The 72089-nt window shown below is 42.2% G+C and overlaps 1 protein-coding gene across 1 annotated transcript; it reads right to left on the bottom strand.

Annotated features, from left to right (window-relative positions):
* Window positions 1-21093: 21093 nt before the first annotated feature.
* Window positions 21094-57035, bottom strand: LOC132419227 (immunoglobulin-binding protein 1-like). The gene is given in 7 exon segments (XM_060003226.1): window positions 21094-21377; window positions 44636-44748; window positions 45445-45524; window positions 47097-47292; window positions 56075-56368; window positions 56753-56963; window positions 56966-57035. Coding segments are annotated over 7 exon segments (1101 nt in total). The 3' UTR covers window positions 21094-21240.
* Between the last annotated feature and the right edge of the window lie 15054 nt (window positions 57036-72089).

Raw genomic sequence — 72089 nt, 5'->3', positions numbered from 1 at the left:
ATGTGGAATAGGAGTGGTGAGATTTTACCCTTTCTGCTTAGAGTATGGTGTTATCTCTGTGTTTGTATATAGTCTTTATTGTGTTGAAGTATATACCTTCTGTACCCGGTTTATTAGGTATGTTTATCATGAAAAGACATTATATTTTGTCAAGTGCCTTTTCTCCATCTATTGAGATGATTACATTACTTTTATCTTTCATTAATAATGCGGTGTGTCATACTTCCTGATTTGTATGTTTTGAAGCATCCTTGCATCCCAGGGATAATTTCCACCTGATCGTGGTGAATGATCCTTTTAATGAGCTATTGAATTCCATTTGTTAATATTTTGAGAAATTTTGCATCTATCTTCATCAGGTATATGGGTCTATAGTATTCTTTTGTTTGTAGTGTCCTTATCTGGCTTTGGTATCAGAGTAGTAGCCTCATGAGATGAGTTTAGGAGTACTTCTTGTTCTTCAATTTCTGGAATGAGTTTGAAAAGGACTGGCATTAATTCTTTAAATATCTAGTAGAATTTATCAGTGAAACCATGTGGCCGTGGGCTTTTTTGCGTTAGGAGGCTTTTGATTACTGATTCAATCTCCTTGCCTGTTATTCGTCTGTTCAGATATTCTATTTCTTCATTATTCAGCCTTGGTAGGTTGTATGTTCTCAGAATTTATCAATTTGTTGTCATAAAATTGTTCACATTAGTCTCTTAGGATCTTTGTATTTCTGTGGTATCAATTGTGATGTTTTCTCTTTTCCGATTTTATTTATTTGAGTCTTTTCTGTTTTATTCTTAGTTAGCCCAGCTAAAGGCCTCTCAATTTTGTTTATCGTTTTGAAAATCTAGCTGTTAGGTTCTTTGATCTTTTCTTTTTTTTTCTGGTCTCTACTTCATTTATTTCTACTCTTTGTTATATCCTTCCTTTTTAAGAAATTTTGGTCTTAATTTGTACTTATTTCCTTGAGGTGTTTGTTTATTTGAGATCTTTCTTTTTTCATAATGTTGGCATTTATTGCAATAAACTTGCCTCTTAGAACCGCTTTTTCAGTACCCCATTGGTTTTGATATATGTTTCCATTTTCATTTGTTTCAAGATATTTAAATTTCTTCTATGACTCACTGTTTGTTCAGAAACGTGTCGCTTCATTTCCACATGTTTGTGAATTTTCGAACTTTTCTTCTGTTATTCATTTCTAGTTTCATACCATTACGGTCAGAAGAGATTCTTGGTATGATATTAATCTTCTTACATTTGTTAAAACTTGTTTTGTGGCCCATCACATGGTCTGTCCTGGAGGATGTTCTGTGTGTGCTGGAGAAGAATGTGTATTCTGCTGTTGTTGGATGGAATGTTCTGAAAAATGTCTGTTAGGTCCATTTGTTTGAGGTATAGCTCAAATCCAATGTTTCGCTGTTGAAGTTCTGCTTGGATGATCTATACTGTTGAAAATGAGGTACTGGAGTCCCCTACTATCACTGTAATATGTGTTTTTCTCCCTTCAGATCTGTTAGTACAAGCAGACCCAGATCTACTAAAAGACACAAAACAGTTCAAGATCTGTCAGGTGTGCCCACACAACAGTTGAGACAGCCCATGACTCTAGGTAATTCAGATCTCTAGAGGCAACTCAGACTAATCTCAGGAGACACCTGACCCCCCTACATCTGCAACCATCACAGTGGACTTAGCTTTCCCGGGGCATCCCTGGGTATCCAGAGGGGCAATAACCCAAACATCAGGAGGCTCAAACATCTTCAGGGATGTTTGGGAACTCAGGGAACCCAGATTCAGCTCAGAGGACCAAAGGCAATGTCAAACTCAAACTGCAAGTCCAGTCTAAGAGGAAGGACATACCACCCACCACAGGGAACCCACACCCACCTAAGGATATACAGACTCAGTTCAGGAGACCTAAATTCAGATGACGGGACATTAAGTTCAGAGAAATCTGAAAAATATGAGGTTCAAGGCAGAAATGAGGATGTGTCAGATCCAAATAAAGGGTCCTAAAAAGCGATACAAGGATTTCAGACCAACCCAAGGGGATAAAGTCTCAATTCAGGTACGTGAAAACAACACTCCAGTAATGCCACACTCAGTACAGGGGTGCTCAGGTTTGCCTCAAGGGACCACAGATCCACCTAAGGTAATCCGGATGCTACCCCCAACCATAACGGTATCCAAATCCATCTCAGAGGAGGGCACACCAACCAGGAAGAAAGACAGATTCCCACCAGAAAGTCCAGATTCCTTTCCCAAGTTCCACACAGGAAAACTCAGACCAAATTCAGGTACACAAACTCAGATACAGCATTCACTGACATCACTTGGGGTGTATAAATATACCAGAAAAGGGCCCAAACATACTTCAGTAAGGCTGAAACATGCCTCTGGGGACCCAGACATACATCATGGACCATACAACCAACAGGAGAGTGCTGATAATTGTCGTTACACCCAGACTCGGCTAAGGTACCCAAGACAACATTACCAGGGTTTTACACTCTCGTAGAAAGAACCAGGCCAGCCACAGTGGAACCACTCCCATATCAGGACACCCAACTCTGTTCAGTCATCCCCAGCTGAAACCCAAGGAGCCATGGACACTATAGGAAACTCAGACCTTCTCAGGAACTCAGACTCAGCTAAGGGATTTCAGACAACATGCCAGGTGGATACAGATCAAACTCAGAGTTTCAGACCAAACTGAAAGGACCAATACCACTAAAGGGATCCCATGCACAATTAATGGGACACAGACCCAGTACAGGGATGTCAACACTTCAGAGGCATCCCCAAACAACACCCCAATACCCACACTCAAAACATATGTCAGACCCACCTTAAGGGACTTTAGACTCACAAGGGACCTAAACTTATCTTAGATTAGACTCAGCTGAGAGGGGGAAGAATCACCAGGGGACCCCAGACAACGTATCAGGTAGTCCCAGACTATACTGAGTCCAGACTCAAATGAAGGAGCCAAAACCACAAACAGTGGATGCCAGATCAACCTATGGATATATTGACTCAACTCAGGCATCTGCAAAGAATACACCAATGGCTCCACACTCAACATAGGATCCTCAGACCCACGTGTGGGATCCAGTCTCACTCTAGAGTCCTAGATTCAGTTGAGGGGACTCAGATTCCACCTTCGGAGATCTCCAACCCAAACCAGAGGGGTGCAGAGTCACCTCAAAAGAGCACAGTCCCATATCATAGAACACAATCATTTCCAAAGACCCAGGTACACTTCAGAAAATACAGGCCAAATTCAGCGTATGCAGAGTCATATCACCATAGAGTCCACTTTCACATCTAAGTGTCCCAAAGCTATATCATTAAGGCACAGAAATCCTCAAAAAAACACAAGAGAGACTCAGATACTCACAAAATCCCCAGACCCACACCAAGGGGGTGCATACTCAGTTCAGGGATCACATACCCACTTCAGGGGACTACAGACACCTTCAGATACCCCAGGTAAGCTCAAGAGATCTCAAGCCACAATCAGAGAACACAGATGCACCTGTAGTTACTGCAGATACAAGTCAGGTGACCCAGAGTCAGTTTGGGGGCCAGTGATCTATGTTAACAGATCCCACACCCACCTTATGAGACCCCAATTCAGTTAAGGCATGCCCAGGCCACATCACAGGGGTCTTAGACCCTTATATGAAGACCCAGTCCCACCACAGTATACCCATACCCATAACAGGGAACCAAAACCTATTGGGCCCATTAAAAACTGCAGGTAAACCAGATATTCTCAGGATACCCACACTTAGATCGAGGACCTCAAATTTCATGGTAGGTGGCTCCCAGCTCAAATTATGGATCTTCCATCCACATAAAGATGCATGAAAAACTAACACAGAAGATGACAAATCCACATAAGACATTTAGACTCAGCACAGGGACCCAATCAGCTCAGCTCAGTTATCTCAAACAATACCTGAACATGTTCACACTCAACACAAGGAAACCTAGGTCCACCCTAGGTGACAAAGACCCTCCTCAGAGGTCCAGACTCAGCTCAGGAGATCTACACATTCCTGAGGGTAAGCAGACTCAGTTCAAGGAACAAGGGACAATACCATAGAAGATTAAGCTCAGGAGATGCAAGACCTACTACAGTAAACCTCACACCACTTAGGGCACTCAACTCTGTCCAGGCATCTCCAGATAAAGCCCACCCACTGCAGGGACTCAGTACTCCTCAAGAGATGCAGACTTTGTTCAGGGTGCAACAGACAATATGCCAGGTAGCCTCAAAACCAAGTCAGGGAGTCTCAGACCTAAATGAAGGAGCTAAGGACCCCACCACATGGGATCCCAGATGCACCCAAAGTGATACATACTAAGTACAGTGGACTCAACCTAACTCACGCATTCCCAAATGACACCCCACCAAGTCAACCTTCTACAGAAAGGAACTCAGACCACCCAAAGGGTCCCCAGATGCAGGTGAGGGAACCCTAGGCATGTCTCACATGTCCCATACTCATTTCTGGAGGCCCTGAGAAACAGCAGGTGACTCCAGAGAAACTCACTGAGTTCAGGACCCAAAGGAAGGGCCAAGTCCTCCCACAGAAAATCACAAATTGAGGGGACTAAGTCTCACTTCGGGCAACCACCACCAACACCCTGAAAAATCCACACTAGGAGTAAGGGGTCTTAGACCTACCTCAGAGAGTCTAGAATCAGCACAGGGGTCCAATACTCAGCTAAGGATATTCCACATCCAACACAGAGGGATCCACAACAAACTCAAAAAAACACAGAAACACTTTAGAGGATCCAGATTCACTTCTGGAGGCACATACCCCCCCCCCATAGGAGAAACCAGACACTGTTCAAGTGAGGAAATAACAGGTAAGCCATACACAAATAACACAGAGGTGCAAATATTCCCCTCAGAGGACCCCAGATCTACCTCAGTGATTCTAAGACACAACTCAGGGAGAGCCAGGTACCCCTGGGAACTCTGGTTCCAACTCAGGAATCTCTGACATACCTAAGGACACCCAGAGTCAGTTCAGGTATCAATATACAAGATATATAGGACACAGAACAAACCACAGAGGGCTCAGACCCATGACGAGATCCACCCAGACTTCATTCAGGTGAGAAACACCCAACTCTAGCGACACCTAATAGACTACCAGGAACTGTGACTTATCTCCATGAGACCCGGACTCACCTCAGAGAATATAAACAAATCTCTGGGTGCCCCAGACCCAACTCAGATGACCCAGACTCAGTTTCTGGGCCTCAATGCTACCTTAGAGGGTCCATACTCAGCTCAAGTATTCCTAACCAATACCCTACTGGTCTCAGAACCTCACAAGAATGCCACTCAGGCATTTCCTACACTTGAAACATACTTCAGGGAACCTAGACACTCCTAAAGAACTCCAGTCTAAGCCAACCAGACTGAGACCTTGGAGAGCCGACCCTACAACCACTTGAGCATCTCAAATTTGTTCAGCCATCCCCACCAGGACCCACCTCAGAGGGTCCAGCTATCCTCAGAGAGGACACTGTTTCAACTCACAGAATTCTAGACATCATGCCGAATGGACCCAGACGAATTCTACGCAGCCCCAGACCCAGATGTAGAAGCTCAAGGCCCACAATGGATCCCAGTCCCACCTAAGGAGACACACAGACTCAGCACAGAACCCAGACTCAGGTCAGGCACCCCCAAACAATATACCAGTGGGCCCATATTCAACACAGGAAAACTCAGGCACTCCTCAGAAGATTCGTTTTCAGTTCAAGGGATCACAGTCAACAATACAGGTAATCCCAGGCCAAATTCAGTGAGTCACAGCCCTAAAGAAGGGGCCAATTCCCCTCACAGCAGAACCACCTGATGGACTAGGACTCGACTCATATCTGAATAAGCCACACCTTAACAGGTCCACGTTTAGCATATGGGATACCAGAACCAATGCGGGAGACCACAGACCAGACCCTCCAAGCCCTGCTCAGGAGAGACAGACTCAACAGACCCCGCGTACCACAAAAAAAAAGAAAAAAGTAAAAGGCAATTTGGGGGGATAATGTGAATTTCCATATAATCAGTAGGGAGAGTTCAGAGATTTTTTGATAGATGAAAAATGGGGAGGACCAGATTATGAAGCATTTTGCTTGCTATGCAAATATGCTACTTACCTTATTTTTTAGTGGAACTGTTAAAATAATTTTAAACAGAAACATGAATGTCTACAAGATAAAATGCATATGGTAATTTAATATGATACAAAGTCAGGCAGACAAAAAATAATTTAAGCTTCAAAATTTAGTAGTTATATGAAACTGGGACAGAGGTCATGAGTCCTCACCAGCTGTTAGGGGGAGATTGAATCAGATTAGTGGATAGAAGGAAGAGAGGACATGTGGACTCAGATCCCAGAAGGTAGCCTGTGTTTCCCTTGGGGAGCCCCAAATCCCTCTTCACTGGGATATCTTCACTGTCACAGGATTGCCAGGGGTTATGATGCTCAGAGAGGCTGACCTGGGTCTGCCACTCTGAGGCAAAGTGTTATCCATTTGTCTCCCCACCTGCCCATCCATCTTGGGTCTACTCTGCATTATGCCTCTGGGCCTTAACGTCCACTGCTGGCCACCAAAGCCTTTGAAAACATGGGGCTGAATGGGGAGGAAGTGTCTGGGCAACAGGGACTGAGGGCACCCAGAGGCAGCATAGTCACCTTTACTGGGAAGTAATTTGGAAATAATTCCAGAGGGCCCAGTTTCATACCCAAGTTGAACGCCTACCACCTGCAGGTACAGAAAGGAAGGAAAGACTGGGTGAGATCTTGCCAATCCCTCTACTTCTCCCGGAGGTGGAGGGTTCTTCCTAAAATCTTCAGGTCACTAGGAGGGGCCTCCTTCTCACATTTCCATATCTTGGGCACAGAGAGCTATAGGTACTGTCCCTGAAACCAACCTCCAAGAAGACACAGGAAGCCCCTGCTCCTCTGGAGCAGTCAGAAAGGTGGGAGGGAAGTAGTAGGATGCTGGGAGCACCCGCCCAGAAACCAGCCTCAATTCTTCCTGGGCAGCCTTGCTGAGCTTTGCCCTCCTCTCTCCTCCCCTTCCCTCTACCTTCCTGTGCTCCTCTCCCTCTCTCACTTGCTTTGCCTCACTGACCTTTCCTCTTCTTTCCTCTCCCCACCTCTTCTCCCTCTGTCTCTCCCACTCTCTCCTTCCACCCCCACTCCAGCCCTGTGGTTCCATCCTTGGTACAGACAGGGACTACCACTCTTCCCGTTTCTTACTTTGATTGTGGGTGTTCCAGTCATAGGCAAGCCAGGCTAAGGCGAGCACGGACAGCATCCCAAACTTAGAGAACACCAGAAAGTAGAGTATAAGAAGAATAGGAATAGCTCCTGAGGGGACGCAAAGTGTTCGTGCCCTTCAGTTCCCTTCAAGTTTAATACACCTCTCATAACCCTGACCTCTGCTCTGTAGTGAAGGAGCAGGTCAAGGCCGGTGTGACACTCTTCTCTCCTCATCCTCCCACAACTCCCTGCCCCACTCCTAGCTCTGCTCTGGTCTGGGATGACCTCTGAGTCCCTGGATCTGGGTCCCCTTGATGGCTGATATCTTAACTGAGGAAACAGAAGAACCATGATGTTCTCAGAGTAGGTCCTCAGCTGGAGTCAAAGGACAGCACTACTTGGCAACTGGAAGGAAACAGCATCTTGGGATGGTGGCTTACATCCGCATTCTGAGACCTCTGGAAGTCCTTTCTGAAAGCTCAACCCTCCTTCCTTTGTGCAACTGCTCTTTCAGCACATTCCAGTGGAGAGGGGCGGCTTGCAGTGTATGGGCTGTTTGATGCTGAGAAGAAAACACATATTAGAAACTGCTTTACTTTGTTCGATTTTGTCCCATTCAAAATGTCTCAAAAGTTCAGAAGGGGGAAGAATCATCTCTGTTAGCAAAGGGTCACAGCAGGCTGTGAAATGCAGACATGATACATCTTGCAACAGTGGGAGTTGAAATCCATTTTAAAATCTGCATTCATGAGAAAGAGGGGCTCAGTACACATATCATGAATTAAAAAATACCCAGCTAAAGGAATGACTTCTTTGACCAGATAACATCATAGTAGATAAAAGTTTCAGAGAAGGGGAAGAAACTCAAGAGTTACCTGCCAGCAGGTTTGTCTCTCGCATTTTGGGCTTAGATGAAAATAACAGGAAAAAGATGGAATGGGCATTAAAAAATTTTTTTGTGTTATGAAGTAGAAGAAACCTTAGTGATAGGCTGAATTCCCCTTACAAGAGCTGGCTGAAGTGGTTGTTGTAAGCATACTAATTAAATAGGAAATAGCAGGGGGAGGAATTTTATGGGAAGATTGCCATGGATACAAATCTTGCTACCTCTGACCCTCATAAAAGATGAGGGTAAATTTGCTGGGTAATCTTCAGAAGAAAACTCAGATAACGTTAAATATGAATCATTATTAATTTTTTCAACTTCTTTATTGGTGTATAATTGCTTTACAATGGTGTGTTACTTTCTGCTTTATAACAAAGTGAATCAGCTATACATATACATATATCCCCATATCCCCTCCCTCTTGCATCTCCCTATCCCACCCCTCTAGGTGGTCACAAAGCACCGAGCTGATCTCCCTGTGCTATGCGGCTGCTTCCCACTAGCTATCTATTTTACATTTGGTAGTGTATATATGTACATGCCACTCTCTCACTTTGTCCCAGCTTACCCTTCCCCCTCCCATGTCCTCAAGTCCATTCTCTAGTAGGTCTGCATCTTTATTCCCATCCTGCCCCTAGGTTCTTCAGAACCATCTTTTTTTTTTCTTTTTTAGGTTCCATATATATGTGTTTGCATACAGTATTTGTTTTTCTCTATCTGACTTACTTCACTCTGTATGACAGACTCTAGATTAATCCACGTCACTACAAATGACTCAGTTTCGTTCCTTTTTATGGCCGAGTAATATTCCATTGTATACATGTGACACATCCTCTTTATCCATTAATCTGTCAATGGACACTTAGGTTGCTTCCATGTCCTGCCTATTGTAAATAGTGCTGCAATGAAATTGGGGTGCATGTGTCTTTTTGAATTATGGTTTTCTCAGGGTATATGCCCAGTAGTGGGATTTCTGGGTTGTATGGTAGTTCTATTTTTAGTTTTTTAAGGAACCTCCGTACTGTTCTCCACAGTGGCTGTATCAATTTACATTCCCACCAACAGTGCAAGAGGGTTCCCTTTTCTCCACACCCTTAGATGGATTTTTTTTTTAGTAGATTTTAGAAGTATTTAATTTAATGGAATTTTCTACACAGGTGATCATGTCATCTGTGAATCACAACAGTTGTATTTCTTACTTTTCAATCTGTATGCTTTTCTTTCTCTTTTTTTCCTCTTGCTTTATTGCACTTGCTAGGACTTTTAGTATGATGTTGAATACAAATGGTGAGAGTGAACATCCTTGCTTTGCTGCCCATCTTAGGGAGAAAGCTTTCAGTCTTTCACCATTAAGTACGATACTACCTGCAGGTTGTTTTTACAAATGCTCTTTATCAAGTTGAGAAAATTGCCTTCTATTCCTAGTTTGCTGAGAGACTTTCCTCATGGATTAAAGTTTGTCAAATGCTTTTTCTACATCAATTGATATAATTGTGTGTGCTTTTTCTCCCTTAGGTGGTTAATATGTTAGGCTACATTGATTGATTTTCAAGTATTTACACTTGCATTCTGGGATAGAGCCTACTTGGTCATGGTATATTAATCTTTGTTTGATTTGATAGTATTTTTTTGAGGATTTTTGCATTTATATTCATGAGGGCTATTGGACTGTAGTTTTCTTTTTTGTACTGTTTTGTCTGGTTTTGGTATCGGGGTCTGGCCTCATAAATGAGTTGGCAAGTGTTCCTTCCTCTTCTATTTTCTGAAAAAGGTTGTGTAGGATTTGTGATATATCATCTTTAAAATGTTTGGAAGAATATGCCGTTGAAACCAACTGGGTCTGCAGATTTCTGTTTTGGAAGGTTTATAACCTTCCAAAATTAAAATTTAATTTAATTAATAGTTACAAGTTATCTGTTTCATTTTGGGTGAGTTTCGGTTGTTTGTGGTTTTCAAGGAAGTCTTCAAATATAATTGTCTATTTTTTTTCCAGTTCTGTCAGGTTTCACTTCATATATTTTAAAGCTCTATTGCTAGGTGCATAGAAATTTAGGATAGTTATGTCTTCTTGGTGAATTGACCCTTTTACCATTATGTAATATCCTTTTTCACCCTTGGTCTTCACTTAAAAAAAATAAATTGAAATCTGTACACCCTCAAATTACTAATGATTACTAGCTTAAGTTAAAGATGGTACCAATATGAATCTAAGTGGGTCCGTTCTTCAACTCATTTCTGATTCATCTTGCTTGCTCACTTTCCCCATATAGTAATAGCCAACATTTACTGTACGCTCATCATGTAAAACTAAGTATTTTACATGCGTATTTTATTTAATCTTCATAAAGCCCCCATTAGGACAATAAGCATTCTCATTTTGTGAATGAGGAACCCAGGTTCAGAGAAGTTAAATAACCACTTAAGGTCACAAAGCCAGCTAGTGGGTGAGCCAGAGTTGAGAACTCACACTCTTCCTCCAGAGACTGTACTCTTTGCCACTGAGCTCTAATTAATTATTGCTTTCCTTTAGTCAATTATTAATTCCCATCAGTTCTGTCCTCTAAACATCTTCCAAATTATTCTATTCTCCACCTCCATGCTACCATCCGGTCCAAGCCACCATTATCTCTCTCTAAGCCAACTGCCAATGTCTTCTCAACAGGTTACCTCCTTTGACTTGAGCCATGATGCAGCCAGCATGCTAAATGCAAATCTCTGTCCTTCTATAGCATATAACCAAAAACATGGTTGGTTTGTCAAAGAGACATTTCTGTGGCTCTGTGATTACTTAATGGATCAAAATTAATGATAAATATAAGAACCTATGGGGGTTAATGGTAATTCAGTAATTCAACAACTCACATGGCTTCCTATGACTCTTAGGATCCAGTCCAGTCTCATAACCTTGGTTCTCAAGGTCCTCCTTGATGGAGACCCTGGCGATCCCCTGGTTCTCTGCATGCCACCATACTGTTCTTCTGTCAGTTTCTTCAACTCATTCTGTTCCCCGGCCTCTGGGATTCTGTGCATGTTGTCCCTTTTGCCTGGAAGACTCTTTCTTCAGCTCATTGCCTGGCTAGCTCCTATTCATATTTCAGGCCTCAGGATAAATGTCACAGTTTTCAACATTTTGGAGCTATTTTTAACTTCTCTCCCTTTCCAAAAAAAACTCTCTCCCATTCATCCTCCTGCCTCTGTCTCCATTGCCACTGCTGTGGTCCAGAACTTGATCTCCTCTGGTCCGGACTGCAGCCTTTTGTCTATTCTTGCCTGCTGGTCTCTTCCCCTCCAGTCTATTTTCCATGCCGCAGATTTTTTTTTTTTTTTTTTTTTTTTTTTTTTTTTTTTTTGCGGTACACAGGCCTCTCACTGTTGTGGCCTCTCCCGTTGTGGAGCACAGGCTCCGGATGCGCAGGCTCAGCAGCCATGGCTCACGGGCCCAGCCGCTCCGCGGCATGTGGGATCTTCCCGGACCGGGGCACGAACCCGTGTCTCCTGAATCAGCAGGCAGACTCTCAACCACTGCGCCACCAGGGAAGCCCCGCAGATATATTTTTAAAGCACAGTCATAATGTTGTTTGCCTCCTCTGAAGCCTTCAGTATTTTCCCACTGCTGACGGGATAAAGTCCGAACACGTTAACCTGGTGTTTAAGGCCCTCCATGGGCTGGCCCCACACACCTTCTTGGCCTCATCTCTCAGCAGCAGCACTCACAGCCCTTATGATCTAGCATGAAGTGATCATATCCACACCACTGTAAGGACACAAGGTGATCTGAAGTGGCTCATGGATGGAAAGTTATTTTAATGTGTAGTGAATAAAAGTGAATTCATGGTGATAATGTAAAGTTTCCTGTTAGAATATATTAATTTAGGTTACAGGAATGAGTCAATTTGGGGAAAAAAATGTTAAGTAATAATAGCATACGTGGTACTTAGCTGTGGAAAGAACCAGAAAGTGAGATGCAAATGGCTGAAGAATGGTAAATGGGGGTCCAACTACCTTAGTCTACTCTCCATTCTTTCAACCCACCATGCGATTTCACCTCTCCATGCCTTTGGTGATGCTGTTCCCTTATTCTGACTATCCTCTCTCCAACTTTCTGTCTATATCAAAATTCTCTCAGCCATCAAGGCTTAGCTCAAATGATACCTCCTGGATGATATCTTTGCTTATTCTCTGGTCAGAATGAAGAGTTCCCTCCTCTACACACCCACAGCACATTACTTCTGCATGTATTTGGCCCGATTGCATTTTGCTGCTTGTGTAGGTAGTACTTTACATGCCTGGCCCTTTGCCTTTTAGACAGTAAGCTTCTTTTTAATAAATTTATTTATTTTGGGCTGTGTTGGGTCTTCGTTGCGGTGCATGAGCTTCTCACTGAGGTGGCTTCTCTTGTTGCGGAGCATGGGCTCTAGGCACGCGGGCTTCAGTAGTTGTGGCACGTGGGCTTAGTTATGGCTCACGGGCTTTAGAACACAGGCTCAGTAGTTGTGGCGCATGGGCTTAGTGGCTCCATGGCATGTGGGATCTTCCCCGACTGGGGCACGAACCCGTGTCCCCTGCATCGGCAGGCGGACTCTTAACCACTGTGCCACCAGGGAAGCCCATAGCCAGCCACATTCTTGGATTTCTGAAGGCTTTGAGCCAACTGATTAAGATGCCGGGTTTTCGCTTTACACTAGAAATGACTGGCTGCCCATAGCTTTACACACTCAGGCACACCCTGGAACTTCAGAAAGCCTTTCTTTATTTGGAATAAGGGCATTGGTGTTTCTTTCCCTGTTAACATTCGCCTGCCACTTGGAGAATTTTGAAATCAAATTTCCCTGTGCTACAACTGAATGTAACAAATATATTTATCCTGAATCATCCTCCTGTGCTTGGCACTGTGCTGAAGGCTGTTTTCAAGAAGCTTACTGTCTAGGGCTTCCCTGGTGGTGCAGTGGTTAAGGCATTAATTCTGTTGATCAAACGTCTTCTGAGGTGGGGTGGTTGGGCTCCAATGTCATTTTCTACAACAGAAAGAAAATGAACATCTACTGAGGGTTTTCTTTCCTCTTTGATTATCAGAATAGTCTTGAGAGCTCTGTTCTACAATGATAGAGGGTGAATGACTTACTTGCACAAGCTCACATAAAAAGTAAATGGCAGACCTGGTCTGTCTGAGGCAGACCCACAAAAAAAAAAAAAAAAAAAGATGTCCATGAGACAGAAAAAAGAACAAGAGGTGGACTTAAAGGTCTTTACTGAGGAGAAGAAATCTGGAAGAATCAACAGTGTCAAGCCTGGTCTTGCAAGAAATATAACAATGACAAGACGTGGCTCCTGTTTTCATGGAGCTTATTGGGTAGAGGAGGCAAAGGGCATAAAGGCTGCTATGCAACCAATTTTTCCAAAATGCTCTGGACTTTCAGAGATAATGGAGTCTCAGGTTGCCAGGAAAATGTTCCAGAGAAGGTATGACTTGAGCAATATCTCAAAGGAGGGGTTGTCCAGGGATAGTACAGGAAGGGTAATCAGGGAATCTTTCAAGTGGAGGAAATAGAGCAGAAGTGAAGGAGTGAGAGAGTAAGTACTCTTCGCATTTGTTCTGTGAATAGATTGCCTGGAATACGAGATTCACCTAGGGGAAGAGTAGGGGGATGAGCTGGTAAAGAGTTTGAGGCAGAGAGTGGAGCAGGGCCTTGAATGCCCAGGATAACACATTTGTACTTCAAGTAGGCAAGGGAAAACTGCTGACTATTTTTGCGCATCAGAGGGCTGTAATCAAAGATGCATTTGAAAGACTCTTCTGGCTGTAGGCAGTGGAATATATGGGAGAAGGTGGAGAATAGAAGGCCAGGAAAGAGGATATTGCAACAGTTTAGATAGATGGCAAAACAAGCCCAGAAAAGAAGAGACAGATGGAGAGCCATCCTTTAGACAGATGGAGAGCCATCCTTTAACTGGAAGCTGGGCCTTAGAGGGGCTCTCAGGAGCATTGCCTAATTCCAAGGGTCATGAATATTTATATTCCACATCTCCCCCAAATCATCTCTTCATTCTTCTCTCCTCACTTCTTTCCTCTTTCTTGTCCCTCTGCCTTTTCTCTCCTCCCTCTTCCCTACTTTTTCCCCCATCACTCCCAGTAGTGCTCAGTAATCAGCCATGATTCTGAATATCATATAGGAAGGAGAGGAAGTGCTGAGGGAGGCTCTGAGCAAGATAGAAAGAATGAAGGAAGGAGGGTAAGAAAAAGAAGGAAGAAAAGAATTAGGAAGTAGGAAGGGAGGGAGGAAGGGAGGAAGGACACTTTTCTGTAAGGAGCATTTAGCCATGAACCCCTTTGGCAGTCTGGTGAAGCCCTTTTCTGAACAGTATTTTTAAATGCACAAAATAAAATACACAGACTTACAAAGGAAACTCATCATAGTAAAACACCGTTATCAAAATATTGCCAAAAATGTCATACAGTAACATGAGCTTCTTGATTTATGCATTAAATAACCACACCTAATGGTAGTTCCAATAACTGTTGGAATTTGGAAGGGGTAACGAGTATAAATGAACTTTTGAGATTACTGCAACAACGGGCATGTGAAATGTAAATCTCTGTTATGTCTATTACTGACAAATTCACAGGTATTTCTGTGGTTTGCTGACTACATTCATCATTTCAATATGAGATTAGTGAAAATAAACAGGTAATTTTTTCCATCCAAATTCAACGGTGTCCCTCCCTGCCTCATTCTAGGTCTATAGGTCCCTAGTTAAGAACCACTGCTCTACGGGGTCATATAGCCTCCCACAGATTGGACTTGGCAGCCTCCCAACCTGTCTCGTCCTTCAGGATGACATTTCTTCCAGTTTCCAGTTTCCAAACTTGCCCCTGTAATTGGCTGCTCACAAAGCCCTGGTTTCTGACTGAGAAAAGCTTCGAGCTCTTAGCCCATTTGCCCAGCACCGATGACTGTCATTCTCTGAGTGCATTGAAGAGCTGGCCCTTTCTCAAAATTCTATCTAATGTGTCACTCACGCAGCCCACAGATTTTCCATAATTCTCTCATAGTCTTATACTGGAAAATCACCTTACGTCTACGCAGTAACACCAACTCTGCCCCTGCCCCCGAATAGGACTCTTCAGCTAGTTCACAGGGGGCAGTCCTGAGAGAAGGCTGGGGTTATCTTTAAACCAGGAAACCTGCAGCCTCACTCATGGCCTTCATGCCCCTCAGATGGGAGGAGAGAAATCTAATGAACTCAACAATAGCAATCTCTCTGGGTAGAGAGGCACAGTCCTTCCCAGAGACAGTGACCAACCAAATGATTTCTTTGGAGCCCTCATCTGGAGATTCCTGGTCTCTTTCTTCATCTGTTCCCTTGTGCTCTCCAACCCCTGGGGTTCACTCACCTAAAAAAGCATAGACTGGGATCCACTGCAAAACAGAGAGTGTTTGGAGGCTTTCCTGAAGATCCAGATGGGAGAGGAAGGCCATGGCCACGGTGCTGTTCTGTTGTGGTAAGAAGGCTGGTGCCTCCAAAGCTGAGCTGATTGCAGGTGCTTTGCCTTAATCTCATCACTGAGTCCCTTTATCTGCTGGAGGTTTTAGCCTTGACCTAACCTTTTCTCCAGTCTTCCCTGTTCTCTCTCCACCACAACTTCCTACACACACACCAGGCTTTAGATCATACTTTCTAATCTCTCTAATATGCATCCTTTCCCCACAGATGCTCAATTGCCTCGGGCTGGTTCTAGCTGTGTGGGGGTGGGGTGGGGTGGGGGAGGAGGGGTCCCTGATAAATTAATGCAGGAAAAGGGAATAGCTTAGGCCTCAAATAGGATCTCTGAAAAGCAGTCTGCCCTGGTGGATGCTCTGACTCCTCCTGTCTTCTGCTGGGAACCACCTAGTCGACTAGAGCCTTTTATTGCATGAATATCTAGACTTCTCAGATCCCTCCTTGTGCCTCCACTCCCAGGGGTTCTGTACCAGTGGCCTGGGAGAAGCACTGCACAGAGAGCAGACCTGGCTTTTGGTCCTGGCTCTGCCAAGTTCCTCCCCAGACGCTGTGGGGGAATCGTTCCGTCTCTCTAGATCTGTTGTCGGGAGGCATTCCAGCGGCTAAAGGCATGGACTTTAGAGCCAGATAGCTGGGGTTCAGATCTCAGCTCTGCCACTTACAAGTTGGCAGACCTCTGTGCCTTGGTTTCCCCAACTGTAAAATGGGGATAATAATAGCACCTGCTTCATAGGGTTGTTCTGAGTATTGAGTGAGTGAATGTAAAGCACTTAGCACAGGGCCTGGCACACAGGAGGTATTACTGTAAGTGTTTCCTATTATTATTCATTGTTTAATTAAATGAATGTCTACTGAACATCTATTATGTTTCAGGCTAAAAGGCTTGCTTCTGCACACCAGCCTTTTCAAAATTAAAGATTGTCTCCAGGCCCCAAGCCTGTGGATTCCTTTTTCCGGTAACTATCTGCAGGGAGCTCAGCAGAAAGGTCAGGGCTAGCACTGGCCATCAGTATACATGTGGTGAGTCATGGAAGCTGGAGGTGGGGTGAGCTCACCCAGGCAGAAGGTAGAAAAGGAAAGGAGAAGACAGGTTCCATAAAGTGGGTGAGGAGTCTTTCTGCCAATCAATGTCTCTGAGCCGAGGACAAGGGCACCAGGGTAGCAGAGGTGGTATCTGTCTCTGAGTGTGGGAGGGCCTTAGAGTTCAGGCAGAAATCCTCCCTCCCAGCCCCTGGCTGCCAAGTCTCATGTGCTCACAACCTGGGTCTTAATTGTCCAGGAGGGCCTGGTAGATCAAGAGGGGGGGCTTTGGCAGGCTCAGAAAATGTGTGGGAACCCTTAAGTGAGAGGGTGGAATAGAGACAGGGTTTTAAAGATTTACTTGTACCAAGATCGGATAGGGCAGGAAACAGGTGGGCCTGGCACTGGGAGCAGAAATTCTACAGTTGAGGGACGTAGGGCCCCAGGAAGGGGAGAGTTCTGAGTCCAGGGTATTCTCCTAGTGAGCAGGTCTCAGATGTGCCCTTAAAGGGCCTATCCGGCAAACCTGATAGAATCATTGCTCAAAATGTAGACAGAGAAAGGGGAGGGGTGATTCCCAGAGCACTGCGCCAGTGGGGTATCTTGACCACCTTCATATGTCCCCCGTGCTTTGTGCTTCCTGCAGAGTGTGGTAGACTGGATGGACGTGGTCTGTGGAATCAGGCCCACCTGGAATCCAGGCCCAGCTCTACACTTAGGGCTGAGTGATCTTTGGGAAGTCCCTTCTCTGAGCCTCAAGTTCCTCATTTACAAATTGAGGCAATAATAATATCCTTGGCATGTTGTTGTGAGGATTAGATATAGTCAACTCCTAGTATACAGTAGGTGCTCAATACACGAATTCTTCTTATTTTTGCTACCACATGAGAATAGGATGGCCTAGGTCTTTGCTGAGTTGTACTCTCTTGGAGGGATTTATTGCCAGTTGGGACAAGAAACTGAAATCTTTTACCATCTTTTCACATACATTTGTCAAAGGCGGCCTGATGGGCAGATAAGTAAAAACCAGTCCTCAATTTCCACTGCATGTAACAATTCTCTCCTGTGCTGGTCTTCTCCAGCACACAAAGGAAAGCATGTTCACAAACCTTTTCGCTGGTGGTGATATATATAGAAGACTGAGAAAGCAATAGGGGAGCAGGGGTTAAAATAAGTTGTGAAATACTGAATTTAAAAAACAATGCACCCCCTCCTCTGGCCGCAAAACTTACAAACATTTGTGCCATGTTTTCTAATTGTTCAAAGTGCTTTTCCATATTTTATTTCATTTGCTCCTTACTCTGAACTGTGAGGTAACTGTGAGGTAAGTCAGCAACTGGGAGGGGCTAAAACTGAGAGAGCTTTTATTAGAACCCATACTTCCTTGCTATGGAGCGTTAGTGAACTGAGCCAGGTTAAACCTTGGATGAATGGGTGAAAAGCAATCTGTGAGGAAACGATGTGCAGATGTTGGAGGGAGCTGTTTTGCAAGGAGACAAAGGTCACAGTGCCCTCTTGTTGTCGGGTGTCTGAAAGAGCTGGGTGGCAGTGTATCTGTTGTGCTGATGAGCAAACCAGAGGCCCACAGTAAGGAGAGGAGGACTTCGGAATTCAGTTAACATAGAGAGGTGGATTTAGGTTCAAAGTTTTATCCTTTGCACGTTGTTTTAAATGACAGCAGGGACCCCAGTGACCTGGGTGGCCCTGGGTCACCCGGCTACGGAGGGGCAGAGCACTGAGGATTGAGACTCAATTCAGAATCCTTAACTCCAACTTCTTGGGCTTGAAATCAGCTCATTCAGTCCCCTGCCCTGTCTTACAGGGGTGTTCAAAAGAACAAGAGTGGAAAGGACAAATCACTGCATGATGGCATTAAAAGAAGTAGTGCACAGCGTTCACCTCTTCCAAATAACTAATTGGCCTCCATGTGAGAGCTACAGAGGGCAAATATTTTGGCTACACTGATATGTTTGCATGGTCTATGTATTAAATGTGTGCTGAAGTAAGTCACTCACTGTATTTCCCCAAGCCAGTTTCCTTCCCTGTAAAACGAAGGCATCATCTCCTGCCTCACAGGTTGTGAGAATGAAATATGCAGCATACGTGAAATAAGCACAGTGCAAACGATGAGGCAGTACTGTTATCCGTAGAATGCTTTGAGTCCTCGCTTGCTGCAGTCCACCACACCCAGCTCACTCTAGGACCCTGAAACGCCTTGTTCTGGTGGGAGTAGAGAAGGTGGTTCTATTTTTGTTTTCTCTAGCCGCCAGGCAGGCAGACTGAACTGGGGAGGAAAATGGAGGAAGATGGATTTGCTCACGGCCTCTGTCTTCTTATCCCCCAGCTGAGGGGGAAATGGCAGTGGGGAAGCAGGCTGGCATAACCTTTTCTTCGGTGAGTCAGTTAAAAAGGCATTTCTAGAGCTCCAATAACGTATAAGTGGTGGTTTGGGTTTGGATTTTTCAAGCTGCTCCTTCTTTTTAAGCTGCTTTAAGATGCAGAACTAAAAGCACATGCAATTAGGAAGGACATGGAAAATGACAGAAGCACAGCTTGTTACTAATCTGAACTTGAAGAAATCACTCAGCTTTTCTGGGCCTATTTTCTCATCTGTAAAATGGGGACAATGCTACCTATTTTGCAGGGTCATTGTGAGTATTAATAGCATGTGGAAGTGTTGGGTCTGGTGCCTGGCACAGAACAGAGTTTCCAACACCTACCTGTCCATTTCCTTTCCCTTCCTAGTGGACAGACCATAGTCACTGAGCTCAAATGAAAACACTTATTCTTCAGCCTATTATAATGGCTGCCATTATTCATTTAATTCTCAAAACAACCCTATGAAACAGCTCATCTATAAACATAGAGAAAACAGAGGAGCAGTTCAGAGAAGTTATATTGCCCAAGGTCACACAGCTTTCAACTTTTAAAGCCAGGATTCAAACCCACTTTGTCTAGTTTGCCTCTTAGATATCAGAATGTGAGGGGGTTTCATCAGGCTGGATCTTCTAGAAGGACCATCTTTAAATAGATCAGACCAAGGGGATAACCCCAACCTGGCCCATTTTGGGAATGAGCTCAGGGTGGAGTTTCAAGGGCACGAAACAGGCCATTGCTAGAGGCAACCTGGCAATAACTGGAAGAGAACTACAAATGAATGCTTGCTTCCCAAATCAGTGGGGAAGTTAATCTGTGCTCTACCAGTTTCAGGAGCTTATGTTGTGAGGGTGACATGAATCCTTTATTAAGCAGTATATATTTAGCAATAAATATATTATTGGTAGTCTTCTGTCATCTCCCACTAAACATAACGTCCTTCTCATCGTCTGACAGCCCTCCATTTACCACCCTACAAAGCAGAGGGATCTGAGTCTCCTTTTCAAACCCCTGTCCTAAGCTAGACTGCAGAAGCTAGAATAGGAAGGCTGAGTCATCTTCTTAAAAGAAGACGAAGTGTACCAAAGCCACATGGAACAAAAGTATGTTTTCTATAGAGATCATTTGTTTTAACACATGGCTTCTTTTCTAGGTTATCAACCCGGGAGCTGAGGACATGTCTTCTCTTTACTGCAGAAAGTAGGTACCTTTCCTTGTCATCTGTGCGGTCCCCCCTCCTCCACTCCCAGTTATAGGCATGACTGCAGGTACCTTATTAACTAGCAAAATGACTGCCACGGCACACTGACCGCTTGGGACTGTGCCAGGTATGGCACAGAACAGGCAAAGAGGGCCAAAGTGGTCTTCCAGCAGCCCACTTAAGAGCTAGGCTATGGCCTGAGCTGCTCTTACTCTCAGGGTTCTAGATAGTTCCAGAGTAAAGACCCTGGCCTCAGATGCTCACACAAGGATGGCTCTCATAGTGCCTTATCGGTTTCCTCATTTCTCATGGCTGAAGCAAGGAAGATTGGGTAGATAGGATTGTTATGTTCTGTTCATTGACAGCTGTAATTCCTGAAAATAGAGCTGTGTGGCAGGGCAAGTCCCGGCTTTTGTGCTTGTCCCTTGTAAAGCAAGTGTTGGGTTAGTTAACAGCACTGGGGTAGAAAGGAGAAAGCAAGCTCCAGCCAGTCTGGGCAGCTCTGATGCTGGCTAACTCACTGCCCACATCAAAGGGAGATGACTAGGATCTCTCCATAAGCCCAGGGAACCATAGCTGACCCCCTCCCTTCACCCCCTGGAAGAAAGCAGCTGATATTCATATTTCTGCACAGGCTCACATGATAGAGGGGACTTTTCTTTTTCAAAGAGAATTCATACAGCCATTGATTATATAGAACCATTTCTCAGTACTCTTTGCTTTCCACTTAAGAAAAATGGAATATATCATGACGAGGATTGTAATTCCAAGACAAGATTGCTGGCTCATCATCTAGGGTAGAAATACACACTTAATTGTTTGACATTTTAATGAATGCAAGGCAAGATTAAGCATCTCTGCCTTCGTTGTACATGGCTGAAGCAGGAGCCCAGGGAGGGGAAGACTGCACAGCTTTCCTTGGTGGGGAAGACAGAAGCCCCTGTAGTCCTGTCTTGCTGTGGGGAGACTAACCCATGTTCTGTCGGTTGCCATAGCCCATAGGATGGGTGTCGTTCCAGTCATCCCACTCCCGAGCTCTGTGGACTGCCTGTTCATCATCCTCTTCCTCCTGTTCCTGATCTTGTTGCTGAGCTGTTCTGAACTCTGCTCAAGTAGAAAAATGAGAAAGCAGGGTGAGGGAAAGAGCGACTGTCATGGGCCCCAGCTCCACTCTGAATACGACCACATAACAAGAGAACAAGGAATATATACCTAGCTGCCTACCCTGGAGCCAGCAGAACTGCGGAGAGTACTTACTATTACTTAACAGGTGACATGTTAAATAATAGTAATACAGGATCCTCTAAGTGGTTTTCACGAGAAGGCAAAAACAAAGTTGCCCCTCAAAATGAATTCTATTTTGGGAACGAATTCTTGCTAAAAAGGCCAACCCCTCACAACAGAAAACAAAACACCAACTGACCAACAGAACCTCAGCAAACCAAAAACAGTGAAGTGTTTCCATAGTATAGTGGTTATCACACTCGCCTGACAAAAACACTAAAGTAAAAAATATTTATGATTTTATGATTTGTGACTTGCCAGGGAGGTGGGACTATAGGTGACTTCTCCTCCTTCATCCATTTCCTTTATTACAGTTCTACAATTCTGTGTGTGTATAAAATTGGAAATCAGGGGGCAGCTGAACCTACCAGAAAAGAATGTGTCTTATTTTGCACGTTTGCAACAGTCTGGGGTCCACATCTCACTTGTCATGCAGTGTACCAAATACTACATCTCTTTTGCACTATTTTTTTCTTTCCTTTTTGAGGTAAAGGAACATTTCCTAGCTACCTTGAATTTGCTCATGAGAAATACTCTCATCACCATGATAAAGAATGAAATATGTGGGGAATCTGATCTCTCCTTACAGCTTAGGAGTCTTGTGTTCTGCTTTTCTTTTAACCCTTTTATTGTAAAGTAAAAGATACTGGAAATCACACAAAAATATATATAACTTAAAATTTGATAAGGAGGCTATACCTTTATAGCCTTCACTTGGGTCAAGATATACATTTTCTGTACCCATCCCCAAAGCTTCTCCATGAGCATCTACCAAATGACACCCTGTGCTCACTGGCAGTTAATTCCCATTCCTTCCCTCCCTGGAAATCACCAATCTACCTTCTATCTCTATAGAGTTGCTATTCTGAACATTTCACATAAATGGAATCAAGTAACATGTGATCTTTTGTGTCTGACTTCTTTCACTTAGCAAAATGCTTTTGAGGTTAGTCTTACCCATTTTCAAATATTTTGATATATTTTTAATCTACAGGTTTCTTCTTCCATCCCTTTCTTTCCTTACAAGTTCTCTATTGAAGAGCCTGGGGTATTTGACCTGTAGTTTCCCCAACTCTGGTTTTTGCCGACCGCATAGTCATGATGGAGTCAAACACGTTCTTCTGTATTTCTGCAGATTGGCAACCGGACACGGAGCTTGACATGACTTAGGGTTGATCCCTTCGCATGAATACAGGTGGTGCTGTCCTCCCTCAGCAGGTGGCACATAGTATCTGTGTCTCCTATGTTGTGATGTTAGCAGCTGTTGACGCTCAATGCCTAGATTCGTTAATTTTCCCAGGGTTTCAAAATGGTGATACTCTTTAACATTTCTTTTTTTATTAAGTAGAATGCTTTTTATAAAGAGAGGCTTTCCCTCATCTACTACTATTTAGTCACCCAGGAAAAGAAAACAAGATTAATGCTTGATTCTTCTGCTTTAATTTACCATTTCTCAAGTTATTAAATTGGTTCCTTATCATCCTCTGAAATTGAACAATTTCTGTTTTAACTATAGTTATGAACTCACGGATTTAAACACACTTGATGGGTTTCAATGAATTGCAATGAATTCTAAAAAATATTCAAATAAGCTAATTTTAGTTTTAATTTACAGAAAAACTGAGAAGATAGTACAGAGTTCTTATACATCCATACCCAATTTCCCTTATTGTTAACATCTTACATTACTATGGTTTGTGTGTCATAACTAATAAACCAATACTGATACATACATAACTAACAACTAAAGTTCATACTTTATTCAGATTTCCTTAGGTTTTACATAATGTTCTTTTTTTTTGGTTCCAGGACCCCATCAAATATTCCATATTACATTAGTCCTCTGTCTCCTTCGTCTCCTCTTTGCTGTGAGAATTTCTCACTTTCCTTGTTTTTGATTACCTGGACAGTTTTAAGGGGTACTCATCAGGTATTTTGCAGAATGTCCCTCAACCTGGGGTTGTCTCATATTTTTCTCATAATTAGACTAGGGTTATGATTTTTGGAAGAGAATAACACAGTGAAGTTTCCTCCTTATCACATCAAACCAAGGCTACACACCACCAACATGACTTATCACTGCTGATGTTAACTGGGATCACTTCAGGTAGTGTTTGTAGGGTTCCCAACTGCTCCCCCCTCCTTCTATACTATAGTCTTTGGAAGCAAGTAACTAAACACAGCCTACACTTAAGGGGTGAGGAGTTATGCTGCACCTCCTTGAGACAGGTGTATATACACAAATTATAATTTTTCTGTAGGGGAGATTGGTCTCTTCACCCCCATCTATTTATTTAATCATTTATTTCTATCACTATAGACTCACGGACACATTTTATTCCTTGTGTTATAATCCAATACTGTTATTTTGCTGCTCACATTCTTCCAGTTTTGGCCACAGTTCTTTCAGAAGGCCCTGTGTCACATTAACATACCTCAATATTTTGTTTGCTGTTGTTTTTTGAGTGCTCCTTTATTTTCTAGTACTACAAGATATTTCAGATTCATCTTGTATATTCCCTGTCCAGCCCCAGAATTATCCACTTCTCTAAGGAGCCCTTTAATTGGAGAATAGTATTAGACACCAAGATCTGGGCACTAGATGTGCTCGTTGCTACCGGCAATTATCCTTTTTCAAGCCAAACTGTCTTTGGCCAGTGCAAACGTCTCCAGTGGCTTCTGAGTCCTTTTGATATGACCATAGTAGTCTTTGAAAGCTTCTTTCCTAACCTTTATGAAAAGATGTTCCAAGCTCATGTTATTTATTTCCTGCTGCAAACTTGGAATTAGCTATTTGTCTAAGAAATCCTGATTTCTTTTAATGGGAATGGTATTTCAAGAACAGAACCTGGGTTACTAGGTGAGCTCATTGCTTCTGGGCTGGTCATTGTTTCTAAGCCTTTTCAGTGGATAAAGCAAAAGTGTGTGTGTGTGTGTGTGTGTGTATGTGTGTTTGTACTTTTCAATAAAATTTCTCATGAGTTCATATTCAGGACTAAAGGGGTGTTTTGTTTCTAACTCAAATTCTTTTGAATTACATCTGTATTCTTCCACACTAATAGTCTTGGCTCTCAAAGACAGAGGATGATGGAATTAGAGTATCTCATAATTACTCAGTTAATATTATCTCACATTACACAGTCCTGGAATAACACTAATACTGATACCAATATAATTGCTGAGAACAGTTCTTTTTTTGCAAATTCTTTCCCCATTAAAAGTTGCATTATATCTATATTACCAGAGCACTGGGCATATAGGCATTAATACTTTCTCTCTTTCAAATCTCATTTAGTCTTAGTTCTACAAGTAACTATATATTTCATGCTGACTGATAGTACTTATATCAATGTCTCTCTCATCACTTTGGTTGTCTTAAGCTCATTCTCTAGCAACTTTCTCAGAAAGGGATCATGGGACCAATATTTCCTGAGTTCCTGTATGTTGATAAATACCTGTACCCTTTATACCTAAAAGTCAGTTTTACCAGATATAATGTTCTTGGCTCACATTTTTTTCCCCTTGAGTATCTTAAATGTTACGCCATTTGTTCTGGCATAAAGTGTCGGTGTCAAAAAGTTTGAAGATGATCTAATTTTCCTTCCTTTACCATCCACCTGCTGTTTTTCCTGAAGTATCCAAGGCATTTCTTTTTTTAAAAAAAGAAAGTCTAGTAATTTTATTAGAATGTGTCTTGCTGTTGGTCATTCTGGAGTAAAATTCTTAGGTACACGGTGTGCTTTTTAAAAGCAAACCTAAAGTTTCCTCAATATTAGTTTTTTTTTTAAAATATATCTTTATTGGAGTATAACTGCTTTACAATGTTGTGTTAGTTTCTGCTGTACAACAAAGTGAATCAGCTACATGTATACATATATCCCCATATCCTCTCCCTCTTGCATCTCCCTCCCACCCTCCCTATCCCACCCCTCTAGGTGGTCACAAAGCACTGAGCTGATCTCCCTGTGCTATGCGGCTGCTTCCCACTAGCTATCTGTTTTACATTTGGTAGTGTATATATGTCCATATATACACTACCACTCTCTCACTTTGTCCCAGCTTACCCTTCCCTCTCCCCGTGTCCACAAGTCTATTCTCTACATCTGCATCTTTATTCCTGCCCTGCCACTAGGTTCATCAGTACCGTTTTTTCAGATTACATACATGTGCATTACCATATGGTGTTTTTCTCTTTCTGACTTACTTCACTCTGTATGACAATCTCTACAACCATCCAATATTAGTTTTAAGCATTTTTTTCTTTTTCCTTGCTTTGGTATTCTTCTTCAGATAATCTTATTATCTATATGTCAGGTCTTCTTTGCTATCTTTCATATTTGTCACTTTTTCTAGAAATCTGTTCATCTTTGCCTCTTTTTGATTTAAAACATTTTCCTTTCTACTTTAGAAAGGCATTTTCTGTTATATTGACTCATTCTTGTTTTCTTCTAGTTTAGCCTTCATTTCTTTTCTTTCATTCAAATTGAAGTCTAATTGATTTACAATATTAGTTTCAGGTGTACAACATGTTGATTTAATATTTTATATATTATATTCCATTTAGAGTTATTATAAAATATTGGGAAGACGGTGGAAGAGTAAGAAGTGGAGATTGCCTTCCTCCCCACAAACACAACAGAAATACATTTACACGTGGAACAACTCCTACAGAACACCTACTGAACGCTGGCAGAAGACCTCAGACCTCTCAAAAGGCAAGAAACTCCCCACGTACCTGGGTAGGGCAAAAGAAAAAACAGAGACAAAAGAATAGGGATGGGACCCGCCAGTGGGAGGGAGCTGTGGAGGAGGAAAGGTTTCCACACACTAGGAAGACCCTCCACTGGCAGAGACAGGGGTGGAGGTGGGGGAAACTTTGGAGCCACGGAGGAGAGCACAGCAACAGGGGTGCAGAGGACAAAGCGGAGAGATTCAGGCACAGACGATCGGTGCTGACCAGCACTCACCAGCCCGAGAGGCTTGTCTGCTCACCCGCCAGGGCGGGCAGGGCTGGGAGCTGAGGCTCGGGTTTCGGAAGTCAGACCCCAGGAAAAGGCCTGGAGTTAGCTGCGTGAACACAGCCTGAAGGGAGCTGGTGCGCCACAGCCTGCCGGAGGGAGTCTGGCAAAAAGTCTAGAACTGCCGAAGAGGCAAGAGACTTTTTCTTGCCTCTTTGTTTTGTGGTGTGTGAGGAGAGGGGATTAAGAGCGCAGCTTAAAGGAGCTCCAGAGACGGGCGCAAGCCGACCCCAGAGACAGGCATGAGACGCTAAGGCTGCTGTTACGTAAAGCCACCAAGAAGCCTGTGTGCAAGCCCAGGTCACTATCCACACCGCCCCTCCCGGGAGCCTGTGCAGCCCGCCACTGCCGGGGTCCCGGGATCCAGGGACGACTTCCCCGGGAGAACGCACGGCGCGCCTCAGACTGGTGCTACGTCACGCTGGCCTCTGCCGCCGCAAGCTCGCCCCGCATCCATACCCCTCCCTCTCCCCACTGGCCTGAGTGAGCCAGAGCCCCCGAATCAGCTGCTCCTTTAACCCCGTCCTGCCTGAGCGAAGAACAGGCGCCAGAGGGCGACCTACACGCGGAGGCTGGTCCAAATCCAAAGCGGAACCCCGGCAGCTGCGTGAACAAAGAAGAGAAAGGGAAATCTCTCCCAGCAGCCTCAGGAGCAGCGGATTAAATCTCCACCATCAACTTGATGCACCTGCATCTGTGGAATACATGAATACACAAGGAATCATCCCAAAATTGAGGTGGTGGACTTTGGGAGCAATTATATTTTTTTTTCCTTTTTCTCTTTTTGTGACTGTGTATGCTTCTGTGTGTGATTTTGTCTGTAAAGATTTGCTGTTACCATTTGTCCTAGGGTTTTGTCTGTCCGTTTTTTGGGGTTTTTTTTTTTTTTTTTAGTATAGCTTTTAGCACTTGATATGATTGGTGGATTTGTTTTGTTTGGTAGCCCTCTTTTTTCTTTCTTTTTAACTACTTCTTAAGATAATAAAAACTTTTGATAATTATTTTTTATTTTAATAACTTTATTTTATTTTATTTTTTCTTTCTTTCTACTTTTTCTCCCTTTTATTCTGAGCCGTGTGGATGAAAGGCTCTTGGTGCTCCAGCCAGCAGTCAGTGCTGTGCCTCTGAAGTGGGAGAGCCAAGTTCAGGACACTGGTCCAACAGAGACCTCCCAGCTCCATGTAATATCAAATGGCGAAAATCTCCCAGAGATCTCCATCTCAACACCAACACCCAGCTTCACTCAACGACCAGAAAGCTACAGTGTTGGACACCCCATATCAAACAACTAGCAAGACAGGAACATAACCCCACCCATTAGCAGAAAGGCTGCCTAAAATCAAAATAATGTCACAGGCACCCCAAAACACACCACCGGACAAGGTCCTGCCCACCAGAAAATACAAGATCCAGCCTCATCAACCAGAACACAGGCACTAGTCCCCTCCACCAGGAAGCCTACATAACCCACTGAACCAACCTTACCCACTGGGAGCAAACACCAAAAACAACGGGAACTAAGAACCTGCAGCCTGTGAAAAGGAGACACCAAACACAGTAAGTTAAGCAAAATGAGAAGACAGAGAAACACACAGCAGATGAAGGAGCAAGATAAAAACCCACCAGACCTAACAAATGAAGAGGAAATAGGCAGTCTACCTGAAAAAGAATTCAGAGTAATGATAGTAAAGATGATCCTAAATCTTGGAAATAGAGTGGAGAAAATACAAGAAACGTTTAACAAGGACCTAGAAGTACTAAAGAGCAAACAAACAGTGAGGAACAACACAATAAAGGAAATTAAATATTCTCTAGAAGGAATCAATAGCAGAATAACTGAGGCAGAAGAACGGATAAGTGTGACCTGGAAGATAAAATAGTGGAAATAACTACCACAGAGCAGAATAAAGAAAACAGAATGAAAAGAACTGAGGACCGTCTCAGAGACCTCTGGGACAACATTTAACACACCAACAACAGAATGATAAGGATCCCAGAAGAAGAAAGGAAAAAGAAAGGGACTGAGAAAATATTTGAAGACAATTGTAGTTGAAAACTTCTCTAATATGTGAAAAGAAATAGTAAATCAAGTCCAGGAAGCAGAGAGTCCCATACAGGATAAATCCAAGGAGAAACCCACCAAGACACATATTAATCAAACTATCAAAAATTAAATACAAAGAAAACATATTAAAAGCAGCAAGGGAAAAACAACAAATAACATACAAGGGAATCCCCATAAGGTTACAGGTGATCTTTCAGCAGAAACTCTGCAAGCCAGAAGGGACTGGCAGGACATATTTAAAGTGATGAAAGGGAGAAACCTACACCCAAGATTACTCTACCCAGTAAGGATCTCATTCAGATTCGACAAAGGAATTAAAACTTTTACAGACAAGCAAAAGCTAAGAGAATTCAGCACCACCAAACCAGCTTTACAACAAATGCTAAAGGAACTTCTCTAGGCAGGAAACACAAGAGAAGGAAAAGACCTACAATAACAAACGCAAAACAATTAAGAAAATGGTAATAGGAAAATACATATCAATAATTACCTTAAATGTAAATGGATTATATTTTGCAACCAAAAGACATAGACTGGCAGAATGGATAAAAAAACAAGACCCATATATATGCTGTCTACAAGAGACCCCTTTCAGACCTAGGGACACATACAGACTGAAAGCGAGGGGATGGAAAGCGATATTCCATCCAAATGAAAATCAAAAGATAGTTGGCGTAGCAATGATCATATCAGACAAAATAGACTTTAAAACAAACAGTATAACAAGAGACAAAGAACAAGACTACATAACGATCAAGGGATCAATCCAAGAAGAAGATATAACAACTGTAAATATTTATGCACCCAACATAGGAGCACTTCAATACATAAGGCAAATACTAACAGCCATAAAGGGGAAATAGACAGTAACACAATCATAGTAGGGGACTTTAACACCCCACTTTCACCAATGGACAATCATCCAAAATGAAAATAAATAAGGAAAACACAAGGTTTAAATGATACATTAAACAAGATGGACTTAATTGATATTTATTGGACATTCCGTCCAACAACAACAGAATACACTTTCTTCTCAAGTGCTCAAGGAACATTCTCCAGGAGAAATCAGATCTTGGGTCACAAATTAAGCCATGGTAAATTTAAGAAAATTGAAATCGTATCAAGTATGGTTTCCAGGGCTTCCCTGGTGGCGCAGTGGTTGAGAGTCCACCTACTGATGCGGGGGACATGGGTTCGTGTCCCAGTCCGGGAGGATCCCACATGCCGCGGAGCAGCTGGGTCTGTGAGCCATGGCCGCTGAGCCTGCATGTCCAGAGTCTGTGCTCTGCAACAGGAGAGGCCACAACAGTGAGAGGCCTGCGTACCGCAAACAAACAAACAAACAAAAAAACGAAAAATAAAAACAAGTATGGTTTCCGACCACAACACTATGAAACTAGGTATCAATTACAGGAAAAAAAACTGTAAAAAACACAAACATGTGGAGGCTAAATTATACACTACTTAATAACCAAGAGATCACTGAAGAAATCAAAGAGGAAATCAAAAAATACCTAGAGACAAATGACAATGAAAACACGATGACCCAAAACCTATGGGATGAAGCAAAATCAGTTCTAAGAGGGAAGTTTCTAGCAGTACAGTCCTACCTTAAGAAACAAGAAACATCTCAAATAAACAATCTAAACTTACAACTAAAGCAATCAGAGAAAGAAGAACAAAAAAACCCCCAAAGTTAGCAGAAGGAAAGAAATCATAAAGATCAGATCAGAAATAAATGAAAAAAGAAATGAAAGAAACAATAGAAAAGAGCAATAAAACTAAAAGCTGGTTCTTTGAGAAGATAAACAAAATTGATAAACCATCAGCCAGACTCATAAAGAAAAAAAGGGAGAAGACTCAAATCAATAGAGTTAGAAATGAAAAAGGAGAAGTAACAACTGACACTGCAGGAATACAAAGGATCATGAGAGATTACTACAAGTGACTACATCCCAACAAAATGGACAACCTGGAAGAAATGGACAAATTCTTAGAAAAGCACAACCTTCCGAGACTGAACCAGGAAGAAACAGAAAACATAAACAGACCAATTCCAAGCACTGAAATTGAAACTGTGATTAAAAACCTTCAAACAAACAATAGCCCAGGACCAGATGGCTTCACAGGCAAATTCCAACACACATTTACAGAAGAGCTGTAACCAATCCTTTTCAAACTCTTCCAAAATATAGCAGAGGGAGGAACACTCCCCAACTCATTCTATGAGTCCACCATCATGCTGATACCAAAACCAGACAAAGATGTAACAAAGAAAGAAAACTACACGCCAATATCACTGACGAACATAGATGCAAAATCCTCAACAAAATACTAGCAAATAGAATCCAACAGCACGTTAAAAGAATCATTCACCATGATAAAGTGGGGTTTGTCCCAGGAATGCAAGGATTATTCAATATATGCAAATCAATCAATGTGATAAACCATATTAACAAATTGAATAAAAAACATATCATCTCAGTAGATGCAGAAAAAGCTTTCAACAAAATTCTGCACCCATTTATGATAAAAACCCTGCAGAAAGTAGGCATAGAGTGAACTTACCTCAACATAATAAAGGCCATATGTGACAAACCCACAGCCAACATCGTCCTCAATGGGGAAAAACTGAAACCATTTCCACTAAGATCAGAAACAAGACAAGGTTGCCCACTCGCACCACTATTATTCAACATAGTTTTGGAAGTGTTAAGCACAGCAATCAGAGAAGAAAAAGAAATAAAAGGAATCCAAATGAGAAAAGAAGAAGTAAAGCTGTCACTGCAGATGATATGACACTATACACAGAGAATCCTAAAGATGCTACCAGAAAACTACTAGAGCTAATCAATGAATTTGGTACAGTAGCAGGATACAAAATTAATGCACAGAAATCTCTTGCATTCCTATACACTAACAATGAAAAATGAGAAAGTGAAATTAAGGAAACACTCCTATTTACCATTGCAACAAAAATAATACCTAGGAATAAACCTACCTAAGAAGACAAAAGACCTGTATGCAGAAAATTATAAGACAATGATGAAAGAAATTAAAGATGATTTCTTTAATTTATAGATTTCTTTAATTAATACTAGATGGAGAGATATACCATGTTCTTGGATTGAAAGAATCAACGTTGTGAAAATGACTCTACTACCCAAAGCAAACTACAGATTCAATGCAATCCCTATCAAACCACCACTGGCATTTTTCACAGAACTAGAACAAAAAATTTTACAATCTGTATGGAAACACAAAAGACCCCGAATAACCAAAGCAATCTTGAGAAAAAAAAACAGAGCTGGAGGAATCAGGCTCCTGGACTTCAGTTTAGACTATAAAGCTACAGTAATCAAGACTGGCACAAACACAGAAATACAGATCAATGGAACAGAATAGAAAGCCCAGAGATAAACCCATGCACATAGGTGACCTTATTTTTGATAAAGGAGGCAAGAATACACAATGGAGAAAAGACAGCCTCTTCAATAAGTGGTGCTGGAAAAACTGGACAGCTACATATAAAAGAATGAAATTAGAACACTCCCAAACACCATACACAAAAATAAACTCAGAATGGATTAGAGACCTAAATGTAAGGCCAGACACTATAAAACTCTTAGAGGAAAGCATAGGCAGAATACTCTATGACATAAATCACAGCAAGATCCTTTTTAACCCACCTCCTAGAGAAATGGAAATAAACACAAAAATAAACAAATGGAACCTAATGAAACTTCAAAGCTTTTGCACAGCAAAGGAAACTACAAACAAGATGAAAAGACAACCCTCAGAATGGAAGAAAATATTTGCAAACGAATCAATGGACAAAGGATTAATTTCCAAAATATATAAACAGCTCATGCAACTCAATATTAAAAAAAAAACAACCCAATCCAAAAATGAGAAGACTTAAATAGACATTTCTCCAAAGAAGACATACAGATGGCCAAGAATCACATGAAAAGCTGCTCAACGTCACTAATTATTAGAGAAATGCAAATCAAAACTACAGTGAGGTATCACCTCCCACCAGTTACAGTGGGCATCATCAGAAAATCTATAAACAACAAATGCTAGAGAGGGTGTGGAGAAAAGGGAACCCTCTTGCACTATTGGTGGGAATATAAATTGATACAGCCACTATGGAGAACGGTATGGAGGTTCCTTAAAAAACTAAAAATAGAACTACCATACGACCCAGCAATCCCACTACTGGGCATATACCGTAAGAAAACCATAATTCAAAGAGTCACGTTCCACAGTGTTCATTGCAGCTCTATTTACAACAGCCAGGTTATGGAAGCAACCTAAATGCCCATTGATAGGCAAATAGATAAAGAAGATGTGGTACATATATACAATGGAATATTACTCAGCCATAAAAAGAAAGGGAATTGAGTTATTTGTAGTGAGGTGGATGGACCTAGAGTCTGTCATACAGAGTGAAGTAAGTCAGAAAGAGAAAAACAAATACCGTATGCTAACACATATATATGGAATCTAAAAAAAAAAAAAAAAGGTCATGATGAGCCTAGGGGCAGGATGGCAATAAAGACACAGACCTACTATAGAATGAACTTGAGGACATGGGGAGGGGGAAGGGTAAGCTGGGACAAAGTGAGAGTGGCATGGACATATATACACTACCAAATGTAAAACCAGTAGCTAGTGGGAAGCAGCCGCATAGCACAGGGAGATCAGCTCGGTGCTTTGTGACCACCCAGAGGGGTGGGATAGGGAGGGTGGGAGGGAGGGAGACGCAAGAGGGAAGAGATATGGGGATATATGTATAGCTGATTCACTTTGTTATAAAGCAGAAACTAATACTCCATTGTAAAGCAATTATACTCCAATAAAGATGTTAAAAAAAATTGGCTATATTCCCTGTGCTGTACAATGTATCTTTGTAGCTTATTCATTTTATACATAGTAGCTGGTACCTCTTAATCCCCTACCATCTTGCCCTTCCCTCCCTTTTCTCTCCTCACTGGTGTCCACTAGGTTGTCCTCTATATCTGTGAGTCTGGTTCTGTTATATTTTTTATTAGATTATTTTTTAGATTCCACATATAAGTGATATCATACAGTATTTGTCTTTCTCTGACTTATTTCACTAAGCATTAATACCCTCTAGGGGCCATCCATGTTGTTGAAAATGGCAGAGTTTCACTCTTTTTAGGGTTAATACTCCACTGTGTGTGTGTGTGTGTGTGTGTGTGTGTGTGTGTGTGTGTATATATATATATATATATACACACACCACATCTTCCATATCTATTCATCTACTGATGGACACCTTTGGTTGCTTCCATATACTGGCTAATGTAAGCAATGCTGCTATGAACATTGGGGTGCAGCATCTTTTTTAGTTAGTGTTTCCATTATCTTTGGATAAAAACCCAGGGGTAGAATTGCTGGATCATATGGTAGTTCTATTTTAATTTTTTGACAAACTGCCACACTGCCTTCCATAGTAGCTACACCAATTTATATTCCCACCAACAGCGTAGTAGGGTTCCCATTTCTATACATCCTTGCCAACATTTGTTATTTGTAGACTTCTTGATGATAGCCATTCTGACATGTGTGAGGTGATATCTCATTATGGTTTTGATTTGCATTTCTCTGATCATTAGCAATGTTGATGAGTAGCATATTTTCATGTTCCTGTTGGCCATCTGTATATCTTCTTTGGAAAGATGTCTACTCAGGTCGTCTGCCCATTTTTAAGTTTTTTTTATATTGAGTTATATGAGCTATCTATATACTTTGGATATTAACCCCTTATTGGGCGTATAATTTGCAAAACATTTTCTCCCATTCTGTAGGTTGTCTTTTCATTTTGTTGTTGGTTTCCTTTGCTGTGCAAAAGTTTTAAGTTTAATTAGGTCCCATTTGTTTATTTTTGCTTTTGTTTCCTCTGTCTGAGGAGACAGATCCATAAAAATATTGCTACGATTTATGTCAAAGAGTGTTCTGCCTTAGGCTTCATCTCTATTTTTTTTTATTTTTATTTTTTGGCCATACCACATGGCATGTGGGCTCTTAATTCCCTAACCAGGGATCGAACCTGCGCTCCCTGCAATGGAAGCATGGAGTCTTAACCACCGGACCACCAGGGAAGTCCCAGCCTTCCTTTCTCTTTTCTTTTCTATTTTAATTTACTTGGCTGCATTGGATTTTAGTTGTGGCATGCAGACTCTCTGTTGCGGCACACGGGCTCTCTAGTTGTGGCTCATGGGCTCTAGAGTGCAAGGGCTTAGTTGCCCCATGGCATATGGGATCTTAGTTCCCTGACCAGGGATTGAACTCTCATCCTCTGCATTGGAAGGCAGATTCTTAACCACTGACCACTAGGGAAGTCCCTCAGCCTTCATTTGTCAAGTGATTCTTTCTACTTACTTCCCCCAAGTTGTCACTACATTTCAGAGTTTTTCTAATCCTGCTTTGTATTGTTCTTCCATGTCTTATTTAATTTTGTTAATGTCTTCCAATTTATTTTTAAACAGTATATTTTAAATTTGTTGTTTTTTGAGTGTGTCTTTCTGGAATGTTTCCCCCCCGCCTTTTTCTCTTTTTTTTTAGTTGAAGTATAGTTGATTTACAATACTGTGTTAGTTTCAGGTGTACAGCAAAGTGATTCAGTTATATATATTTGTTTTTTCAGTTTACATCCTTTATATCACTTACATGTGGAATCTAAAAAATAACACGAATCTATATACAAAACAGAAACTGACCCACAGACATAGAAAACAAATTTATCATTATCAAAGCAGAGAGAGAGGGAGAGAGGGAGGGAGGGAGGGAGGGAGGGAGGGACAAATTAGGAGTATGGGATTAACAAACTACTATACATAAAAAAGATAAGCAACATGGAATGCTTTTGATTCTCTTCTTTTTCTCCTTATGATAATTTTCTGTGGGATCTGACCTTGATTAATTTTCCACTCATTTTTCTCACAGCTTTATTGAGATATTTTTCACATACCATAAAATTCACACATTTAAAATGTACAATTCAGTAGTTTTTAGTATATTCAGAACTGTGGAACCATCATCACAATCTGTTGCTCATTCTTATGTGTGCTAAGCTTTCCTGAGCTTTTAGAAAGTATGGTTCAGGGTGGCTTTCTAACTTCACAGAGGCTCCCTTTCTGCTGTTTTTATATATGTTAAAGGAATACGATGACTTGCTTGATTAGAGTTCTTGGTTCTGGTCCTGTCTCCCATTCTTATCTAGACCTTTTCTTTCCTTATTCTTTATTGTCCCTGTTCTGCTCAATCTGAATTTTATTATCAGCAATTTCTCCTCAGTGTGGGACGGTGTATGAGTCAGGAGATCTGGTGGCTCATTTTCAAGAGTTCATTAAGGGTTAGCCTGCTCCATCCCTTTCAGACCTTCTGACCACAGGTTCCTTGTATTCATTCAGTTTTTACTGGAGGGCAAAACCCCTCCCATTTCAACTAATGTTCTTATACTGAACTGCCACACTTTTATTTTTTTCATTAAAAATGTTTAACTGAAGTATAGTTGACTTACAATATAATATTTGTTTCAGATGTACAACATAGTGATTCTATATTTGTGTCAATTATGTGCCATACAAAGTTATTATAATATTATTGATTATATTCCCTGTGCTCTGCATTATATCCCTGTGACTTATTTATTTTATAACTGGTAATTTGTATCTCTTAATCCCCTTCACCTATTTCACCCATCCTCCCATTCTCTCAACCACTAATTTGTTCTCTATATCTATGAGTCTGTTTCTGGGTTTTTTAGGACTCATTTGTTTTATCTTTCTCTGTCTGACTTATTCACTTAGCATAATACCCTCCAGGTCCATCCATGCTGTCACAGATTGCAAGATTTCACTTTTTAATGGCTTAGTGGTGTTGGGAAAACTGGATAGCTACAAGTAAAAGAATGCAACTAGACCATTTTCTCACATCATTTACAAAAATAAACTCAAAATAATTAAAGACTTAAATGTAAGACCTGAAACCATAAAACTTCTAGAAGGAAACACAGGCAGTATGCTCTTTGAAATTGGTCTTAGCAATATTTTTTTTCATCTGTCTCCTCAGGCAACAGCAACAAAACCAAAAATAAACAAATGGAATCATATGAAGCTAAAAAATTTTTGCACAGCAAAGGGAACCATCAGCAAAACAAAAAGGCAACTTAACTGAATGGGAGAAGATATTTGCAAATAACATGTCTGTTAAGGGGTTAATATCCAAAATATATAAAGAACTCATACAACTCAGTACAAACAATCTGAATAAGAAATGGGCAGAAGACTTGAATAGACATTTTTCCAAAGAAGACATAGAGATGGCCAACAGGCACATGAAAAGGTACTCAACATCACTAATCATAAGGGAAATGTAAATCAAAACCACCTCAAATGCAATGAGATACCACCTCACACTTGTCAGAATGCCACGCTTTTTAGTGAATACCTGTTTGCTGTTTTGGAATTCTCCCATTTGTCAGGTCTTTCACATGGTCTGTCAACTCCTTGTGCTTTCTCCTACACAGATGTCCATTCCTTGTTGATCTTGTGGCTATGAATGATTTGCCCTTAACTGTTTTTATTTTGAGTTTCATGGGGATACACTGTCACTTAGTTTTGCTGTAAATATTATCCATGAATTTTTTCTTTTGTCTTTTTACTGAAATATAACATACATGCAGAAAAATACACACAGTATAGCTCAATCAATTTTCACATCTGAACACATCCATGTAATCAGTACCCAGATTAAGATACAAAACATTACTAACTCTTCAGAAGTCCCCCTCAGATCCAGTTCCATTCTTGATCTCCCACTAAGGGTGAGCACCATACTGGCTTTTAACTGGCATATACAAGTTTCAGCCATGTCTGAACTTTATGCTCTTTTGTGCCTGACTTCTTTTTACTCAAATTATGTTTGTAAAATTTAGCTATATTTGTTACTTATAAGAACTATAGTCTATTTAACCTTATTGCTAAATAGTATTTCACTGTGTGAATATGCCAAAATGTATTTATCCATTCTACTATGTATGGGCATTTAAGTAGTGTTCAGTTTGGGGTATTACAAATAATGCTGCTATGAGCATTCTTGTACAAGGCCTTTGAGGAAATATGGTCTCATTCCCCTTAGGTATATACCTGGGAGTGAAACTGCCAGGTCATGAGGGTATACATATGTTTGACTCTTGTGCAACACTACGACCACCAACCCCCCTCAAGGTTCTCAATCTTTACTGTTTCCTTTCTTCCATATACTTTAAGCTAATTTTGTTCTCGTTTTCTCCGACGTCTTAAGTTAGTACCTTAGTAACTGATTTTACCTTTCTTTTTTCTAATATAACTACTTAAAGTTATACATTTCCCTCTCAGCACTGCTTTAGTTATATCCCACAAGTTTTAATGTATTTCAATATTATTCAGTTAAAAATACTTCTTAATTTTCTTTGTGATTTCTTCTTTGACTGATGGGTTATTTATAAGTATCTTATTTAATTTTAAAATATTTAGTGAATTCCTATATGTCATTGATTGCTAACTGAATTAGATTGTGGTCAGAGAGCATAGTGCAATTTCAATCTTTCAAAGTTTATGGAGGGACTTCCCTGGTGGTCCAGTGGTTAAGAATCCGCCTTCCAGTGCAGAGGACAAGAGTTCGATCCCTGGTTGGGGAAATAAGAACCCACCTGCCATGGGGCAACTAAGCCTGTGTGCCACAACTCCTGAGCCTGTGTGCTCTAGTGCCCATGCGCCACAACTAGAGAGAAGCCCACACACTGCAATGAAGGGCCCACAGGCCGCAACGAAAGATCTCACGTGCCACGATGAAGATCCCATGTGCCACAACTAAGACCCAATGCAGCCAAATTAATTAATTTTAAAAATAAATTACTTAATTAAAAAAAGAAAGTTTATGGACACTTATTTGGTGGCCCAGAATATGGTCTAAGTTAGTAAACGTACAATGTGCGTTTGAAAAAAGGTGTATTTTGCAGCTACTGGATATATTTTTCTATAAATGTCAAACAGGTTAAGGTGGCTGTGAATTTTCTCCAGATCTTTTATGTCCTTACTGATTTTCTGTCCAGAAATTCTTTTAGTTACTGAAGGAGAAGTATGAAAATCTCTAACTATGGCTGTAGATTCATCTATTTCTCCATTAATTCTGTCAATTTTTTCTTCATGTGATTTGAAGGTTGTTATTAGTCACAAACATGTTTATGATTGGTATGTCTTCCAGATAAATTGCCCTTTTTATCAGCACTAAAAGTCCTTTTGAAAGTCCAGTAACACCTTTTGTCTTGAAGTCTACTTTATCTGACATTACATAGCTACTGCAGCTTTCTTATGTTTACTGTTAGCATGGTATATTTAGAAAATCTTTCTATGTTCCACCAATCTGTACCTTTATATTTAAATGCATCTCTTGACAGGAGATCAAGAGGGTGGTGTAAGAAGAGGTGGAGTTCACCTCTCCCCACGAACACATCAAAAATATATCAATGTGTGGAACAATTCTCACTGAAAACTAACTGGAAATTGGCAGAAAGACTCCTGTACAACCAAGGTTGTAAGAAAGATACACAGAAGTCCATAGAGAAGCCTGGGTTCCACTCATGAGTACTGCGTGGGTAGATTGCCCTCAGGTAGGGTAGGGAAACCAGTAGCCTGCTGCCCTAGGCTACTGGTTTCATGCAACAGCCATGCTGTGCTCTCCAGCCAGAGCTGAAAGAATGTTCTAGCCCTGCTCACTTCATGCCATATGCATGGCACTGGATCTAGGGTGGCCAGGACCTGGGAAAAGACTTGACCTTGAGATGGAGAGGTGACCTGGCCCTGGGGTGGAGCCCAGATGCAGCAGCAGTGGTGACCATTGCTGGAATTTACTCAAGAGGCACTCCAGAAGCAGCCCAGACTTCTTATGGCAGCAGAGCTGCTGGGTCTCCCACAGCTGCTTTGCTGCATGTGTACCCCAGCCCAAGCTGAATGTTCTGGCCCTGCTCACTCCATGACACAGTGTGGCACTACAAAAAAAGGAAATTACAGGCCAGTATATTTGATGAATATAAATGCAAAAATCCTCAACAAAATATTAGCAAACCAAATCTAAAAATATATAAAAAGGATCATATACCACGATCAAGCTGAATTTATTCTAGGGTCACAAGGGTGATTCAATATATGCAAATTAATCAGTGTGATACACCACATTATCAAAAGGAAGGATAAAAATCACATGATCGTCTCAATAGATGCAGAAAAACCAATGTGACAAAATTCAACATCCATTAATAATAAAAACTCTGAAAGTGGGTATCGAGGAAACATATCTCAACATAATAAAGGCCAATTAGGACAAACCCACAGCCAATGTCATACTTAATGGTGAAAAGCTGAAAGCCTTCCTGCTAAATTCTGGAACAAGACAACGATGCCCATTCTTGCCACTTCTATTCAACACAGTATTAGAAGTCCTAGTCACAGCAATCAGATAAGAAAGAAATAAAAGGCATCCAAATCGGAAGGGAAGAGGTAAAACTGTCATTATTTGCAGATGACTTGGTACTATATCCAGAAAACCCTAAAGTCTCCACCCAAAAACTATTAGAATAAATGAATTTAGCAAGGTTGCAGGATACAAGATCAATATACAGAAATCTGTTGCATTTCTATACACTAACAATAAAATATCAGAAAGAGAAAGTAAAAAAATATCCTGCTTAAAACTGCATCAAATAGAATACAATACCTAGGAATAAACTTAACTAAGGTGAAAGACCTATACTCTAAAACTATAAAACATTTATGCAGGAAACTAAAGATGATACAAAGAAATGGAAAGATATCCTGTGCTCTTGGATTAGAAGAATTAATGTTATTAAAATGGCCATGCTGTCCAAAGCAATCTACAGATTTAATGCAATACCTATCAAAAGATGCATGATATTTTTTCACAGGCCTAGAACAAATAACCCTAAAATTCATATGGAACCACAAAAGATCCTGAATTGCCAAAGCAATCTTGAGGAAAAAGAGCAAAGCCAGAGGTATAATGCTCCCAGACTTCAGACTATACTACAAAGCTACAGTAATCAAAACAGCATGGTACTGGCTTGAAAACAGACACACAGACTAATGGAACAGAATAGAGAGCCCAGAAATAGGCTATGGTCAATTAATCTATGAAAAAAGAGGCAAGAATATATAATGAAGAAAAGACAGTCTCTTTGATAAATGGTGCTGGGAAAATTGGACAGCTACATGTAAAACAATGAGATTAGAACATTCCCTCACACCATATACAAAAATGAACTCAAAATGGATTAGGAGACCTAAATATAAGACCTAAAACCATAAAACTCCTAGAAGAGAATATAGGCAGAACACTCTGACATAATCGTAGCAATATTTTTTTTGGCTCTCTCTCCTAAGGCAAAAGAAGTAAAAGCAAAACTAAACAAATGGGACATAATTAAACTTATACACTGGGAGCAAATATTTACAACTGATGTGACCCATAAGGGATTACTACCCCAAATATTATGAACAGTTCATACAATTCATCATCAAAAAAACAAACAACCCAATAAATGGGCAGAAGACCTGAAGAGACAGTTTTCCAAAGACATACAGATGGCTAACAGGCATGTGAAAAGATGCGCAACATCAATAATTATTAGAAAAAATGCAAATCAAAACCACAATTAAGTATTACCTCACACCTGTCAGAATGGCTATCATCAAAAAGTCTACAAATAACAAATGCTGGAGAGGATGTGAAGAAAAGGGAACCCTCGTACACTGTTGGTAAGAATGTAAATTGGTGCAGCCACTATGGAAAACAGTATGGAGGTTCCTCAAAAACCTACAAATAGAACTACCATATCATCCAGCAATTCCATTCCTAGGTATATATCTAGAAAAAATGAAAACACTAATTTGAAAAGACACATGCACCCTGATGTTTATAGCAGCACTATTTACAATAGCCAAGAGATGGAAGCAACCCAAGTGCCCATCAACAGACGAATGGATAAAGACAATGTGGTATACATATATATGTACACATACATACACACAGAGAATGGACTATTACTCAGCCATAAAAAAGAATGAAATTCTGCAATTTGCAGCAACATGGATGGACCTAGAGGGTATTATGCTTAGTGAAATAAGTCAGACAGAGAAAGACAAATACTGTATGATATTATGTATATGTGGAATCTAAAAAGTAATACAAATGAACGGATATGAAAAACAGAAGCAGACTCACAGATATAGAAAACAAACTTGCGGCTACCTAAGGGGGCAAAGGAAACTGGGGAGGGACAAATTAGGGGTATGGGATTAACAGATACAAACTACTACGTATAATATAGATAATCAACAAGGATATATTGTATAGCACAGGGATACTCATTATCTTGTAATAACTTATAATGGAGCATAATTTACAAAAATACTGAATCATTTTGCTGTACACCTGAAACTAATATTGTAAATCAACTATACTTTAATTAAAAAACAAATAAAATGCACCTCTTATAGACAGCATGTGGTTGAGTCTGGTAATCAATCTCTGATTTCTAATTTGAAGGTTTACTCCATTTATATTTAACATAATTACTGACATGGCTGAATTGGGATTTACCATTCTGCTATTGGTTTTCTGTTTATCTCATCTGTTTTTTGTTTCTCCATTCTTTCTTGCCTTTCTCCCTTTTAATTTCTCCATTGACTTTATAGCTTTCTCTCTTTACATTATTTTTTTAAAAAGGCCTTAGCTTTAGAGCAGTTTTAGATATACAGTAAAACTGAATGAAAAGTACATAGCATTCCTATATACCCCTGCCCCACACCGACACAGCCTCCCCCCACTAACAACATTGAGCCACAGTGGTACATTTGTTATAATCAATGAACCTAAATTGATGCATCATCATCATGCAAAGTCCACAGTTTACATTAGGGTTCACTCTTGGTGTTGTACATTCTATGGATTTGGGCAAATGTATAATGACATATATTCACCATTACGGCATCATACTGAATAGTCTACCTGCCCCCAAAATCCGCTGGGTTTTGCCTATTCATCCTTCCTTTTCCTCTAATCCCTGGCAACCACTGACCCTTTTACTCTCTCCATAGTTTTGCCTTTTCCAGAATGTCATGTAGCTGGAATCATACAGTAGGTAGCCTTTTCAGATTAGCTTCTTTCACTTAGTAATATGCAGTTAAGGTTCCTCCATGTCTTTCTATGTCTTGATAGCTCATTCGTTTTTAGCAATGAATATTATTCCATTGTCTGTATGTACCACAGTTTATCCATTTGCCTACTGAGGGCATCTTGGTTGCTTCAAAATGTTGGCAATTATGAATAAAGCTGCTAAAAACATTTGTGTACAATTTTTGTGTGGACCTAACTTCAACTCATTTTGGTAAATACCAAGGAGCATGACTGCTTGATAGTATGGTAAGAGAATGTTTAATTCTGACAAACTGTCTTCCAAAGTGTCTGTACCATTTTATATTCCCACCAACAATGAATGACAGTTCCTGTTGCTCCATTATCCATGCTAGCATTTAGTGTTGTCAGTATTTTGGATTTTGGCCATTCTTATAGGGGTGTAGTGGGATCACTGTTGTTTTAACTTGCAATTCCCTAATGACACATGATATTGGGCATCTCTTCATATGCTTATTTCCCATCTATATAATCTTCTTCAGTGAGGTGTCTAAGGTCTTTTACTCATTTTTAAATTGGGGTGTTTAGGGACTTGCCTGGTGGCGCACTGGTTAAGAATCTGCCTGTCAACGCAGGGGACATGGGTTTGAGCCCTGGTCCGGGAAGATATCACGTGCCACAGAGCAACTAAGCCCCTGTGCCACAAATACTGAAGCCCAAGCACCTAGAGCCTGTGCTCCGCTATGAGAAGCCACCGCAACGAGAAGCCCACACACCGCAACAAAGAGCAGCCCCCGCTCGATGCAACTAGAGAAAGCCCGCGCCCAGCAATGAAGACCCAACGTAATGAAAAGTTAAATAAATAAATAAATAAAACTGGAGTGTTTAATTGAGGCATTGCTTTACTATCTCTGGGACTCACTGTTTCAAATGGGAAGGTGACAACAATTCATATCATTGTTCTTCTGTGTGTAATATGTACTTTATCTCTGGCTGCTTTCAAGATTCTCTTTTTCTTTTGTTTTCGGCAGTTTGACTACGACGTGCCTATGCTTGGTTTTCACTGTATTTAAAACCTGCTTAGTTAGGGCTTACTGATATTTCTAAATTTGAAAATTTGCGTTTCACAGATTTGGGGAATATTTCAGCCATCATTTCTTCAATTTTTTTTAATGGCCCCTTCTCTCTCTTTCTTCTCTCCTACTGGTATTCCAATTGTACATATGGTAGACATTTTTACATTGTTCCACAGGTCATTGAGGCTCTTCATTTTCTACCAATCTTTTTTTTTTTTTCCCCAGATTGGCTTATTTCAAGTTAACCAACCCTTTCTCCTGTCATTGCCAAGCTATTAATCTCAACCAATTTAAAAAAAATCAAAATATAGTTGATGTACAATATGTTAGTTTCAGGTGCATTACAGTGGTTTGACATTTGCATATATTATGAAATGATCACCACCATAAATCTGGTAACTATCTGTCCCTACACAAAGTTATCATAATATTATTGACCACATTTCTTATGCTGTATATTACACCCCCATGGCTTTATTTTATAACTAGAGGTGTATAGCTCTTAATCCCCTTCACCTATCTCCCCTCTCCAACCTCCCTCTCCTGTGGCAACCACCCGTTCTATTACTCAGAATCTTTGTCCAGATTTCTTTTGCTTTTAAAGGGCAACAATACTTGGTCTGAATTTAATTGCTCCAGAGTTAGGGACCAGTAGTGAAGTAGTATAACTACTCTCCTCCCACCCCTCCATACCTGATGTTTTCTTGGCTGTACCCTGATCGGGTAATGCTCCAAATTTCTGATGCTGGTCATACCAGTCATTCACTGTCATAGATGCCAGACCTGGATAACCAGCTCCAAATACTCTGCAAGAATCACACTGCACTTAGAAAAGTAAACATAAATAGCTCTATTAAAAAGCCTCTTCTCTTTAGTCATAAAGTCTGTGTCTGTTTCATCCTTGCTCCCCTACCCAGCTATCTTCTGAGGATTTGTGCAAACTCCTGTTAGGATATGTAAAAAAGGAGAATTAAAGGCAAGAGCTTTCATGAGAAGATACATAGCCCAGAATCATCTCCCAGTAAGCAATCCTGGAGGCTAACGCCCCATAGAGGAGTGATGATACGAGGGAAGGAGTATTTATACTTGGAGGGTATAAAAGATACACAGAGGAAGAAGACTCTTCTGTCACCCTATGGAAAAGCATCCCAAAACTCAGAATTAAAACCTAGATAGGCAAACATGTCCTTTTGAGAACTGTAGCTCAAGGAAACAGTGGGAAACAATTTTAAGGTCTACAATTCTCCCTTAGATTCTTTTCTTTTTTCTGTTTTTAATTAGTTAATTAATTTTTGTTGGTTTCCTTTCTAGCCTATTTTTAAGCTCAAGTTTGTGAGGGAAATGTCTGATGAAGACAGAGAAAGTATCAGAGGAGATAATATCCCTCTGATGAAAGAACAGCCTCCCCAGGTGAAGCCATTACCTTCTGTTACTCATGCACTGTAAATGAACCATAAAAGCAGGGGGCTTGCAAAGGCAACCCACTTTTTAATACTACCTACTTGGTTTGGACCATGTTCCGAGTGGGAACAAACAGTTTCATTGGAGGCCTGTCCTGATGAGATGAGTGAGAAGTTGATACCTAAAAAGGAAATTAATTATCAGAAGTGTACTTATCATTCTGCCCACCCCACTATGCAGGCTCTTATGTGTTTAGGTGCTTGAAGAGCCCTACTTATCAGTCTCTAACATATATATGCAGAATACTAATGGTGGAGGTTGGTTAGCTCTCCTGAGGTGGCCCAAGTATCTTGCTGGAAAGGGAGGAAGAGAAAGCTCTCCCAGGAACCATTTCACCACAAGTGAAAAATTACTTGACTTTAAAATACTCCCCTCCAAAGAGGAAGATTCCAAAGCCTTCTTCCATGTTCCATCTAAAACCCTTGAGCTGAATTTGAAGCCCCTTTCCTTAGCCTGGCCTTCAGTGCTAAAGCTGAATTATGAAGACCCTTCTGCTAAAACCCTGTCCAATGTAATTTTGCTATTAACTGTCATGAGCTCCCTAGGGTGTTTTAGAAGTGGATGTTCCTAAATGCAAGGGGGTGAAGAATGGGTTAGTATCTTTCATATATAGGTGTATAGAAATGTTTCAAGGAAACTTGGCTGTCCAGGGGCACACCAAAGAAAAGATCAAAGAAAAGATGTTCACTTGCTTCTAAACTCCATCACTTCCAGAGCCAATCCCAATACCAAATGAGAGGGCATAAAAACAAAAAACTAAGGAGATGGGAGGATCCAGAAGAGTCCAGCCTCAGGATGCTTGTGAACCACTCATCTAGATATGCCCAAGGGGCCTTAAGGTTTTAGAATACTAATTGTTCATTCTTTGATCCTTTCACAGGAGAAACTAGGTTGATGTTACCCTGAGGCAAAAGCTCCTGAGCTAATTAGTGCAAATCAAATTAGCAAGAGGTTTCTCTGAGGACTTAAATGCCTGCAACTAGCTGATAAATTCAACTCAATTCATGTTATATTCTGAACCAAAAAATAAGTGGCAGCAGAGCCTAATATTTTGAAGTAGCAGCTCCAAAACACGGTTATGATCTTCAGAGGCAGCCAAAGTGGGGTTACAACAAATTTTCTTTACCAATATGCCCAATATTTTGTGCACAGAGATGTCCTTGCTGTGTTTCATACTTGGGTGACCTAAGGTGTGAGAGTGTATCACTGTGTAAGGTTAAATCCTGGTTTCTCCCCCAATCTAAACACATTCCATGTCTTTTGCTTTATCTTCTTTTTACTCTTTTCTCTTTCTCCAGTTACACACTTCTTCTTCATTCCCATCCTATCCCTCTTCCTGTTTATTACAGTCACGCATAGGTTTTCAAGGCCCACCTCCCTATGCCTTCCTTCAGCAGTCATGACTGCTCACAGCCCAAACCAATTTTCACTTCAGAGAAGGCTCTTTCCCTCCTAGCATGTCACAAAATTACAAAAGACTGGAAGTGTGTTACAGGTTAGAAAACACTGGGGAACAATACTATAAGCTAGAAAGAAAGCTATCCTAGTGAACCTTCAGCCTTCCTCCACTAATCTTAATAAGAACAATGATTTTATGGAGACTTAAAAGGATTTTAATTCGATTACTCTCCTGTAGAAGATTCAAATCTGTGACAGTAGCTTTTTTAGCGATATAGGCAGCAACCAGGCTTACCTCTTTTGAAGAGTCTTCTCCTCTCAAGATCTTTATCTCCTGGTCAATGCTCTCAATCTCTTCTAGGCTGATACCAATCCACCTTCGAAGGTGAAGGAGGTAATATTCATGAACATGCTCGTCATCTGCCTGACCACTTTCCACAGCAGATTTCATTGCAGACAACCTATTCTCCACCTCCTTCTTCTGCTTGTATCTGTTCCACAGAAACACATTAGCCATGAACTTAAAAATAAAGAGGTGTTCCTTCAAAAGAAGGCCACAATACAATTTTACCTTTACAAATGACCAGGTACACCGATTTCCATTTAGGCAAAAATACAGATTCTATATCTCAGAATTTGCCACCAAGGCAGTTCTCTTAAGACTACAAGGCAATGAAGCGATCAGCAGAAGCTGAGAAATACATTCTGAAACCAGAAAAAGATCGAAGTAACCTGATCTGAGCAACTCTTCCCATCATATTTTGAGATGGGAGTGCCTTAGCAACTTTATGACATCAACCTTTACTAGGTTGGGTGCTTAGTATATACAATGTCCATTTGGGAATTACAGATTCAAATAGTCATAGAATCTTAGGGGTCATTTACCTGCCATTGATGCTGGAATTCCTTGTGAAACAGCCTAAAAAATGGTCATCTCTTCTTTTCTTATGGGCAAAACATTTCCAGCTCCTCTAACTCATCCTAGTATAATTTGAAGACTCATATCCACCCCGCCTGCCTTTTTCAAGATGCCTTCTAGTACGTCATCTGTCACTCACTGGACGACTATTTACTGAGTACCTATTGTGTGACAGGTACTGTTCTCAGTGCTTGAGACACAACAGTGCATACAAGAAAGTCCTTGTTCTCTTAAAGCTTTCATTCTAGTGTGAGAAGACAGAGAAAAAGAAATAGATGAGTCAGGTGGTGGTGAAGTGCTCTGAAGAAGGAAAAAAAGCAAGGTAAAGTGGATAGAGTGATGGTGCAAAAGTAGGGGTGAGAGACTTCTTTGAAGAGATGACATTTGAGGAAAGACTTCAAGGAAATAAGGATGGAAGCCATGCCAGTATGTGAAACAGTGTTCTAAGGGAGAAAAGCAAATATGAAGTGCCTGGGGTGGGAGAGTGCTGGCCTGACATGTTTGAGAAATAGCAAGGAGGTCAGTGTGGCTGGCATGGCGTGAAGAATAATAGGAAGTGAGGTCAGCGAGATAGCCAGGACCATAATTTGTAGAACCTGTAGGCCAAGAAGACATGAAATATCAAATGTCATGATATTTTGAGAAGAGAAAGCCACTGGAAGCTTTAAAGTAGAATACATGAAATGAACTTTTTTTTAATGGACTACTCTGTTGTGTGTAGACTGTGGGCAATGGGGGGAGGCAAGTGTGGAGCACGAAAATCTGTAAGAGGATATTGCCACAATCCAGGTGAGAGACAGTGACGTGAAATAGGGAGGTGGTGAGATGTGGACGCAATTAAAATATAACAGTATTTGTTGATTTATTGGATGTAAGGTCTTGAGGCAAAGACAGGAGTCAAGAGAAAACTCCACGACTTCCAAGAGAAGTATCTTGAAATGTCTATGTCTGGAACCCCACACTTAGACCTCCAGAATCAGACACTCCTCTGTGCTTGTTCACCCAAATCTAGAGTTCTTAACTTGAGGTCCACGGACAGAGTTTGGAGGGAGGGATGTTCTTGAACTCCCCGAAATTTTGTATAGAATTCTACGTGTATGCTTCTTCTTCTTTTTTTTTTTTCTCCCTGGGGAGAGGTTAAGGAGGTCCACGACCCACAAAAAGTCAAGAACCTCCCCTCTGGAAACATTCTTTATTATAAAAACTTTTAGGCTCTTCTGCTCCTTTTAATCAATAAGTGGGCACTTTATGTAATGTTACAAATAACTGTCACAGCATCATCATAGGTGGCCTTCTGAGTCAAACACTACACAGGTCAGTTCCTACTTCATGAATTCTATTACAGATATCACTTGAGAACATTTAACTCTGGTGCCACTCCTACCCCCATCCTCTTTCCTGGATGTACCTAAGTCAGGAAAAAAAATACACACACACACACATATCAGGGCCTTAGAATGTATGTAATCCAGGGTATATTCTTGGTTAGTCTACTGGGCCTTTGAATAAGGTTCCTGTGCTTCCTTTCCTATCCTCTGCATGCATGTGGTCTAGTCACATTCTCTGGTCTTTCCTTCTTCTGTACTTCCTTTGCTTCTATGACTTTGCTCCTAGTCATCTTTGGGACTTCTAAGTTCCTGAACTCCTATTCTTTGGGGCCAGTGTTTTTTAAACCTTTCTGTCTTAGCAGAAGAACGCTTTCTTCTTATAAGAGCTTATTTGGACCTCCAAAAAGTAATAAAAGATAAAATCCACCTTGGTTAAATCAGAGGAGGGCTCCCAACATGCCCCCTACCCATGCACTGTGGTGGAATCTTAGGGCTCGAAGGAACAGATTGTAAACCACTGTGCTAGGCCTTTGTCACTGTTCTAGATTTCCTATGGTGAGCCGCTGCATGCAAACACTCCCTATCACCCTAGAATTCCCCACTGCCTGACACCCTTCTGACTCTGGGCAACTTTCATCATTCATTCCCCTTTTCTGTTCCCAAGGTGCTGAAGAGAGGTAACGAATTACAAATTTGTGTCAAATGAGTCAACTACAAATTCATATGATCAAACCTCAGTGGAACGGTCACTCTTGTTCAGCTATCTTTTTGCTCATTTTTTTGTGGATTCCATGCCACCATCATGCTCACCAGATGGCCAGCCAATGTACAAATTCAATTTCCCTTTTTAACTTAAAATCTCTATAGCTTCACCTTTCCTCCTCTCCTCTTGCCTTTAAGCAGCTAATGTCTTTACCATTCCACTTTGGCTATCAATCCTGTCCCCACCCACATTCTTCCAAGCCTCACTCAATCATCCTCCCTGTCATTAGCAGTTACAATTTTTTACTCTACTGGTGCCTTTCCCCTATCCTAGAAACACCTTCCCTCAATCCATGTTCTGCCTTTTCAAATGACCACTTTTCTCTCTTTTCTAAACAGCACTAGAACTGGGAATTTGAAGACCTGAGTCTAAAGCCTGCGGGGCTTCCCTGGTGGCGCAGTTGTTGAGAGTCCGCCTGCTGATGCAGGGGACTCGGGTTCGTGCCCCAGTCTGGGAAGATCCCACATGCCGCGGAGTGGCTGGGCCTGTGAGCCATGGCCGCTGAGCCTGCGCGTCTGGAGCCTGTGCTCCGCAACGGGAGAGGCCACAACAGTGAGAGGCCCGCGTACCACAAAAAAACAAAAACAAAAATAAAGCCTGGTCACTTACCAGCCATGTAACTTTGGACAAGTCAGTACTCAGAGCCCATTTCCTTATTTCTAAAATGGGATAATATCTGCTTCATGGGGCTGTTAAGAGGGTCAAATGAACAATATTCATGAAAGTGCTTTGTAAGCAGCAATATATTGTTATCTGATGGGAAAAACTGACGTTAAGGGAGGCCAGATGATACCCATCTACTAGGTGGCAGAAATTGGACTGGTAACCCTAGGCCTGGCTCCAAAGCCCAGGTTTTTTCTGCTGTACTCTATTGTTTCCATCTTTCTGATGACTACTCTGTCCTTCCCAAAGATACCTCAAATACCTACTATGATCCAACTACCGGTTGGGTACCAAGGATATAATGATATAATTAGGATACTAAGGATAAAATTAGTCAAGGTCTCTGACCTTTAGAACTTCCAAGTCTAGAAAATAACAGATTGTTATGGCCTGGTACGTAACATAAACTAAGTGCTACAGTATTTGGGAGGGAAGACAGGTAGAGAGAAGCTTCAAAGAGGATATGACATTTGTCCTCTCTCTTCCCCATGCTTCTGTAAGTACTTTTACCTGTACCTTGTTGAGTCTCTTACCTCTGCTCTTTCTTTCCTCTTCCTTCTCCCTTAATTTGCCCCAAGGTTTTATCCTTGACTTTTTTCTCTCTCTACATGTTTTTTCTTGGCAAACTATCCACACCCAGTGACACTCCTGAATTTTTAGCACTAGTAGCAAAACAGTCTGATAAGTTTTAGTTACACGTTTCCATCTGTCTATGGACATGGCTGTCCAGTTGTCACTTCAGGACCTAAATTCAGTAAACCTAAAACTAGACTCATTACTTACCCAGCTTCTACTTCTCCAGTTCTGTTGAAAGAATGTAGGTACAGTTAATCAAGACTTATGCCTCAAAGATGGGAATTAGAGAAGATATGTGAAGAAACAGGTTTTGAGGGAGAGAGAGAACATACCATTCAGGTGTTTTATGTAGGATGGCCTCAGTGTGTAAAGTCATGAGGTGGGGGATAGAGGACTTACAGAAATTAAACAAGGATTTGAACAATTTGTTTTCTAATCATATAAATGCTTCTTGCAAAAGTAATATCTCTAGGTCTATCCACCTAATTACAAATAGCTCAATTTCGTTTTTTTTTATGGCTGAGTAATATTCCATTGTATGTATGTGCCACATCTTCTTTACCCATCTGTCATACAGAGTGAAGTAAGTCAGAAAGAGAAAGACAAATACCGTATGTTAACACATATATATGGAATTTAAGAAAAAAAATGTCATGAAGAACCTAGGGGTAAGGCAGGGAAAGACACAGACCTACTAGAGAATGGACTTGAGGACACAGGGAGGGGGAAGGGTGAGCTGTGACAAAGTAAGAGAGTGGCATGGACACATATACACTACTAAACATAAAATAGATAGCTAGTGGGAAGCAGCCGCATAGCACAGGGAGATCAGCTCAGTGCTTTGTGACCCCCTAGAGGGGTGGGACAGGGAGGGTGGGAGGGAGGAAGATGCAAGAGGGAAGAGATATGGGAACATATGTATATGTATAACTGCTTCACTTTGTTATAAAGGAGAAACTAACACACCATTGTAAAGCAATCATACTCTAATAAAGATGTAAGAAAAAAATAACATCTGATAGTTGTAACTTCATTTTTATCACTTCTTCCCAGTTGACGTACTATTATAACACGTTAACTTGTCTTTCTGCTCTTCTCTTCCCTTTCAATGTTCCATACACATCACTTCCTTATAGTCCTCCAACCGTACTACTCTTAGCTTCTGCCAAATCAGACTATTCTCCATTTCCTGTACATACCTCCAACTACCCTGCCTTGGGCTTTTGCTCATGTTGTTCCCCCCTGCTTGTCAAGAATAAATATATTTTGAGCACCTTCTATATACCAAGCCCTGTGCTAGACATACCACAGAGAACAGGAGAGAAATGGCTACTGCTCTCATGAAGTATACATTCCAGTAGGGGAGAAAGACAAAGCCCAGAAAGACAGATAAATAAAGAGCATTCCATGCAAAGAGAACAACATGTACAAAGACTCTGTAGAAGGAAAGAACTGGATCTGTTCAGAACTGAAAGAAGGCTATTACGGCAGCAGTCTAGTGAACAAGAGGAGTATGATATATGACGAGATTGGAGAGAGGCAGGTGCCAGATCATCCAGGTCTTTTTGGATATTTCAAGTGCGAGATGCTGGTGGCCTAGATGAAGGTATGATAGTGGAGAAAGAGAAACAGAAGGACATAAGGTACGTTTTGTAGCTAGAACTTGCAGGCCTTGTTGATGGACTGGATGTGGCAATTCAGAAGGGAGGAACTGAAGCTAACTCCCACGTTTCTGGCTTAAAACCTGGGTGAGTGGTGGTCTGTTTATTGAGATGGTAAAGACATGAGTGTGGGGGCACATTTGGGCATTAAAAAGCCAGCAGTTCAATTTAGGGCATGTTAAGTTTAAGATGTCTGTGAAACATCCACATATGGTATGGTGTTCAAAGTCAGGAGAGGTCTGGGTTAGTGATATAAATATGGGAGCCATTAGCGAAAAGATAGTGTTGGTATCTCATCTGTCAGGCATTAAAAAACAAATTCACAGATCAAGCTTTCTAACCAAAGAAATGCAAACCAAAACAATGTGGTATCTTTCCTGCTTGCCCATCTGGGTTTTCTAAGTGTTGCCATTCAATACTGTTGCAGTGGGACATACTTTGAAACTTTGTTATTGTGGAAAGCAATATAATTACCATCAAGAGCCAAAATATTCAAACCTTTTGATTTAGCCACTGGTCCTTCTAGAAATCTGTCCTACAGGAACAGTGACAGATGCAGTTATGTTTCCTCATAACAACAAATCCACAAATCAACCCATAAACAGGCTAAGCATGACAATAAAAGATTAGTTTAAATAATTATGATATGACTGTTAAGCTGGAATACTATTTAACTATTAAATACCACAGCGTCAAAAGACATTGGGAAACCAAAACAGGATGTTAGGTTTAAAAAAAAAAGGATTAAAAAATCTATATTTATGGTATTCTTCCAAATTTATTAACTAAAATAACTATATATCTGGAAGGAAATACATCAGATAGTTAACAAAGATCATCTCTGAGTGCTAGGATGAAGAATTATTTTTAATTTAAAAAAATGTTCTGTTTTCCAAATTTCTACAATGAGTATTATTACTTTTACATTCAGGCTAACCTATAATTTGCATTTTTAACCATCCTTCTAGTCTCACCTCAAATGCAACTACATTCGGAAACCTTTCCCTTAACCCTCCAACCAGATGTGATCACTCCCTGGTCTTTGTCCACAACACCATTTGCATCTCTCTAGTGCATTTACAGTCTTTTTTTGGGTTATATTACGATTATTTGGATACCAAACTCACTGTTTAAACTACTGTTATATGCCAATGGGCTTCCTACCTTCTTACAAAGGACATGATACTGAATTCCACTTCATATCAGTCTATCCCATTTCCTCAAAAATCATTCTCTGTCACTCACTAGCTCTTAACCACACTTTATTATTCTTTAAAGCCCTTACCACCTAAAAATCACATTTTTATTTACTAGCTTACTGTCTGTCTCCTCCACCAAAACAAGAGCTCCATGAGGTCATGGACTTTGTCTGGGTCTCCATTACTTAGCACACAGTAAAGGCTCAATAAATATGTTAACTGAATCAATCAATTTTCAGGTCTCTAGACCAGGCCTCTCCTCTGAGCTTCATGCTACAGATACCTTGACTTGGATGTCTCCTAGGCACCTTAAATGCAACATGTCTCAATATACAATTCATACTCTCCCCTATCTGTTCTTCCTCTTCTATTCCCCCATCTCAATGAGTTCCACAGCCACCCACCTACATCAGAAACATGGACATCTTCCTTGCTGCTTCCTTCTACCCTACCTGTCACAACCAATTGATCATTTTCTGCAGATTCAACCCTATAAATATATGCCCTCCATCCCTTCTGCCATTGCAGTAGTAAGGTCTCATCACCTCTGTGACGTAACTGAATCTAATCTTCTCCCTCAGAATGCTTCCTAACTGCTGCCAGAGTATGCCAGTTAAAATGCAAATATGACCTTGCTACCCTTTAAGACAAAAAAAAAAACCCACCTCTGGTGGATCCCTAGTCACAAACAAATCTCAAGCTCTTTAGCATAGCCTAATAATAGGTAAGATTTATAGAATATTTACTATGTAACACATACTATGCTAGCTGTTTTATGTGGCTTATTTTATTAATGCCTCTTAACCCTATGAGATAGGTACCACTGTTACTTAGACTTCACATATGAGGAAACCTGAGGCTCAGACAGGTTACATAAGTTACCCAAAGTTCAATGTCTTATAAGTAAAGCTGGTCTCAAACCCAGGTCTCTCATTCCACAACCGGTACTCAGTTACAAAGATACAACAATAGCTGACTTTTGAGCGCTTACTGTATCGGACAATGTGGTAAGAGCTTTTTCTCTGCTATTTTATAGGACCTATTATTATCCAATTTGACATCTGGGGAAATTAAGGCACTGAGGGATTAAGCAACCTACCCAAAATCAGAATGATTAAATTTTGGAGCTGGGATTCAAACCCCCTTCCCAAGTTCTCAGGAACAAGGTCATTCTTTCACCTTCCTCGCACTCCAAGCTCTCCTTGGTGTGAACCCTACAAATTCTTCAGCACCATTCTTTCCCCTTCTTCACCACCCACTTTGTGTCCTAGCAACACCTAATTGCTTACGGTTGTTCCCCACCCCAGCACTGTGGTCTTTAATGTCCCTGTAGCTTTACTAATGCTATTATCTCTGCTGGCTAAAGCCCTCCTTTCTTCTTCCTCTAGATGATACTCCTATGCATCCTTAAACAACTCATCACAGGAGTCACCTCGTCCAGGGAGCCTTCTCCTCTCTCCTGCTCCCTCTTTGGTTAGGTGCCCCTCCTGTCTGCTCTCCCGATAAGTTGTGCATTTCCCTATCACATCATTTTATAATTTATACTGTTTCTATGCCTCTATTCCTCACCACACTGCATGCTCCTCCAAGACAGAGACCACCCATATTCATACAAACGCCCATACTTAGTTTGAATCCCCAGTGCCTAGCATAGCTCCTAAACACTGTGAGCACTCTTTTTAAAAAACTAAACTAAGAGAGTAAGCAAGGTGTTCAAGGTCACATAATAAAGTATGCCAGTACTAATATTAGTTCAGGATGTTACACACCTCATCCAGTATTGTTAGAACAGAGCTTCTCAATCAATTGACCACAAATGGACTATAGGTACAAGATATTTGTGCCCTTCAGAGATACCTCACTGTACCATGTGAGTATTGCTGTGCTGTGATGTGGGAGAGACTGGGAGACACTCTGCTAAACTACATTGCTGTTGTTTGCAACCATAAGGTGCTAGGGATCTGACAGTTAGGTATGATCATTTCAACCAAGGCAGTGGTTTCTTGAGAAACTCAGGAGTTTGCTCTCACCAGGGCCTATGCTAAATAAGAATCCAAAGAGTGACACACACCATTGTTTCCCACCCCACCCCCAGAAAAAAAAAACAAACATGCACCCCTCCCCACCAACAGCACTGCCATTGGGCAGTCCTCAAATGACCCACCTCTCTATTTTAGCCTGTCTCTGAGATGCCATAGCAACGAGGCTAGGATAGGCCATGGAGGAATTAGCAGTGTTATTTTCAGTGGAGTTGGTCTTGGTTTTGGGCAGCTCAAACTCTGCCACATGATAGTATTGGCACTGAGTTAAGTAGTTTAAAAAGCGTTCTCGAGCCCACTGCAAATTATCTAGACGCTTGCTGGGGTTGACTTGTTTCATGGCGAATGCTCCTTGAAATGCTGGCACCATCAGGTACTTCAGATCGCTGGAGACAATCTCTTCCAAATCTTCATTTCGGCTGGAAAGAGCAAAGAGAAGGCTGTGAAGTCTGGCTGGGCATTAAAACTGTGGCCCTGTCTTCCTGGGGGAGGGAAGGGCTGGGGTGTGGGTGTGGGTGGGACAAAGGGAGGAGGCACCGGGAACAGCTGCCAGTTTTCTTCACTGACAGTGGCTGTGCGCTCACACCCAATGCCTATGCAAATAGCCAACACTAGGGAGCAGAGTCGTGTGATACTTATCTCGGAAGAGAGGTGGAGAATGTAAACAATGTACACAAGGTCGCAGTGGGAGGTAGGAAAGAAAGGCTCCGGGTTTTAAAGGTCTCCTGCACCCATGATCAATGGTTCCGCCCTTGGTAACTATTATTACCTACGTTCTCAGTCATACTACCCTCTCCCCATACCTGAACAAGTCGAGCTCCGATAACATTTCGGCAGCCTTCTTCAGGAGGTCCAATCCCTTGAGCACCTTATCTTGGATGATGCGGGAGCCGGTGGGTTCAGTCGCGACTTCCACTTCGTCCAGAAGCTGCTTGCTGGTTTCGAACAGCTCGGGGAGCCGCGGCGGCAGTAACTCATCTTCGGCCGTTGCCATCTTGGGGCAGGGAAGAACACCGAAGACCTCACTTCCGGCCCTGGGACAAATGGGCGGGGCTGCCAGCAACGAAACCGGACGGGGCGCAACATTGGTCCAGTGGCTCCATTGTTACCTAAGCGTCGGACGACTACTAGAAGCGGCTGTCAGATAAACCTAGCAACTGTTTCCGTAGACTCATTTTACCAGGCTGTCTATTACCAGTATTAGGCATCTGTTACAGACACACAACGCGCGAACAAACAAGCAAACCCTAGGTGCTGCTTTTCGCGTGTCTACTTGTCGCCGATCCGGGTCTGGGCAGTGCCGTACGCTCTGAGGCGCGGGTGTGATGAGGCTGCTGTTTCTAAAACAGTATTTGTGAGACTAAAGATAATTTGTTCCTGCATATTTGCTTGGATTAAGACATAGTTTTACTGTTGCCTAAGAGAAAAAAAAATATGCAGAATTTGAATTTGGTCTTGAACTTTGTAAGCCATTTTTCTATGGCTTTCAAAATGACAGTCTTCATGAGAATCGCCAGTTACTTTCACAGTGCATATCGTATATTCACATCATCATTTATGTATTACATTGCATCTTATTGAGATAATACCAAGACTAAAAAGTGGTTAGAAAAAAGGTAATAATAACAATGAGTCATTTATTGTGTTTCTGTGTGTAAACACTTTATCCCATTAAATCCCTGTTGTGTATGAGACATTTTAAAAAAAAATCCTAGTTTAGGGGAACCAGAAGGGCCCTTAGAAATCTTGTAAGTATAATGTCACTTAAACTTTTTGTAGTAGCAGAACTCTTTTTCCAAACCAAATTTTAGACAGGCCCATAGTTTTTAAAAGGGCTGCTGTGTTTGAAGTAGATACACAGAAGCCTTCCAACTCAGCCCATCTTTTCCCCAACTTGTGCAGTGGCACACAAGGCACCAAAGCACTTCTGAGGGCTCTAAGCACTCGAGGGCTCTAAGTAACACAGTATAAAAAGCACTAATCTAGCACAGCCCCCTCATTTAGCAGATGAAGAAACTGAGACCCTGAGAAGTTAGGTAACTTGCCCAAAGTTGCAGAGCTAGGATGACTAACTGGTCGACAGTATATAGAGTGAGTCGGAATGGGGAGAAACTAAAGTCCAGGAAAATAGTAGAAAGAATTTTAAGTAATCTATGCATAACTACAGAAATGAGATGACCTTTCAAGTATTTCCTGTTGTGCTTCTCTGATCGAAATGATGTTCATTTGTCATGTTTGGACCAACACAGATTTGTTATCTTAGATAAATTTTGTGAGTCATGAGAGAAATGGTATAGTAGACCTTTTCTGGCCTGTCTGAATTGAGGCACTTGGCAATTTAGACCTTCTTTGGTCTACTGCTGTTTTGTCTTGAGCGAGTAATGTTCTACTGATATTTGTACCTGTAATGCCAGCAATAACACTAGATGAGGTCATATTGTGCACAGTGTAAAGCCAAGAGCAGGCTGTAACTTGCCAAAAATTATATATGGAATAATGACTTAATCCCTAGTGTTCAAACTATCTTCACTAAGTATTTCTGAGATTTGAATTTGCCTCCCTAGTAGCCTGTTTCTGAATGAAGAAGTTCATTAAGCCATGAAAGGAAAAACTCCAGTACAATGAAGACTGAATTAAATGAAAGATTTAAATTCCTTGTATATCCAACTCTGAGGAATGTGGTAAAACAGTTACAAACACTCTGGAGACTGATATTTGAGTCCTACGTCTGCTACTGAGTAGCTGTGTGACCTTACAGAAGTTCCTTCCTTTCCACATTAGTTATGTGCTACCTAAATCCTAGGCACTGGAAATTTAAAGAACAAGACACTGGGTTTGAGACCTTAAGGGGCCCATAGTTCTATGGGAAAGACCAGTAAACAAGTAATCAAATAGGAATTTGGTAAGAATGGACGGAATAACTTTAGCCCTGAGGGGGGCATTCTGTTAAAGGTCAAACTCCATACCTGACTTTCTGATCCTTTTGACCTGCTGCTGACATCCTTTTCATTCTGTTCACCCATGGATCCTAAGCTCCACCTTTAGCTGACTCTCCTAGTTCTCCAAACTATCATGTCCTCTTAGGCCTTCATGCATTTACATGGGTCGTGCCTTCTGCCTGCAATGTCCTTCTCTCCGTTGTCTGCCTGGCAAATCTGTATTTAGTACTGACAACTTAGCTGAAGGATCACTTCCTCCAGAAAGCATTTCCTGTTCGTTTACCTGCAGGTGAGGTATCCTCCTCTTAGCTCTTACAGCACTTTATTCATTTCCCTATGACAGTACTGGACTATGGTTTTCTTTATTCACAGCTGTCTCTCAGTAGCCTGAGAGCTCCTTGAGGTCAGGGAGTGTCTTGTTTGACTTTGTTTACCTCAGCACAGCACCTGACACTGTGGGGTCATTAAGTAGGGACTCAGTGTTAAATGAATTACAAACAATAATACCTTACCTTCTCTGAGTGCTCATTTCCTGCCTGTGCTAAGTATTTTATATGCATTTTCTCAATCCCTACAACTGCCCTAAGAAATAGGTGTTGTTATATCCTTATTTTACAGATAAGGAAATTGTGGCTCAGAGAGGTTAAAGTAACTGGCCCTTTAGTGTTCCCTTACCACATTATTTGAACCCAACTGCATTGAATCCAGATCCTATTCCACAGCCCATGCTTTCAACCACTATACTATACTACAAAAGAGGGGGTAAATTACAGACCCAGTGAAGAATGAAAGGGGAAATGAACATGTAACAGATTGTGCTAAAAAGTAAAAGGAAGGAAGGCTGAATCAGTAGGCTGGCCCACATTATGGAGGATGTGGAGTCAGCCAGAAGTGTGTAGACTTGATGTGCTGCAAGCAATAAGGAGGCATTTGGTTTAATTCAATATTTATTAAGGACCTATTATATGCCAACCACTGTGCTAGCTGCTGGGATATAAATATGCATAGTCTTTGCTCCCAAAGCTCTAACTGCCAGGTGAGGGAAACAGACAAAAAGTCAATGTAAAGTGGTATATGATTTTATAGTGATACATAGTGATACATTGAGAGTGATACATCTCAAAGGAGATGATGCCAAAACTGAGTCTTGAATGGTGATAGGATGTGTAGGGAATTTGAAGCATTTCACTATTATTGGAACTTACAGTTGGATGCAACAAAAGGTAGGTAATTAATTCATTCAACGTGTATTTATTGAATGCCTGCTATGTGCAAGACACCGTTCTAGGTGCTGGAGTGAATGAGACAGACAAAACCCCTGCGCCTGCGGATCGCAAGGCAAGCAGGAGCTACTGCATGCCCATTTGTATAGCACTTCTTTCCAAAGAACTTGGAAATGTCTTAACTGCGCCCCACAGTAGCTCTGAGAGAGACTACAGTAGGTATACTGGTCAGTCTTTCCAAAATGTGGAGGCATACTGGTGATATGACAGATGAATTTAGGTGGTACATGGAGGACCACTTAAAACATTTAAATAGCTCTAAGCGATACCCCTAGCAGCCTTCTAGCATTAGAGATAGAAGGCTTCACCTCCCACTGTTCCCTAGGTGACTCCACCCCTTCCCCATCTGTTACCATGGAGATGAGTGGCTTCACTTCTCTAATTCCCCTACCTCCACCCCTAGGTGAGATTCAGAGAGCCCCCTCCCCATCTCCATGGAAAGAACTCCATGCTCCCCAACCTTTCTTCCAAATCACATCCTGCTTCTCAGGCTGTCACCATAGAAACAGAAATGTCATCCCATCCCCCCAGGCATCTCCATGGTGACCCTCAACCTTACCCCCAGGACATAACAAGGATCAATACCTACTAGAAGTCTAGAAATGAGGGGGCGCTCAAAGGAAGGTGAGGGTGACTCCCTGCTGTGGCTGTAGTCTTTGTCTCTTTCCCTCTGGCTTTGAATGAAGGCATGGGGGTCCCTCTCTCAACAAACGGGGGGGGGGGTAGGGAAATTACACTTTATAAGTACCAATTAGGTGCCAGGCACTGGGCTAGGCTCTTTACATACTCAAACCAGACATTTTACAGAGTTTAAGGGAGAAAGGCTCACAGAGGGGGAGGCACCTGACCTTGTTTCCCCTGCCGAGTCTCTTATCATCCTCACTGAAACCAGGAACCAAGAGGACTTTATTTTCACCATTCTTCTTTGCTGTATGACCTTAGGCAAGTAGCCTCCTATCTCTGAGCCTCATTTTCCCCATCTGTAATATAACAGTATTGGACTAATTGTCACCTTGAATATCCCCATATTAATGTCAGATCATAAGTAGTTCTGATCTTCTCTTGAGGAACTGATTTTTTTTAGGTATGAATGCTAGTAAATCTGTTAAGCTATTTTTGTTTATTTAAACTGACATAGTGGAGGTCTTCAAAATTTTTTGCTTGAATACTCTATAAGTTTATTGTTTAGAATCTCTAATTGTTTCTTCTAAGGTTGTTTGTTTTGAAATTTCTATTTTGAAGTAATTCACAGGAAGCTGCAGGGAGGTCTTGTGCATCCTTTACCCCACCTCTGCCAATGTTGGCACCCTAACTACCAGTATAATATCAAAACCAGTCAACGGACACTGATACAATCCACAGAGCTTATTTAGATTTCACCAGTTTTACATGAACTCATTTGTATGTGTGTGTGTGTATGTGTGTGTGTGTGTGTTGTTCTAATGCAATTTTATCACATGTGGAGATTCATGTATCCACAGCCTTAGAAGACACAGCGCTGTTCAATCACCACAAGGAATTCCTCGTGTTGTCCCTCTATATCCACACTCACCTACTTCCCTCCCTTCATCCCTAATCCCTGGCAACCATAAATCTGTCCTCCATGTCTACAGTTTTGTTATTTCAAGAATTTTATGTAAATGGAATCATATAGTATATAACCTTTTGGAATTGTATTTTTTCACTCAGCATAATTCCCTGGGGATTCATCCAAGTTGTTGCATATATCAAGAGTTCATTCTTTTTATTGCTGAATAGTAAGTATCAGATGGTATGGATGCACCAGTTTGTTTAACCATCCACCTGATGAAAGACATCTGGATTGTTTCCAGTTTTAGGCTGCTATGAACATTCGTGTCTTTTTTATGTGAGTCAAACATGTCTTTCCCAGAACAAAATGTTTAATTTTGATGAGGTCCAACTTATCAATTTTTACTTTTATGGACTGTGCATTTTGAGTCAAGCCTAAAAACTCTTTGCCTAGCCCTAGGTCCCAAAGATGTTCTCCTATTTTTTTCTAAGAGTTTTATAATTTTGTGTTTTACATTTAAGTCTGTAATCCATTCTGAGTTCATTTTTGTATAAGGTTGCGGTTTATTTTTTGCCTATGGTTGTCCAATTGCCCCACTACCATTTGTTGGAAAGACTATCCTTCCTCCATTGAATTGCTTTGTACCTTTGTCAAAACTCACTTGGGCAGATTTGTATGGGTCTATTTCTGGGTTCTCTTTTCCACTGGTCTATGTGTATATCCCTGTCAGTGCAGAGCACAGGCTTTTGAGACAGAATGCCAGTTGCTTGCTTGGGTGATCCTGGGCAAGTTACCCTTCCATGACTTCCCATCTCACTCAGTATATAAGAAGGGCTTCAGAGCCCCACCTGATCCAACCCCAGCCTACCTCTCTGTGCTTATCTCCTATTACTGCTCCCCTTATTCACTCTGCTCCAGACACACTGGCCTCCTGACTGCTCCTTAATCACATCACATATGTTCCCACCTTAGAATCTTTCCTGGGCTATTTCCTTATCCCACAACCTTCTTTCCAGAGACATCTCCATTGCTACCTCCCTTACCTCCTTCAAGTCTTTTCTGAAATTTCATCTTCTCAGCAAGGCTTTACTTAAAATGGCAAAGCCTTTGCCTCTCCCCTTTCCCATGTGTTTTTACCTCAGAATTCATTACTGTCTAATACACAATGTCATCTACATATTTATTTTTTGTCTGTCTCCCACAACTGGACTACGAGCTCAAGGAGAGCAGGCATTTTTGTTTTGTTCACTGCTGTATTCCCAGTGCCTACACTGTGCCTGGTACAATACACCTTTGTGGAATGAATGAAGAAATGAGTGGATAGATGGAGGGATGAAAGAGTGAGTGAAAGAATGCTTGAGCCAGGGCCAGCTCACTTGGGCAGTCTCTCTGCCCTGTAGCTTGTGCCAAGACAGGGCTCCAGCCAGCCCCCATCCACTTGCCTTTCTAAGGCTGACCACCAGGTGGCAGTTGGAGCCTGAACTCTGGCTTCATTTGCTTGCACCCCCGGCCCCCAACCTCCGGCTTCCTCCCTGCCGCCCGTCAGTCTTGCCCAGGACTGTTTGACCTTCTCTGCCAAGGCTTGGCCAAGGGATTTTGTGTGAGCTGTTGAAGTAGGCAGCATTAGTATCTGAAGCTTTGCATCTTTTTCGCCTTAGAAAGGTACTAGTTTCTTTCCTATCCCCCTCTGCTTTCTGTCTCAAATGGAAGAAAGCATAGATAGTAGCAGCTGGGCTGCTCCAAGGTCACTGTCTGCAGCCTCTAGGACCTCAGGGAACATGGAACTAAAGAGATTTCATCTCCACTTCTGCCCAGCCCAGCAAGCCTCTCCCTTAAGGGATGTTACTACACTCCTTAAAGGGGTAAAGGCTAGATACTTTAGTGCCAGGGTTAAGCCTTTTGAGTCAGCCTGGGTTTCAATCTCTACTGTGCTGCTTATTAACCCTGTATCCTGGGTGATGTTGGGTAACTGACCCAGATTCTTCAAGCCTTAGTTTTTTAAGCTGTAAAATGAGAATAATAATGGCTCCAAACTCACCGGGTGGTAGGAAGATTCAATGGGATAATGTGTGTACACACATTAGCAGATACCTGGTATGGAAGAAGGCTCAAGTGAAGAAAAATCAGGGGCAGGGGTGGGGATAAATAAGACCAGACATGAAAAGAACTGACTAGGGAGTATGAGGAGGGTGCCGCTTAGGTGACTAGAAGGTTGAAGCCAAGAAAAGGTGAGAGATCCAAGAAGTCTTTGCATAAGAGACCATGTTTCAGCTGTAGCTCATAGGTCAGGTCAAAATCTGCCAGACAGTCAAGCTGGAAGGAGAATCCCAGGAAGAAAGATTGGTATGTGCAAATAAAGAAAGGCACAAAACAGTATGTGCATATCCCTGACTAACTGTAAGTAGTTAAGTATGGCTGAAATGCATGTTTCCTGTGGGGAAGTGACAAGAAATAAAGACAGGGGCCAGATCACAAAGGGCCTCATGGAGAAGAAGATTGGGACCTGATCTGGCATGCAGTGGGGAGCCATCAAAGAATTTAAAGCAAGGAAATGATGGTTACACTTGCTGCCTTGGAGATTCAGCTGCCCTGAAGGAGGGCAGAGACTGGAGGCGGGTTAGAGATTAGCTGGGCTTAGATTGGAGAAGTTGTAGTGGTGATAGAGAACAATGAATGAAGACCATGGATTTTTTTCAGAGGAAGAAATCAGCAACCAAGTTTTTCTAAAAGCTTGCCTGAAAAAGGAAGGAGTGCTAGGTCCAGAGAAGGAAATTATGGTACAGTTGTTGTTTTTTTTTAATACAGGTGAGACTTGAGGCTACACTATTCTCTGTAGCACCTGGCACCAATTAATTGAATGACTGGAGGGAGGGGCACCTAGCCCAATACCTGCCAAGTGGTAGGGGCCTATCCCAGATTCAGCGTGGCCCCCATCCTCTGACTTCCCTCTCATCTCTAAGCCGGAGTCCCATGACACAACAGCTGAGAGGCTGGTGAATTTATTCAGAGCCTGAATTTTCCTTCCACTTCAGAGGTTTCCCTATAATGGTCCCCAAGGACTGAGGGAAACTAATAAGCCAGGCAGAGAAGGTATCCCAGTTTGTTCATTTCCTGGAACGCCAATATGTTAGGAAAGCCCAGCAATTCTCCTCTATTTCCTTTTCACTTTCGAAGACCTTCACCCCCTTCTCTGCATTATCTTTCCCCAGGGAGAATTGTTGATTCTTGCTTCTCCCACCTTTTATCAGTACTTCCTACTCGGCATGGGACTATTTAAAACTACCCAAGGTCCAGCCCAGGCCCACAGTTTGGAGGAAAACTAAAGGAGTCCAACAGCAAGGGCCATTCAGAACTCAGCCTGCTTTTGGCCTTGCTGTCTGTGCACCTCATGGGCAGTAGTAGAAATTCTGCCCCTCTGCCCCAAGGCTGCTATCTTCTCCATGCTGGGGACTTTTGCCTTTCTGGCCCATCTGGGGTGAAAATATAGGAGTTTGTGGTGGATAAGAAAGGGACAAATGAATACTTATATACGGGTACTTTGTGTTAAGTGCTTTGTAGATGTCATTGCATTGCATCTCCACAACAACCCAATGAGGGAGGTATTAGTGTCATTACTTTATGGATGAAACTGAGGCTCAGGGAAATGGTAGAATCTGCCCAAGATTATTAGGTTAGTTAGTGGTAAGTCAGGAATTAGACCCATGTGTTTTTAACCTCAAAATTCATTTGTACCCAGTAAGTTATTTTATGCAGGGAGTGGGGTGGGGTTGGGGGTGGGAGGAGAACCCCCCTGGTTGACCTTTTCTCTAAGAGAAAAGGCTAGAAGTAGGTTTCTCCTGTCCTGGGTAGGTGTCCCATCTCCAAAAAAATAGAGTAACAAGGGGTAGGCAGTGTCTACCTAAGGAATCTATACATGGATATATACATCTCCCTCTATACATCTCCCTCCTTTCTTCACCCCCACTTGGTGATCTCCTGGGGAACAGGGTGAACGGGCAGACTCAGACTCAGGTTTTGCTCTCCCCTCGGACCAGCCTCTTCCCCTCTCTGAGCCTTTTGTTGTTCCAGCTATAAAATGAGAGTATTGTCAGACAGAAATGGTCTCTAAGGTCTCTTCCAGCTCTAACATTCAAGGATTGTATTGATTGTATTGTACTGTAGGATCGCCTGATTCATTCATGTATAGAAACAAATTTCCTGTTGCCATAGAGAAAAAGGACTTTTTTTTTTTCTTTTTTTGCAGTATACGGGCCTCTCACTGCTGTGGCCTCTCCCGTTGCGGAGCACAGGCTCCAGATGCGCAGGCTCAGCGGCCATGGCTCACGGGCCCAGCCGCTCTGCGGCACGTGGGATCTTCCCGGACCGGGGCACGAACCCGAGTCCCCTGCATCGGCAGGTGAACTCTCAACAACTGCGGCACCAGAGAAGCCCAACAAAGGGCTTTTTGAACTAGAAAAAGATACGCTCAAGGAGGCAAGATAAATAGTGGAAAGGGCATAGGCTTTGAGTCAGCCAGACTTGGGTTAAAATCCTGTACACTGGGCAGGTCACTTTGCTTCTCTGCACTTCTTTCATCATCTATAAAGCAGGAAAAACCACTCCTGTTTCTTGGAGTGAGGTAATGTATATGACAGTGCCGAGGGAGGTACTCAAGACCTTTTGTGTGTGTGAGTGTGTGTGTGTGTGTGTGTCTGTGTGTCTGTGTCTGTGTCTGTGTGTCTGTGTGTGTGTGTAAATGGGGTTTGGCTCTTCCTTCCCAACACCACCCCACTCTGTCTAGCTCACAGGATATTCTTTTCTCTCCTCCTCCCTGACAGCCAGGCTGAGTGTTTCCTGCTAGGGCCTTGGCTTCCAAACTTTTCTGGCAGGGCTATCAGGGAGTGTGGAACAACTCGACCTCTCTCAGACAAGGGGATGTCTCTCAGACATCCCCTTGTAAAAGCCCTGAAGGGCACGGTTCAACTGAGACCCAACCAAAGCCTGGACTTTAGGTGTAGCTAGCTGGAGGTTCTGGCCTCAGAGGCCTTCAATCAGCTTTGTTGGCTCAGCCCCCTCACCCTGGCATCCAGTCTCCTGGACCATAACTGCCTGGCTAATGACAGAGAGCTCCAGTTCTGTGTCACCCTCAGGTTCTGGAGGCCAACTGCCTCATCAGTGACATGACTGCTTACCAGGTGACCAAACCCAGCTCACTGGAGAGCCTAAATCTCTCAGACAACAACATGACTCACCTGGCTTGGGGTGCCTTCTTGCATCCCCTTTTCTGTTGGGCATCAACCCGAGCAACAGCTACATTCTGGAAATTTGCTGGCTTGTCCGTGCTGTAGGAGCTCATCTCGGCCAGGAATTCTCTTCATTGCATCTCCACCTTCAGCCTCCCAACCTGTGGCAGCTCCACTTGAGCCCCAGTGGCCTGCAGTTATCCATAGCTGAGGGCATACCAGTTTCATGTATTAGACCCCAGTCATAACTGACTGAGTACGTTCCCACTTCTACCCACCCAATACCATCTCCTCTATTTTAACCTCTCTGACAACGCCCTGGCCTTCCTAGAATCAAATCCCCTATCCCCAGCTTTGGGGGTTGCAGTTGGTACCATGATATAACATCCAACCTGAATGCATTATCTTGGCATATCCCACTTGACCTAAGTAGGCAGCATTCCCAGGAGACTTCCGTGGCAGACTTTCTGCCCTTCAGCGCCTCATAATGGCCTGGGACTGTTTCCAGAATGCGACAACCCACTGCCCCATGGCATCACCAGTTCTGAGGCTGGTCCCTACTTTTCCACTGTCCTTCTGCCCTTGACATCTCTGGATCTCTGGGGGAATACTATTTAGTCATTGCCCACCTGGTTCTTTGAAATTATACCCAGGCTGGAAGCTGTGGACTTGGGGAACAAGGGGTTGCACCTGTGTTGGAGGCATGGGGCCATGGGGGAAGAGCCCCTCAAAAGCTCCCCCGCCCAAAGTCTTTTCATGGCAGTCTTCCTAGTGAAGCATCTGGGCCTTCGTGGAAGAAGCCCAGGGTCTCACATTCAGGAATCTTCCCATGCCACCCTTTGCTCCCTGGAACTCTCAGGTAATACGGGGCTGACTTTAACTGCAGGGACATTCTGAGGCCTGCACTTCTCTTCATGGAAGTATGGCAATAGCATGAGGGACTCCCAGGCACAGCCTCCCTGCCTACAGGAGCTCAGTGCCTTGACTTCTCTGGCTACAAGCTGAGCAGCCTTCCCAACCAAGGGCCTTGGTTGCTATCCCTTGGACCTTCTGGACCTTCATTACGAGAGGCTGCAAGCTGTGTAAGGGTGACCTTAGGGTCGTGCCTGCTCATCTCACAAGCTTGACCACTTCTAGCAATCTTCTCCACTGCTGGATGCCCCGCTTAGGGCCAAACTTAGAGGAAGGCCAGAGTATTTATCTTGGTAGCAGAACAGCTGCTGGGCTTGACTAATGGGTGATCACAGTTTACCGTGTATGAGGCATGGGAGCCTTTGGGCTATGTGGACCTGGCTGGTGGTGACTGGCCTGTTGGTCATCCGGTGTGGTCTGACCACCCTATTGAGAAAGAGTCATTGCTTGGCTCTTGGTATGCAGTTCCACAGCAACAATATCAGCCCAAGGCCTGAGTAGGAAACTATGGGGAAAGACTGTGGGTGGGATTCTTTTGCAAGGCACAGCCCAAACCTCTTGGAGGGGGGTAAGAGAAATAAGAAACATGTGAAGAAAGATAACCATAAGCAGGCTACAGGGGGCTTCCTGTGTACAGAGGGAGACATGTTTCTCTCTGGCAGCTGAAGTGTGGATTCCCAGAGGACTTTAAAGTTATCACATTTGGGTCTTTTTTTAAAAATTTTATTTTTGTCTGCATTGGGTCTTTGTTGTGGTGCATGTGCTTCTCATTGTGGTGCTCCTCTTGTTGCGGAGCACGGGATCTAGGCACATGGGCTTCAGTAGTTGTGGCATGCAGTCTCAGTAGTTGTCGCTCGCAGGCTTTAGAGCACAGGCTCAGTAGTTGTGGTGCACGGGTTTAGTTGCTCTGCAGCATGTGGGATCTTCCTGGACCAGGGATCGAACCCGTGTCCCCTGCATTGGCAGGTGGATTCTCAACCACTGCACCACCACGGAAGTCCCACATTTGTGCAGGCAGAAAATGGAGATGTGCCAGCCCGCTGGCACTACAAGAGAACTTTAGACACATCCTCCCCTCCTCCCTTCCTGAATGGCCATGCAGCCTCTGCTTAGACATCCCTGTCCCTCCCCGGGAAGCCTGTTCTAGACATGGACCACTCTGATTCCTAAGACAGATTTTCTTCCTTGTATTGAGTCCAAGTCTCCTTCCATTCCTGGGTTCCAGCTCTGCCCTCTGGGGCCACATCCAAATATATCTGTTCTCTTGGACTCTGACAGAAATCTGAAGACAAGAGACCCATGAATCCTCTCTTCTCCAGGCTGGCCAGCCCTAACTCTTTCAATAAATCTTCAGGTACTAAACTGTCACCAAATGTAACTTCTCTGTGTCTCAGTTTCCTCACCTATAAAATGGGGGCTAAACCAGATAATACATACAAAAATCTTGTAACAGTGTCTGGCATATTGGAAGCAGTTGGTGAGTGTGGACTATAATTATTAAACTCACATTGCTAGATTGGATCACTCTGTGAAGTCAAAAGGCTGTGCCTTATTAATCTCTGTATGGCCAGTGCTTAGTCCAGCGTCTTGCACACAGTCGAAACATAATTCTCGTCAGCTGTGAGATGGTGACATGGTCTCGAGTCCCTGTTCCAGTCTACTCACTCTCTTCTGGACATATTCTAGTTTGTTCCTCTTAGTGTATGAAGCCCAGAACTGAATACTGTTGGATTATTTCAGGTTCAAGTAAGTTACAGGCATAAAATCCCAGAATCCCAGAATCTCACATCAGGGATGGACTTTAAAAGTCTGTTATCTACTTCATCGAGAAAAGTCTGTTATCTACTTCATTGAGTCTACCTTCATGTCCCAACTCCTCCATCTTATTCTACCAGCCCCAGGAAGTTGTCATCCAATGCGTGAATACCCCAGTGAGCCAGGTTCTGGAAGGACAGCAGTTTCTGTGGGAGCTCAAGTCCTGTGATCTCAACACACAACAGAAGAAAAGTTGGGGACTTCCCTGGTGGCACAGTGGTTAAGAATCCGCCTGCCAACGCAGGCGACACGGGTTTGAGCCCTGGTCCAGGAAGATCCCACATGCTGTGGAGCAACTAAGCCTGTGCGTCACAACTACTGAGCCTGTGCTCTAGAGCCCATGAGCCACAACTACTGAGTCCTCGTGCCACAACTACTGAAGCCCATGTGCCTAGAGCCCATGCTCCACAGCAAGAGAAGCCACCGCAGTGAGAAGCCCACGCACCACAGCGAAAAGTAGCCCCCACTTGCCACAATTAGAGAAAGCCCATGCATGGCAACAAAGACCCAATGCAGCCAAAAATAATTAATTGTTTTTAATAAAAAGACAAAAGAAGAGTTAAGGGGCTTGGTTTAGCATCCTGACTGAGGAAGCATCTGTGCTCTGGGCTAGATTCCTTTCCCTTCATTTCTAAATGAAATTACCCTTTTAAATGTGTGGGTTTGTCAAAGGGAAAAATGGGTGTTTCTGTATCTGAGCATGTGAAATAAGCAGTGAAGAAAGAGTGAGAGAGAGGAGAGAGACACACACACTCAGACAGAGACAGCGAGAGAGACAGAGATGAAAAGAGAGAGAGAGCAGAGAAAGGAATGAGTAGTGGTGGAAGAGACAGTGGGAGAGATGAGAGACCGAGAGATAGTGATACAGAGAAACTAAAGAGACACATGTAGACACACAGAAATGAAGTAAGAGAGGAGAGAGAGATCGAGACACAGAGAAAGACAGGGAGAAAAGAGAGAAAGGAGAAAGAGGCAGTATATACGTATACACACATGCACATACACACGGAGGCAGAAACAGTGCAAGTGAGAGACAGAGACAGACAGACACACACACACACGCACACACACACACACACAAGCCAGTAAGAACAAGTGAGCATGAGATTCAAGCTGTCTGTGGAGCCTGGAGTCCTTTCCCACCTGAATGATGGTCCTGAAGCCTTTGGCGCAACCCACAGATCAGCAACCTAGATTTTTCCACCTGGAAGGACTCCAAAGGTCAGTTGCAGACCCTGTAACTGGCTAGTTTCTGGTCTCCCTACTATCAGCCACCTGCGCCCCCGCCCCGAGTGTGATTCCTTCAGGTCTTGGTCAGTAGGTTGGGAATCAGAGAGAGCACACAGATGGTCCTTTCTCCAGCCACCCCATGGCAGAAAAATATATACAGGCATCTCTAGTGATGGTGGCCCACAAGGAGTGTGCCTGTCTCCCAGACCAGAGTGATGCTAAGGTGCTTGGACCCACTGCCCAGACAGAAATCACCTACGCCGACATTCTAGGGAGCTTGGACTCACTGCCACATATTGGCCCAGACACCACCTGGTCTGGTCTATGGCTCCTAGAGCTTTCATTCTCAAAGAACCCTTATTGGGGCTTTCCTGGTGGCGCAGTGGTTGAGAGTCCACCTGCCGATGCAGGGGACACGGGTTCATGCCCCGGTCCGGGAAGATCCCACATGCCGCGGAGCAGCTGGTCCTGTGAGCCATGGCCGCTGAGCCTGCGCGTCCGGAGCCTGTGCTCCGCAACGGGAGAGGCCACAACAGTGAGAGGCCCGCGTACCACAAAAAAAAAAAAAAAAGAACCCTTATTAAACACCTGGGCAGGGCTGGGGCTGGGGCAAGCCCTGCACGAAAGGAATCCAAAGCCAGGCCTAGGCTCACAGAAGGGAACCAGATACAAACAGCCGAAAGGCTGCTCAGGCATAAAGGGCATGTGATTAACAAAGTGAACAGGTAACCAGGGCAGAATGAATAACAGACAAACACATCTACATTATGTTCAAGGATAAGGATAATAAGAATAATAAGAATAAGGATAATAAGGATAATAAAAATGCATACCTGACAGCAGAGAGAGAACAAGAGAATAGGCAAGGCAGAGCCAGCAAATTGGCCACTCCTCTAACTAATCAGGAGAGGCTCTCTGGATAAGGTGGAATTTCAGATTTCTGAGCATGTCTGCCCTCTCTGTAATGTGATTAAAATTGGTTTAGAAATTTGTGCTATATTTCAAGTGAGTGCTGTGCTTAAAATGTAATTGTGTTTGGCCACATATTTGACATTCCTGAAATTAGAGCAGCTTGCATGCAATAAGGACATTTGTCTAGAATGGAATTTGATTTTTTAAGCCAACACACAGAAGAGCAGTTGCAATCTGAGCCTCTGATGGATGGCTCCTTCAGGGCTGCCTCTCGGCTGGCTCCCTCTGTGCTGAAC

Source organism: Delphinus delphis, chromosome Y (genome assembly GCF_949987515.2).
Source record: "Delphinus delphis chromosome Y, mDelDel1.2, whole genome shotgun sequence".
Taxonomy (NCBI): domain Eukaryota; kingdom Metazoa; phylum Chordata; class Mammalia; order Artiodactyla; family Delphinidae; genus Delphinus; species Delphinus delphis.
The sequence above is the reverse complement of the archived record's forward strand: the minus strand, read 5'-3'. Positions and strand labels throughout refer to the sequence as shown.